The sequence below is a fragment of the Gadus chalcogrammus genome, unplaced genomic scaffold (genome assembly GCF_026213295.1).
Source record: "Gadus chalcogrammus isolate NIFS_2021 unplaced genomic scaffold, NIFS_Gcha_1.0 GACHA093, whole genome shotgun sequence".
NCBI classification, from domain to species: domain Eukaryota; kingdom Metazoa; phylum Chordata; class Actinopteri; order Gadiformes; family Gadidae; genus Gadus; species Gadus chalcogrammus.
The window spans coordinates 28,193-98,838 of record NW_026613528.1 but is presented as its reverse complement, the minus strand read 5'-3'; the positions used below and the strand labels follow the sequence as shown (position 1 = coordinate 98,838).

General features: G+C 44.9%; 4 protein-coding genes and 3 long non-coding RNA genes across 13 annotated transcripts; 5 read left to right on the top strand and 2 right to left on the bottom strand.

Annotated features, from left to right (window-relative positions):
• Nucleotides 1-20,313: 20,313 nt before the first annotated feature.
• Nucleotides 20,314-22,761, bottom strand: LOC130378646 (uncharacterized). Of its 2 annotated transcripts, XR_008894819.1 has the most exons (5): nt 22,542-22,761; nt 22,144-22,324; nt 21,685-21,849; nt 21,345-21,581; nt 20,314-21,235 (listed from the first exon to the last, which is right to left on the bottom strand). XR_008894819.1 is itself a non-coding variant. In XM_056585362.1 (4 exons), the coding sequence occupies exons 1-4, from the start codon at nt 22,332-22,334 to the stop codon at nt 21,112-21,114; spliced, it is 717 nt and encodes a 238-aa protein (XP_056441337.1). In that variant the 5' UTR covers nt 22,335-22,761; the 3' UTR covers nt 20,314-21,111. The 2 variants fall into 2 exon arrangements, 1 of the variants encoding a protein (XP_056441337.1); XM_056585362.1 differs by having other exon boundaries at nt 22,144-22,761.
• Nucleotides 22,762-24,831: 2,070 nt separating this feature from the next.
• On the bottom strand, nt 24,832-43,041 carry LOC130378645 (uncharacterized). 6 transcript variants are annotated; one of them, XM_056585356.1, is made up of 14 exons: nt 42,602-43,037; nt 41,622-41,755; nt 40,718-41,001; nt 40,473-40,536; nt 30,872-31,155; nt 28,096-28,295; nt 27,449-27,553; nt 27,224-27,298; nt 27,028-27,096; nt 26,749-26,919; nt 25,988-26,318; nt 25,566-25,851; nt 25,116-25,349; nt 24,832-24,987 (listed from the first exon to the last, which is right to left on the bottom strand). In XM_056585356.1, exons 2-14 carry the CDS (start codon nt 41,710-41,712, stop codon nt 24,884-24,886), a joined length of 2,298 nt encoding a protein of 765 aa, XP_056441331.1. In that variant the 5' UTR covers nt 41,713-41,755; nt 42,602-43,037; the 3' UTR covers nt 24,832-24,883. The 6 variants fall into 6 exon arrangements, with proteins under 6 accessions (XP_056441331.1, XP_056441335.1, XP_056441332.1 ...); XM_056585360.1 differs by having other exon boundaries at nt 41,674-41,755; nt 42,602-42,611; XM_056585357.1 differs by lacking the exon at nt 42,602-43,037 and adding an exon at nt 41,146-41,243 and having other exon boundaries at nt 41,622-41,711.
• On the top strand, nt 42,606-45,848 carry LOC130378640 (uncharacterized). The gene is made up of 7 exons (XM_056585351.1): nt 42,606-43,208; nt 43,397-43,482; nt 43,823-43,945; nt 44,079-44,147; nt 44,493-44,589; nt 44,799-45,527; nt 45,844-45,848. Exons 1-7 carry the CDS (start codon nt 43,043-43,045, stop codon nt 45,846-45,848), a joined length of 1,275 nt encoding a protein of 424 aa, XP_056441326.1. The 5' UTR covers nt 42,606-43,042.
• Nucleotides 45,849-52,931: 7,083 nt separating this feature from the next.
• On the top strand, nt 52,932-55,819 carry LOC130378650 (uncharacterized). The gene is made up of 4 exons (XR_008894821.1): nt 52,932-53,785; nt 54,110-54,227; nt 54,446-54,562; nt 55,266-55,819. It is a non-coding gene; the product is annotated as an uncharacterized LOC130378650 (long non-coding RNA).
• Nucleotides 55,820-62,994: 7,175 nt separating this feature from the next.
• LOC130378649 (uncharacterized) lies at nt 62,995-64,074 on the top strand. The gene is made up of 3 exons (XR_008894820.1): nt 62,995-63,654; nt 63,751-63,815; nt 64,012-64,074. It is a non-coding gene; the product is annotated as an uncharacterized LOC130378649 (long non-coding RNA).
• Nucleotides 64,075-64,100: 26 nt separating this feature from the next.
• On the top strand, nt 64,101-66,296 carry LOC130378647 (zinc finger protein 239-like). The gene is made up of 2 exons (XM_056585363.1): nt 64,101-64,203; nt 64,613-66,296. Exon 2 carries the CDS (start codon nt 64,702-64,704, stop codon nt 65,554-65,556), a length of 855 nt encoding a protein of 284 aa, XP_056441338.1. The 5' UTR covers nt 64,101-64,203; nt 64,613-64,701; the 3' UTR covers nt 65,557-66,296.
• A 1,704-nt stretch (nt 66,297-68,000) lies between these two features.
• On the top strand, nt 68,001-69,228 carry LOC130378651 (uncharacterized). The gene is made up of 3 exons (XR_008894822.1): nt 68,001-68,049; nt 68,271-68,488; nt 69,158-69,228. It is a non-coding gene; the product is annotated as an uncharacterized LOC130378651 (long non-coding RNA).
• Nucleotides 69,229-70,646: the final 1,418 nt, after the last annotated feature.

Below are 70,646 nucleotides of genomic sequence, written 5' to 3'. Positions count from 1 at the left end.
GGTTTGGGGTCTCGTCGGACTGGCCCGACCTCAATGACCTTTGCGTGCGAGCTGGAGTCTCCCTGGACTGGGTGAAGTCTGACTCAGACACTGTAATGGTGTCTGAGGATGTAATAACTGACTGTACAATCTCAGTAAGGGTAACTGTCAATGATACTGAACATCATGTATCACCAGCTCACACACGCAGGTACCTGCTAGGGTTAGAACAGCAGAGGCAGCAACAACACTGGACTGGTCTAAAGCTACAGGGAAAGCTAGCATGTATTCCCACTGCAGATCACACAGTTTCTCACACAATATTCAAGAACTATGCAGTTGATGAGGATATTCTTACATTTGCAGTTAAAGCCAGATTACAAGTTCTTCCAACCAGACTCAATCTCTCTCTTTGGTACCCTAACAGATTTCCTCCTCATTGTCTGCACCACGACAACTCAACCATAGAATCACTGTCACATATTCTGAATGGCTGCCATGTATACAAGGGCATGTATATTTCCAGACATGATAGAATTGTTGATTTACTGGTTAAGAACATGCTTTTATATACCCCACCTTCCTCCGTTAAAGTATATACCCATTCAAGGGTTTCATCTGACATGTTCACTCTGTGCAATAACGAAGTTGACTATTTTTCAAATGTGACAGCCAATACACCAGATGTTATTGTTGTTGATGAGGTAAGCAGAGAAGTCACCATCTTAGAAGTAAGCTGTACGTTTGACTATAGTCTGGAGGAGGCATTCCTTGCCAAGGTTACAAAATACCAACTTCTCAGAAATGAGATTGCACAACTGGGGTACACCTGCAAACTACTTGTGTTTATATTTGGAAGCCTTGGCCATGTCCACAGACTCGTCATAAGGGGTTTGCAGATGGCTGGAATTCCGAAGCCAAAAGCTAAAGCACTTGCAAAATTCTGCTCCATATCTGTATTAATAGGCAGCCGCCACATATGGAGGAGACGCTGCTTCCTGTATCCATAGACTGAGATCAGACATGTCAAAGAGATTCTGGGCTTGATGAGTGCATCTACCAGTGTTTGTGTTCAAGATTTGTTATTGTAAAATGTGAACATAAATAAATGACTAAAATGTGTGTGTGTGTGTGTGTGTGTGTGTGTGTGTGTGTGTGTGTGTGTGTGTGTGTGTGTGTGTGTGTGTGTGTGTGTGTGTATGTGTGTGTGTGTGTGTCTGTGTGTGTCTGTGTGTGTCTGTGTGTGCGTGTGTGTGTGTGTGTGTCTGTGTGTGCGTGTGTGTGTGTGTGTGTGTGTGTGTGTGTGTGTGTGTGTTTGAACGTGTGTGTGTGTGTGTGTGTGTGTGTGCAGTGCACGCGCTCCTCCCCTCCACCTGGGGACACTCTGTAGAAGGTGTGGAGGTGTGTCAGTGTGTCTGAGGACCCTCCTCCACCTGGGGACACTCTGTAGAAGGTGTGGAGGTGTGTCAGTGTGTCTGAGGACCCTCCTCCACCTGGGGACACTCTGTAGAAGGTGTGGAGGTGTGTCAGTGTGTCTGAGGACCCTCCTCCACCTGGGGACACTCTGTAGAAGGTGTGGAGGTGTGTCAGTGTGTCTGAGGACCCTCCTCCACCTGGGGACACTCTGTAGAAGGTGTGGAGGTGTGTCAGTGTGTCTGAGGACCCTCCTCCACCTGGGGACACTCTGTAGAAGTATGGCTGCTCGATTTTGGAAAAAATTAGTATCACGATTCTTCAAACCATTATTTTACGGATAAATATTTATGCGTTTGTAGATTTATCCGGGTTAGTGTGGACAGCGCCTTAGGTGATTAAACAAGTTTGTCGTGTTTCCGAGCGGTGCAGATATAGCATTGTAGCACATTTTGCACATTATGTGGGCCTGTGCCTCGTCGGCTTCTTCGAATCCGAAGTGTTGCCATGTTAGAGAACTCGTTTTACCCTTTTTATCGAGTAAACACGGCTGTCCTTCCTCTGCCATCCTGCTCGCTGTTTTCTGAATAAGGTCACCACACACACACAGCTCACAGGGGAGCGTTGAACGCTCTGGGGGAGGGACTGAATTGTGCATGCGCGTCTGTTTCACAAGACCTCACAGAAAACTGAAAATTCCAAAGGAATCGTTTCAAAATCGATTTTATTAATTTAGTGGTCGTTTGACCCAAGAATCGAAATCGTGATCAAAATTCGAAATATTGCACAGCCCGACTGTAATGTCTTGAAACACCTCCACCGCTCTCTGCTTTCGATGGTACTCATGTGACTCTTAATTGTCACTGTTTCGTTGTGTTGCAGAAAGGATACGTTGAAGAAGAGGCTGACTCGTGATTTCCCTCAGCTGGTGTTTCACAATCCCACCCTGCGCAACGTCTGCGAGCTGGTTCTTGTTCCTGTTTCCCTGCAGGACTGTGTTGCACTGACTTTGGTCGTTGTTCCAATTGTGCAAATACAAAAGACACAGCGGAAAAAGGGTCTGATGACGCCTCTGAGAGAGAGAGAGAGAGAGAGAGAGAGAGAGAGAGAGAGAGAGAGAGAGAGAGAGAGTTTCAGGATCTCATATAGTTTCTGGCTGCCCTTTATGTCTTTCTGTCCTTCATCGATACTGGTATAAATCTGCTATCAGAAGAACCACCAACCTCCAGGAAATAGACACAACCCAATTTACATAAAGCTGAAATATAAGGTTAAAATAATATGCAACAGATCTCTGTAGGTTCACAATGTGTGTGTGTGTGTGTGTGTGTGTGTGTGTGTGTGTGTGTGTGTGTGTGTGTGTGTGTGTGTGTGTGTGTGTGTGTGTCTACAGACCAGATGCAGAGAATGGGGAAAAGATGTCCACCCCTCCTCCTTGGTCACTTGGTACGACCCGGCAACACACTTTCTCCCAGAAGTCCCTGGTGTCGGGGACCAGCACACTGCGCTCTGATAGGCTGACACTTAGAAGGTCAAAGGTCAAAAGGTAAAGGTGAGGGAGGGTGAGAGAGGGAGGGACGGGGGAGAGAGGGAGAGAAAGGGAGGGAGACGGGGTTGGAGAGAGAGGAAGGGAGAGGGGAGGAGGGGGAGGGAGAGGGAGAGGGAGAGGGAGAGGGAGAGGGAGTGGGAGAGGGAGAGGGAGAGAGAGAGAGAGAGAGAGAGAGAGAGAGAGAGAGAGATGAAGGGTCCTCATTAGACTTGAAAACCAACCTGGGGCTGGGGGGGGCGTACGCTCACTCTGATCCAGTGTCGTCCAATCACAGGGAGAGGGTTGGGCTCACAGAGGGAATATTGCATTGGGAATCGGGAAGAGAGTGTGTGTAAGTTGTGTGTGAGAAAGAGTGCGTGTGATCATGTTTGTGTGTGTGTGATGAGCGTGTGAGTGAGTGAGTGAGTGAGAGGATTTAAACAGTTATTGCTCAGAGGTGGTGTGATTGAGAGGAGGGATATGGCTGTTTTAGTGATGTGGTTGACATGGTGTGAATGATTGCAACTGTTTGCTCGTCTGAATTCATCATTCTCCGTTCGCAAACAACATGAACAATTATTACTATTGTAAAATGACGACTTTTTACTCTGAAAAGTGACTTTCTGCCAGGATGAGTGAAACGTAAATGTACTTATCCCAGGACCAAGGCCTCATAAAAAAGGTTTCTGTTGACACACACACACTCACACACACACACACACACACACACACACACACACACACACACACACACACACACACACACACACACACACACACACACACACACACACACACACACACACACACACCTTTGCTGTTCTGCAAGCTGTGATGGACACTTGCAGACTAAAACTATTCTCAATTCAGTCCATACACATTTTATCAAATTAAAATATCTAAAAGCCAGGGCAACATGTTTGTGATCGCTGTATGGCTCCGTTGGGGGAAACTGGAATAGACCTCAACAATCTTCATTTCCTCTTTTGCACCGCTGCGTCTCCAGATACGTGTGTGTGTGTGTGTGTGTGTGTGTGTGTGTGTGTGTGTGTGTGTGTGTGTGTGTGTGTGTGTGTGCGTGTGCGCGTGCGCGTGCGTGTGTGTGCGTAGTCTTGTGTTTTTTTCCATGTCATCAGAAATTATTGAGTGTATTTCACAATATTTTCTCAGCCAGGGCAACATGTCTGTATTTGGGGGGATGGCTCTGTGGGGGAAACTCCCCGGCCGTCCGAGCAGCCTTGAAACACCACATCCCCATCAGGTCAAACAGGTTAGAACGCCCTGGACCAGAGATCTGAAGGGCTTTGCGGGCCGCTTCTTAAAGGACGCCCCCTGACCCTAGCCCCCCAAAGGGCAGGGAAACCCCCCCTAATGTCAGGGAACCTGGAGAATAAACCCAGAAGAGGGGTCCCTCTCCAGGGATGGTAGGAGTGCAATAGGAGACGTAATAATGTGCAGACGTAATGATAGCATAACAAGTGCTATCTGAGAGATATGCTCTATCCATCGCCATCTCTAGTCTTTATAGTGCAACACTTAAAAGCTGTTGCTGTAGTTATTTCATGATTTTGTTTATGTGTAGTTATAGGATTCTTTAAGGGGAGAGAGAGAGAGAGAGAGAGAGAGAGAGAGAGAGAGAGAGAGAGAGAGAGAGAGAGAGAGTTCTCATTAGACTTGAAAACCAATGTGGGGCTGGGGGAGGCGGCACACCTGTTGCTCGTTGACCAATCAGTGGTCAGCAGGTTAAGGTACGCTCTCTCTGATCCACAGTGTCGTCCAATCACAGGGAGAGGGTTGGGCTCACAGAGGGAAGATTGCATTGGGGATCGGGATTGGGAAGAGTGTTTTTGTAAGTTGTGTGTGAGAAAAAGAGTGTGTGAGCGTGTTGGTTATTGTGCGTTGAGCATGTGAGTGAGTGAGTGAGTGAGAGGATTTAAACAGTTACTTCTCGGAGGTGGTGTGATTAAGAGGAAGGATATGGCTATTTTAGTGATGTGGTTGACATAGTGTGAATTATTGCAACTGTTCGTATGAATTCTGCATTCTCCGTTCGCAAACCACATGAACAATTATCACTATTTTAAAATGACGCATTTTTACTTGGAAAAGTGACTTTTGTGCCTGGACAAGTGAAAGGTAAATGTACTTATCCGAGGGACAAGGCCTCACGAAGAAGTTAATGTTGACACACACACACACACACACACACATACACGATGCAAAGGAATTGGCTCCTACAGTCATACATATAAGTTTTTCATTAGCTCATCTTACAACTGGGCTCAATAGTCAGTGATATTACTTAATCAGTTACTTCAGGTGATCTTATAACTGGGTCATATTGTCAGAGATATTAGTTATTCATTGACTTGCTGTTATGGGGTTATTGAACAGCTAGGGCCTTTAGTAAAGACTGGAACCACAAAGAGGGGACATAAAGTGAATAACAAAGAGGTTATCACTTTACTTTACTTAACTAATTAAGTTAGTGTTAAAGTTCAACCTTAAAGCTTCTCCACACAGAGCAGCTGCTGGAGCTCAAGTTGAATTAGTCTCTAAAGCGCCACCCAGTGGACAAAGATGGGACTAGTAATGATAGGACTTATGAAAACCAAACTTACGTTTAGACACACTGATTGAGACTCCACTGTTGTGTGTGTGGTCATATCCTCCCTCCACACACTGATGAAGAGGTGGTGGAGACTCCACTGTTGTGTGTGTGGTCATATCCTCCCTACACACACTGATGAAGAGGTGATGGAGACTCCACTGTTGTGTGTGTGGTCATATCCTCCCTCCACACACTGATGAAGAGGTGATGGAGACTCCACTGTTGTGTGTGTGGTCATATCCTCCCTCCACACACTGATGAAGAGGTGATGGAGACTCCACTGTTGTGTGTGTGGTCATATCCTCCCTCCACACACTGATGAAGAGGTGATGGAGACTCCACTGTTGTGTGTGTGGTGATATCCTCCCTCCACACACTGATGAAGAGGTGATGGAGACTCCACTGTTGTGTGTGTGGTCATATCCTCCCTCCGCACACTGATGAAGAGGTGATGGAGACTCCACTGTTGTGTGTGTGGTCATATCCTCCCTCCACACACTGATGAAGAGGTGATGGAGACTCCACTGTTGTGTGTGTGGTCATATCCTCCCTCCACACACTGATGAAGAGGTGGTGGAGACTCCACTGTTGTGTGTGCTAATATCCTCCCTCCACACACTGATGGGCAACCTGGATGGTGTTACATCCAGAGCTATATATATACTATACAGACTATATACCGGTAGATGTACAGATATATAGTGTGTGTATCAGTGGCGTGCACACATAGACACTAGGTGGTGCTAACGCACCAGGACTTTTGCCCTTTATCAACGAAAATGCCCTTTTGAAACATTATTATTTTTTTTTATATCATTAACATTTTACTGAGGCCGGTTTTGAAATTATCTTTTAAAAACCTAAGCGATTAAAAACGACTGAAACAATGGCAAGGCAAGGCAAGGCAAGGCAACTTTATTTATATAGCACTTTTCATACACAAGGCAGACTCAAAGTGCTTCACATATAAACATTGTTATACAATAAAATAAAATAATAGATAAGTAAAAGAAAACATATGCAAAGAAATGAGTAAAATAGAAAGTGCAATGTATTTAAGATCAGATCAACAGTCTCTCTGGTATCCGCGTCGGGACTCCAACCCGACCTAAAAGGAACTTGGTACTTTCTCTGGGACTCCAACCCGGATTCTAGTAACCCTTATCCTTTCTCTCTGGTATCAGATCATGTATCTTTCTGGTAAAAATAGAAAATTTAATTGAAAGTTAAAAAGGCTTTTTAGTAAGTAAAATTGAAAGTGCAATGTATTTAAGAAAGTGAGAAAATGTAATTGAAAGTTAAAAAGGCATTTTAGTAAAATAAAGGTAAAGTATTTAAGATTTAGCAGAAAGCTAAAGCAAACATAAAAGTCTTCAATCTTGTTTTGAAGGTGCTCAGAGTTGGGGCAAGTCTTAAATCCTCAGGGAGTTTATTCCAGCTATTTGTTGCATAGTAACTAAATCCTGCTTTCCCATGTTTCGTGTTTACTCTGGGGATAATTAACAGATTGGTCTCAGAAGATCTTAGTGTTCTAGAAGGCTTATGTAGTGGAAGCATATCAGTTAAATATTTTGGGCCTGAACCATGTAGGGATTTATAGGTTAGCAACATGATTTTAAAATCAATTCTCTGACCTACAGGAAGCCAATGTAACGATTTAAGAATTGGTGTAATATGTTCAAATTTTTTGGTCTTTGTTAAAACTCTAGCAGCAGCATTCTGAACAAGCTGAAGCTTCCTTAGAGTTTGTTTTGGGAGACCTGTAAGGAGACCATTGCAGTAATCAAGCTTACTAGTGATAAAGGCATGTACAAGTTTTTGTAAGTCTTCGGTGGACATGAGCCCTCTAAGTCTTGCTACATTTTTAAGGTGATAATATGCAGATTTTGTAACTGATTTGATGTGACTTTCGAAATGTAAATCAGAATCCATGATAACCCCTAGATTTCTGGCTTTGATTGAGGTTTTCAGGGACAGAGAGTGAAGGTGTTGGGTTACTTTAAGCCTTTCCGTTTTAGCACCAAATACAATTATCTCTGTTTTATCCTCATTTAGCTGAAGGAAATTTCGGCACATCCAGTCTTTCACTTGCTCAATGCACTGGCACAGCAGATCTATGGGCCGATAGTCATTTGGTGATAGCGATACATAGATTTGCGTGTCATCAGCATAGCAATGATGGTCAATATTGTTATTATGCATGATTTGCCCTAGTGGGAGCATGTAGATGTTGAATAAAGAGGGTCCTAAGATCGAACCTTGTGGGACTCCACACATCACGTTGGTTGATTCTGATACAAAGTCGCCGATGGAAACAAAGTAGTTCCTATTTTGTAGGTAGGATCTGAACCAATTTAAGACTGTGCCTGAAAGCCCCACCCAGTTTTCTAACCTGTCCAAAAGTATTTTATGGTCTACAGTGTCGAATGCAGCACTGAGGTCTAGTAGCATTAGTATTGAGGTTTTGCCAGAGTCTGTGTTAAGACGGATGTCGTTTACAACTTTAATGAGGGCGGTCTCAGTGCTGTGCAGGGGTCGAAATCCTGATTGGAAGGTGTCATAACAACCAGTTGATTCCAGGAAGTGATTAAGTTGCTGGAGGACAACTTTCTCAATGATTTTACTTATGAAGGGCAGATTTGATATTGGTCTGTAGTTGTTAATAATAGAGGTATCTAGGCTCCGCTTTTTTAAAAGGGGTTTAATAACTGCAGTTTTCAGGGCTTTTGGGAAGTTGCCTGACTGGAGAGAGTTGTTAACTATCTGCAATATGTCTATTGCTAGGCAGTCAAAAACATTCTTAAAGAGGTTGGTAGGTAAAGAATCAAGGCAACAGGTGGATGGCTTTAGTTGCGTAACAGTTTCCACAAGAGTTTTAGAGTCAATAACATTAAAGCATGCCATCCCTGCCACGTTACTTTTGCCTGAACAGGGTGGTAGTCCAACATTTTTGTTTGAAGTGGAGATATTGATGGCGCGTCTGATGCCTTCAATTTTATCAGTATAAAAAGCTGCAAACTCACTGCATTTCTGCGTGGAATGGAGATCAGGTGGAATTTGTGTTGGGGGGTTGGTCAGTCTGTCAACAGTTGCAAATAGGGTTTTTGCATTATTATTATTGGATTTAATGATATTGGAGAAAAATGTTTCTCTAGCACTTTTTAAGTCTGAATTGTAGGCACAGAGGCTCTCTTTGTAGATATCATGGTGAATATGAAGTTTTGTTTTACGCCAGATGCGTTCAACCTTCCTGCATTCTTTTTTCTGTGCTGTTACAGAAGCAGCTTTTCTCCAGGGTGCCTTTTGCTTTCCAGAAATCGTTTTAACCTTATAAGGTGCAATGACATCCATGACTTTCAAAATTTTCAAATTAAAGTTTTCTACAAGATCATCAGCAGAACATGGGTTGAGAGGTGGTAGTAAGGAGATGGCCTTTCTAAAAAGTACATACGATTCTTCATTGATATACCGTTTTTTGACACGGTATTTGATTTTGTCTGTATGTCGGGAATAAAAGATATATTAAAGAAAACACAAAAGTGGTCAGACAAGGAAGGATCAGTCACAGAGAGATCAGAAACATTGAGGCCCTTTGTGATAACCAGGTCTAGAGTGTGGCCCTTACAATGAGTAGTCTCTTTCACATGTTGGGACAGTTCAAATGTGTCCAAAATGGTACAAAGTTTTTTTGCACACTTGTCATTCAAATCATCAGTATGAAAATTGAAGTCACCAGTTATAACTAGACAGTCAAATTCTGTGGAGATGCTAGACAATAATTCTGTGAATTAATCGAAAAAATTTGCAGAGTATGTGGGTGGCCTGTAAATAATTAATAGGAGAACTCTGGGGGAGCATTTCAATACAGCACAAAGGTATTCGAATGATGGAAAATCACCAAATAACATCTGTTTCCCCTGAAAATCATTTTTAAATATAACAGCAACCCCTCCACCTCTTTTTCCAGATCTACATGCATCAAAAAAGTTATAGTTGGGAGGAGCTGTCTCTATCAGAACGGTTGCACTGTTATTTTGTTCCAGCCATGTTTCAACCATTTTTTAATAATGCTTTCCCTAAATAAACAAAATACACTGTTTATTATAGCTTTAAATAGCTGCCTGACTGCTGTGCTGCTCATCCCCAAACATCTTAAGTTCCATTCAAGTTATTTCAGAGTAAAATGAATACAAGTGAGACAGACCTTACACACGCACACACAGAGATCTGACTGGGGATAGGAGAGGTTAATTCACTTGAGGTGGTAAACAGGTAATATTTTTAAACTGTTCATTCTCTTGCCAGATGGACTATCTAGGCTAGGCTACTTATAAATATTTGTATTTTTTTTTTTTTTTTCACCCAGAAATTATATTCAGGGCTAATTAAATAACATCCGGGGCTTTAGCCCCGAATAAAACAGCATAGTGACGCCAATGGGTTCTGGGTTCAGGGTCTGTGTTTAGGATATCTGTGTTTAGGTTCTGGGTTCAGGGTCTTATCGACCAGGTAAACACCCGTCCTGCTGTCCTCTGAGCTCCAAGAACCGCACCAAGTTCCAGGTGGTTAATTACCTCAGACCTCGTTCGCTGAATACATTCATGATCCAAAATCTGACGGCAGCTGACCTCAGATCTGGTGAACTGGGCTTTTATTTCATTCACTTCATACGTTTCGACCAATCCTGTTGCTGGAGGCAGAGTTATTTGCAGACAAACTACACCTGGGGCCTGTACTACGAAGCTCGATTAGAGGGTTAGCGAGGTATGTTGAGCGCAAAGCCTGGGTTAGCTGGACCACGAAAGTCGATCTCTTATAGCGTCGCTGTATCACCATGGTGACTTATGCTCGCAACCAAACCTGGTTGGGAGCAGCTTTTCAGCTTAGTCTACCCGGAGATCCAATAGTATCTGTCTGCGTCCTGCAAGACGGAGGCGTAACTTGTACTAGGAGGCGTAACTTGTTCTTTTCTAAACCGCGGTCCACGCGAGATCTTTCTCTTTTCGCGGTAAACAAAAAGCGTTGTAAATCACGGTTCACACAAGATCTTCATTGAAGTCAGGTCTTAAACATGAACATATCTGTTGTAACTCTGCCTTTGTAACTATGACTTTGTATTCTATCAGGCCATGAGCGCGGAAGAGCCAGACCCCAAGGTCAGTTTTCTTTGTTATCATCAAATAAGGTTTCTAGTGCAAAAGATTCTGAAAATGCAAACAAGTTTGTGTTGTCTGTTTCAGTCTTTGAGCAGGTTTTGCGCCTGGGCACGCCAATCCGGGGCAGAAAGTCATCTACCATTATAGAATGACTATCAGAAAGCCCAGTTTAAATGTATTGTTTATTAGTTGTAGTTAGCCTACTAATCCCCCGTCTATAGCCAGGAAGGCTTGCAGACACACCCTCAACATATTCCCAAACATACCTTTTGGATATTTGAGGCTTTGTCTATCTAATTATTTGACTTTATGATGAAAGCTGCTTTCTAAGGTGCTAGCTATGCTTACATTACTTTACGACCTGCCACATTTGAGATGAACACGTTTGAGATGCACACTGAACGGTCACTTAATACTCAGGCTAGTAGATGTTGCTTGCTTCTTTCTGCCCCGAGTTTGCACAGTGCAACAGTGATGACGTACCTGAGAAATCCATGTATGAAGACCGGCAAATATATATAAAATGAAGGCTTGTAATGTGAACGCCATAATATGAAGGCTTTCTCATAACTATCCTCCTGTTAGTGGCATTGTTCTTGTCTTGTTTCTATCAGTAATATTTAGTTTAATTCATTGTTTTCTATCTCATGCAGGACCTTGAAAACATGCAGCAAGCGATCAATAACAATATGTATTCAATACAATTATTTGAATTATTAAACTGCTGTCTTTAATTATTTAATTATTTATCTGCTGTCTTTTTGTTAAAGGTATTAAGGGATTAAGTAGGCTAAACTTAAGCAGGTTCCCCACGGTAAACTGCTATATGCATTACATGTCATTGTAAAATTGTAATAGGCTTCTTTTCTTAAATGCATATTACTCAGGGATGTCGGTTTCACGTAAGGCTATGATTAAGCTAATCAAGAGCATATCAAGATTAAGCTAATCGAGAGCATATTTTTAAATGGGCGGGTCGGGTGCATTATTTTTATATAAGGCCTAATATTTGAGGTCCGAGTTGCGGTCATTTATGTACCCGCGCACCACTGCTACATACAGATCACTTCCGCGATTTAGAAAAGTACTAGACACGCCTCCGACTACAAGCTACGCCTCCGACTACAAGTTACGCCTCCTACTACAAGTTACGCCTCCTCCTACTACAAGTTACGCCTCCTCCTACTACAAGTTACGCCTCCTACTACAAGTTACGCCTCCGACTACAAGTTACGCCTCCTCCGACTACAAGTTACGCCTCCGACTACAAGTTACGCCTCCTACTACAAGTTGCGCCTCCTCCGACTACAAGTTACGCCTCCTCCTACTACAAGTTACGCCTCCTACTACAAGTTACGCCTCCGACTACAAGTTACGCCTCCTCCTACTACAAGTTACGCCTCCTCCGACTACAAGTTACGCCTCCTCCGACTACAAGTTACGCCTCCTCCGACTACAAGTTACGCCTCCGACTACAAGTTACGCCTCCTACTACAAGTTGCGCCTCCTCCGACTACAAGTTACGCCTCCTCCTACTACAAGTTACGCCTCCTCCTACTACAAGTTACGCCTCCGACTACAAGTTACGCCTCCGACTACAAGTTACGCCTCCTACTACAAGTTACGCCTCCTACTACAAGTTACGCCTCCTCCGACTACAAGTTACGCCTCCTACTACAAGTTACGCCTCCTACTACAAGTTGCGCCTCCTCCGACTACAATTTACGCCTCCTCCTACTACAAGTTACGCCTCCTCCGACTACAAGTTACGCCTCCTACTACAAGTTACTCCTCCTACTACAAGTTACGCCTCCTACTACAAGTTACGCCTCCTCCGACTACAAGTTACGCCTCCTCCGACTACAAGTTACGCCTCCTCCGACTACAAGTTACGCCTCCGACTACAAGTTACGCCTCCGACTACATGTTACGCCTCCGACTACAAGTTACGCCTCCTACTACAAGTTACTCCTCCGACAACATGTTACGCCTCCTAGTGCAAGTTACGCCTCCTCCTACTACAAGTTACGCCTCCTCCTACTACAAGTTACGCCTCCTACTACAAGTTACGCCTCCTACTACAAGTTACGCCTCCTCCTACTACAAGTTACGCCTCCTACTACAAGTTACGCCTCCTCCTACTACAAGTTACGCCTCCTACTACAAGTTACGCCTCCTAGTGCAAGTTACGCCTCCTCCTACTACAAGTTACGCCTTCTTCTACAAGTTACGCCTCATACTACAAGTTACGCCTCCTCCTACTACAAGTTACGCCTCCTCCTACTACAAGTTACGCCTCCTCCTACTACAAGTTACGCCTCCTACTACAAGTTACGCCTCCTACTACAAGTTACGCCTCCTCCTACTACAAGTTACGCCTCCTACTACAAGTTACGCCTCCTCCTACTAAACAAAAAGCGTTGTAAATCACGGTTCACACGAGATCTTCATTGAAGTCAGGTCTTAAACATGAACATATCTGTTGTAACTCTGCCTTTGTAACTATGACTTTGTATTCTATCAGGCCATGAGCGCGGAAGAGCCAGACCCCAAGGTCAGTTTTCTTTGTTATCTTCAAATAAGGTTTCTAGTGCAAAAGATTCTGAAAATGCAAACAAGTTTGTGTTGTCTGTTTCAGTCTTTGAGCAGGTTTTGCGCCTGGGCACGCCAATCCGGGGCAGAAAATCATCTACCATTATAGAATGACTATCAGAAAGCCCAGTTTAAATGTATTGTTTATTAGTTGTAGTTAGCCTACTAATCCCCCGTCTATAGCCAGGAAGGCTTGCAGACACACCCTCAACATATTCCCAAACATACCTTTTGGATATTTGAGGCTTTGTCTATCTAATTATTTGACTTTATGATAAAAGCTGCTTTCTAAGGTGCTAGCTATGCTTACATTACTTTACGACCTGCCACATTTGAGATGAACACGTTTGAGATGCACACTGAACAGTCACTTAATACTCAGGCTAGTAGATGTTGCTTGCTTCTTTCTGCCCCGAGTTTGCACAGTGCAACAGTGATGACGTACCTGAGAAATCCATGTATGAAGACCGGCAAATATATATAAAATGAAGGCTTGTAATGTGAACGCCATAATATGAAGGCTTTCTCATAACTATCCTCCTGTTAGTGGCATTGTTCTTGTCTTGTTTCTATCAGTAATATTTAGTTTAATTCATTGTTTTCTATCTCATGCAGGACCTTGAAAACATGCAGCAAGCGATCAATAACAATATGTATTCAATACAATTATTTGAATTATTAAACTGCTGTCTTTAATTATTTAATTATTTATCTGCTGTCTTTTTGTTAATGGTATTAAGGGATTAAGTAGGCTAAACTTAAGCAGGTTCCCCACGTTAAACTGCTATATGCATTACATGTCATTGTAAAATTGTAATAGGCTTCTTTTCTTAAATGCATATTACTCAGGGATGTCGGTTTCACGTAAGGCTATGATTAAGCTAATCAAGAGCATATCAAGATTAAGCTAATCAAGAGCATATTTTTAAATGGGCGGGTCGGGTGCATTATTTTTATATAAGGCCTAATATTTGAGGTCCGAGTTGCGGTCATTTATGTACCCGCGCACCACTGCTACATACAGATCACTTCCGCGATTTAGAAAAGTACTAGACACGCCTCCGACTACAAGCTACGCCTCCGACTACAAGTTACGCCTCCGACTACAAGTTACGCCTCCGACTACAAGTTACGCCTCCTACTACAAGTTACGCCTCCTCCTACTACAAGTTACGCCTCCTCCTACTACAAGTTATGCCTCCTACTACAAGTTACGCCTCCTCCTACTACAAGTTACGCCTCCTCCGACTACAAGTTACGCCTCCTACTACAAGTTACGCCTCCGACTACAAGTTACGCCTCCGACTACAAGTTACGCCTCCTACTACAAGTTACGCCTCCTCCTACTACAAGTTACGCCTCCTCCTACTACAAGTTACGCCTCCTACTACAAGTTACGCCTCCTCCTACTACAAGTTACGCCTCCTCCGACTACAAGTTACGCCTCCTACTACAAGTTACGCCGCCGACTACAAGTTACGCCTCCGACTACAAGTTACGCCTCCTACTACAAGTTACGCCTCCTCCTACTACGAGTTACGCCTCCTCCTACTACAAGTTACGCCTCCTACTACAAGTTACGCCTCCGACTACAAGTTACGCCTCCTCCGACTACAAGTTACGCCTCCTCCGACTGCAAGTTACGCCTCCGACTACAAGTTACGCCTCCTACTACAAGTTGCGCCTCCTCCGACTACAAGTTACGCCTCCTCCTACTACAAGTTACGCCTCCTCCTACTACAAGTTACGCCTCCGACTACAAGTTACGCCTCCGACTACAAGTTACGCCTCCTACTACAAGTTACGCCTCCTACTACAAGTTACGCCTCCTCCGACTACAAGTTACGCCTCCTACTACAAGTTACGCCTCCTACTACAAGTTGCGCCTCCTCCGACTACAAGTTACGCCTCCTCCTACTACAAGTTACGCCTCCTCCGACTACAAGTTACGCCTCCTACTACAAGTTACTCCTCCTACTACAAGTTACGCCTCCTACTACAAGTTACGCCTCCTCCGACTACAAGTTACGCCTCCTCCGACTACAAGTTACGCCTCCTCCGACTACAAGTTACGCCTCCGACTACAAGTTACGCCTCCGACTACATGTTACGCCTCCGACTACAAGTTACGCCTCCTACTACAAGTTACTCCTCCGACTACATGTTACGCCTCCTAGTGCAAGTTACGCCTCCTCCTACTACAAGTTACGCCTCCTACTACAAGTTACGCCTCCTACTACAAGTTACGCCTCCTCCTACTACAAGTTACGCCTCCTACTACAAGTTACGCCTCCTCCTACTACAAGTTACGCCTCCTCCGACTACAAGTTACGCCTCCTACTACAAGTTACGCCGCCGACTACAAGTTACGCCTCCGACTACAAGTTACGCCTCCTACTACAAGTTACGCCTCCTCCTACTACGAGTTACGCCTCCTCCTACTACAAGTTACGCCTCCTACTACAAGTTACGCCTCCGACTACAAGTTACGCCTCCTCTGACTACAAGTTACGCCTCCTCCGACTGCAAGTTACGCCTCCGACTACAAGTTACGCCTCCTACTACAAGTTGCGCCTCCTCCGACTACAAGTTACGCCTCCTCCTACTACAAGTTACGCCTCCTCCTACTACAAGTTACGCCTCCGACTACAAGTTACGCCTCCGACTACAAGTTACGCCTCCTACTACAAGTTACGCCTCCTACTACAAGTTACGCCTCCTCCGACTACAAGTTACGCCTCCTACTACAAGTTACGCCTCCTACTACAAGTTGCGCCTCCTCCGACTACAAGTTACGCCTCCTCCTACTACAAGTTACGCCTCCTCCGACTACAAGTTACGCCTCCTACTACAAGTTACTCCTCCTACTACAAGTTACGCCTCCTACTACAAGTTACGCCTCCTCCGACTACAAGTTACGCCTCCTCCGACTACAAGTTACGCCTCCTCCGACTACAAGTTACGCCTCCGACTACAAGTTACGCCTCCGACTACATGTTACGCCTCCGACTACAAGTTACGCCTCCTACTACAAGTTACTCCTCCGACTACATGTTACGCCTCCTAGTGCAAGTTACGCCTCCTCCTACTACAAGTTACGCCTCCTACTACAAGTTACGCCTCCTACTACAAGTTACGCCTCTTCCTACTACAAGTTACGCCTCCTACTACAAGTTACGCCTCCTCCTACTACAAGTTACGCCTCCTACTACAAGTTACGCCTCCTAGTGCAAGTTACGCCTCCTCCTACTACAAGTTACGCCTCCTACTACAAGTTACGCCTCCTACTACAAGTTACGCCTCCTCCTACTACAAGTTACGCCTCCTACTACAAGTTACGCCTCCTCCTACTACAAGTTACGCCTCCTACTACAAGTTACGCCTCCTACTACAAGTTACGCCTCCGTCTTGCAGGACGCAGACAGACCCAACTTCGGAGATCGGCTACTTAAAGCTAGGGTGGGCGATTTTGGAGAAAACAGCCGTTGAGATTCCGTCGCGTGCTCTCTGGCCCGTCCCTGCCATGCTACCTGCTGTAGCTCCTCCCACCGAACGTCAGTTATGCACGTTCATGTGAATTCAGTTACATTGATAGGAAGACGAAACACCATGTCCGATTCCGAGGTAATTAAACATTAGTGCTGATAGCTACATAAGTACATATATAGCATCAACATCTTACTCACAGACATACCATGTATGTTATCTTAAAATCATTGCAATGGCGCTGGTAGGCCTAAGAAAGGTAGCTGTATCAGCCAAGCAAGATAGCAAACTAATTGCAACTGTAGTTCGTTAGCATAAGCTGCCAGAGCTAGTAACCTGGGGTCTCATTTATAACCGTTGCGTACGCACAAAAAGGGGCTGAAATTGGCGTAGGTGACTTTCCACGCCAAGGTTGTGATCTATAAAAAACCAACTTCACGGGAAAATGTGCGCAGCCCTAAGCAAACTCTGACCCATGCGTATGCATGGTTTGGAGGAAAAGGAGAATTGGCGACACAGATGGTGTGGTGGTGAACTGAAATCAGACCGAAGAATTGTAGAGTGAGAAGAACGATTGTTTTATCATCGCCCTTCATAAATTTAATTTCAACCCGTATCATGCGTTAAATCCTAATCAGAATAATTTAAGTCGACTGCGTTATTTCTCAGTTATTACTCCAGAAACATTCTCTATTTAATCACGTCACTCCATACTGTCCACTGACGGCGCGACTGCATGGAATAAAGCATCTGTCCATGTTTCAATAACATAATATTTTTATGTGACACTGTAAACACATAATCAAATGTCAATTAAATCCCAAGCGTGGAAAACCAAGCCACACTCCTCATCACAATCGTTGTCCGTTACTCTTGATACTTTTCATGACAAATCAGGCATTAAAAAGGGGTTATGTTCAAGAACATTTTAAGTGGGTGATTACAAACTGATTATCCAAGGTGTTCTCGGTCAGTCTTATTTCCGTAACCCTATAAATACAGAGGTGAACGCCGTGGTAATGCTGCATCATATGGCACTTCTGGCGGACCATGCAAATGGCAGCATTCGGAGGGAGAGGGTCTTTAGGGACCATAACGATTTATTGGTAGGCTACATAAAAATATGTAACTTTATGTCAGACCACTTCTTTTTTAATTCTGGGACTGTGCGCTCCTTGCTACTGACAGAGTTCACTGCTGCAGCAACATGTTGCCACACACTCTGCTTTTTGTTGTTGGCGATCCCAATCCCGTGACCACTGAACAAAACTACTTTTCGGGCCTCCATCTCACCCACAAGTGTCTCCACTTCAACCTCCGTGAAATTTCGCTTTTTTGATTTTCTCAGTACTTCTGCCATTGTTTCCGACAAGACACAATACTTGCATCTGAGTCTGTTTTATATGCAGATCGAATTCATGAGGTCATTTGCATTGACCATTTATGGTTAAAAAGGGGCGTGTACAGGGCGGAACGTGAAGCTGATTCAGCTGCGCACACTTGTAGGCAGTCTGTGATTTATAAAGAAAATATTGCGTACGGTGTGCGTACGCAGGGTTTTAAAAATCTGAATATTTTTTGGCGCACGCAAAACTTGGCTTTTGGGCGTACGTACACTTTTAGTAGCGATCCCACGCACAGTTTTATAAATGAGACCCCTGGTCATCAATATATTATATACTGACGTTTTGAAGTCATGAATTGTACTACAATAACGCTAATTTTTTGCATTATAAGAGTGTCCAAGAAGAGAGCCAAGCTGGCTCTGGGGACAATTATCCCAGGTCCTAGCAGCACAGGACGTGGGATATGTAGGGTCAGCGGACGTTCTGCTGCTAGAGGCAGGCAGCCTAGGGGCAGAGGCAGGGGCAGAGGAAGGGGACGAGGTCGCGGTAGGAGAGGTCCTGACACGATAGGGCAAGAGGACATGGCCCGTGTGGAAGCAATCAGGATTCAACGAATCACAAATGAGCAGGGGTCTCATTTAGAAAACTGTGCGTGGGATCGTTACTAAAAATGTGCGTACGCCCATAAGCCAAGTTTTGCGTGCGCCAAAAAATATTCGGATTTATAAAACACTGCGTACGCACACCTGTACGCAATCTTTGCTTTATAAATCACATACTGACTACAAGTGTGCGCAGCTGAATCAGCTTCACGTTCCGCCCTGTACACGCCCCTTTTTAACCATAAATGGTCAATGCAAATGACCTCATGAATGCGATCTGCATATAAAACAGACTCAGATGCAAGTATTATGTCTTGTCGGAAACAATGGCAGAAGTACTGAGAAAAGCAAAAAAGCGAAATTTCACGGAGGCTGAAGTGGAGACACTTTTCGGGTGAAATGGATGCCCGAAAAGTAGTTTTGTTCGGCGGTCACGGATGGGATCGCCAACAACCAAAAGCAGAGTGAGCGGCAACATGTTGCTGCAGCAGTGAACTCTCAGTAGCACGGAGCGCACAGTCCCAGAATTAAAAAAGAAGTGGACTCGTCTGACATAAAGGTACATATTTTTATGTAGCCTACCAATAAATCGTTATGGTCCCTAAAGACCCTCTCCCTCCGAATCCTGCCATTTGCATGGTCCGCCAGAAGTGCCATATGGTGCAGCATTACCACGGCGCTCACCTCTGTATTTATAGGGTTACGGTAGACTGACCGAGAACACTTAATGAAAAGCATCAAGAGTAACGGACAACGATTGTGATGAGTGTGGCTTGGTTTTCCACAGTTGGGATTTAATTGACATTTGATTATGTGTTTACAGTGTCACATAAAAATATTATGTTATTGACACATGTTGGACGGATGCTTTATTCCATGCAGTCGCGCCGTCAGTGGACAGCCTATGGAGTGACGGGATTAAATATAGAGATTTATTTTTATTTTTATTCTAAGGAGATGTTTCTGGAGTTATAACTGAGAAATAACGCAGTTGACTTAAATTATTCTGATTACGTAGATTTAACGCATGATACGGGTCGAAATTAAATTTATGAAGGGCGATGATAAAACATTATCGTTCTTCTCACTCTACAATTCTTCTGTCTGACTTCAGTTCACCACCACACAATCTGTGTCGCCATTTCTCCTTTTCCTCCAAACCATGCGTACGCATGGGTCAGAGTTTGCTTAGGGCTGCGCACATTCTCCCGTCAAGTCGGTTTTTTATAGATCACAACCTTGGCGTGGAAAGTCACGTACGCAAATTTCAGCCCCGTTTTGTGCGTACGCAACGTTTATAAATGAGACCCCAGGTATGTTTATTTCATGTCATACTTTTAAAAATCAGGCGAGCCAATTGTCAGTATAAATGTGTAATAAGTAATTGTACATTTCCTGGCCAGGTTCGAATCAGAAACCTGAACCTAGAAGCTTCCCACCATCTGCTGGAGCTGTGTTTGGAACGGGAACCATCCCTCATCTTTGACCTCCTGGCCATGTCCATCCCTCATCCCACATCTGACCCACAACAGCCTGGTCCCAGTGACCCACAGCAGCCAGCCTGGTGCATTTGCACCAAATGCAAGGAGATGCCTACGGATATAGAGAGGAAATGCTGTGGACAACTCCTGGACTCCTGTGTCTCCATGATGCCTCACATGGACGCATACATAATGCAGGGGGGGGTTCTACGGCTGGCCAGGAGGATCTGGAATGATGTCCGTGCTGTGGCTGACCGTCCAGACCCAGGGGAGGACAACAAACTATTTAGGTTTGCCGCCTATAGGCAGTTTGTTGTTTGGCAATACGGAGCACTGGCTCGGGGACACAGGGTCGTCATCCCTAGTTGTTGTGTCTGGAGGATACGGGACAAGTACCCAGACCCACTTGGACAATATGTTGGCTTCCTCACAAGGAGACTTTAAGCATCATTAAAAAGTGTTTAAAAAATACATGTTCAGTTTCCTGTTATTATGACCCATCTTTTCATTGTCGGTTACAGCAGACAATAACTATAGCATATCATAATAACAATGCACATTCAGCAGGTGTAATGCTGGATAAAGGATGAGGGCAGGTGCGGTAAAAAGCTTTTTTATTAAATAATAAAACAATAAGATAATAACTCACACACACAGGAACACCCTGGCCTTCGATGACTACATGCAGCACAAGTGCAAATTCTAAATAAGTATAAAAGCACTACATAACAAAATGCCTTTTTAGCAGAACAATCGTGCAACTGCATTGAAAATATGTCAATTATAAACAAATTGATCATAAAAAACTATATACAAAATCCTATTTTTTTTTTTTAATATATTTTATAAGAACAAAGTGTAAATAATTCAAAACTGTGAAGGACATTTAGACCTAATAAATCGAATATTTACAAATATCAAAAATCAAAAAGTGAGCAGCGTAATACTATTCCAAACAGCCCCCAGCAGCCTACAGTCAGCTCCAGTTTAGTTGGTATGGGACCTCCAATCTCTTCTAGGTCTCTTACTGCATTCCTTGCCCTGTTGAAAGAATAAAGTCACTACTTTTCCTAAGTGTTTAATTTCCCTTTACTTGGGATATGTACTGTATCATGTGTAGATAATATGTCAAACAGGATTCATTCCATACCTACTCCTCTGTGGAATTGGGTTTGCAACAGGTCCTGGGTGGTGGGATGCTTGCAAGAACCCCATATTGCCGTGGGTCATTAGGCCTTTTTTTCTGGTCTTTGGCAAACCCTTGTCTGATGTCAGCCGGGCTTCTAGGATAGCACTCTGCAGGTCTGCCATGTATCCGTAGTCCTTCTCCACCTTCACAGTGTATAGACTCCAAGTCTTTGACTTTTTATTGTAGAGCTTGCAGTACCTGACACAGGATGAAATAATGTCTCAATGTATCCACATCAGTCATGCAGCTTAGAATATTGTAAATCTGAAATAGATATATATGAAAATTATTGAAAACGTACTCTATTGAGCCATCAGCCTTCCTCTTCACCGGTCTGTGAACATGATGGTTATAGTCCAACGCTGCTAAGAGGGTGCCTGCTTTGTAAACAGGTGGGCTAAAGCTGAATCGCTTGCTGGCATACATCAGTATATGATTATGGAAGGATTCCAGCTCAGCGGTTGACCTTACAGAATAAAAGAAACAGATGAATAAGCTATGACCCCATATCTATACACATATAATATAACTTTAGTTCTCATTTGAAAGTGGCCATGGATACAGCGTTATAGATATGCTTGTAAGAGCCATTACCATGAATAGTGTTTATAACACCATGTGCCCAGTATTGTGACAAGTGTAAGACAGTGTATAGCAAGCACCTCAGCCAAGTCATTAGCCTGAGCACTGTATCTCAAATGCCCATATAGCAGGACTTAGCCACTTACAATAACCTTCTTATGAAAAAATGTTTACTTACCTGAAACTCAGGAACTTCTCCACATTCTTCAGCCAGTGCTCATCCAGCACTATTTCTGACAGAACCTGAAAGGCCTCAGAATCACTCTGGATCCACTCCTTCTCCCTGTCGGCCGACAAGGGGCCATGTTCACAGCAAGATAGGGCCCACTCATGCTCTCCTTGAACATGGTGGAGAAGACCTGTCCACATATCCCACAGTAGAACAGAACTGCATCATTTCTTATTGTGTTTTTTTTTTTACACAATAAATAATACCTATTTTGTCATTATATAAATGCTAGTACAAGTTTTTAAAATAAATATAAAATAAAATAACCAGTCAATTTATCAATAAAATCAAAATGTAATAAATGGTCAGGAATCGCAAAGTGAAATCCAAAACAGACCAATACTTACACCGAACTGATCAATGTTCTGTGCAGTCTTACAGCAATACCAGAAATGGTTGCATATCTCCTTACTCCAGGTAAGGAGAATTGAACATCCTTTCCGAAGGCCTGCCTTGACACGGAATGGAAAATAACATTTAAATAAAGCTCAGACTTTGTCATCAATGTTGATTTGGCAAATTCTCTGGAACCAGGAACCTGATGTAATCACCATCTGTGTGGTAGACACCTGGGGCCGTATTCACAAAGCATTTTATCTTACCGCTAGGAGTGCTCCTAACTCGCGCTAAAACATTTTACGTAGGAGTTTTTTCTTAAAAGTTATTCACAAAGCCGCTGAGACCTACTCTTACTAAGGATAAATCACAAAGAGTGAACTAAGAGTGACGCGCCGTTGCTATGGATTACGTCAATTCTCGTGCACGAGCTTAGAAGCGGTCAGTTCGGTGATTGGTTGTTCAGACGAGCCCACTGAATCACCGAAAAACAAGGAAATAGCCTAGGCTAGAAATGAATTCCTATTAAGTAGTTATAGTGCAGTTAGCAGAATACACGCATGATGACAATTTTGTGCAGACCACGATAATGACGTTGTAGCCTGCACGTTCAAGAGAGAGAGAAAGCAAACAATAAAAATACGTAAAATCTAAAAGAAAATAAATGTTACGAACTACCCAAGTGTTGACTGATTTGTGCCAAGGTGTTTACCTAAAATGTGTTTTCAAAGTGATCCCTAAATGCCTGTCCACTCGGTTCCACACGGCCAAATTCCTTGTAATGTTGATCGCCATCATCATCATCATCATCATCGTCTGGCTGTGGAATGTTCCTCCGCTTGCAAAGGTTGTGTAGAATGGCACATACAGTGATTACTGTGCTTGCCCGTGAGGCGTATTTCGCCGTGGAGGACATGAAACCGACGTTTCATCTGCCCAATTCCTCTCTCCACAACATTTCGTGTATGTTTGTGTGCTCGCAAAGAGCCAATACGATGTGTTTTACGCATAGGACTAAGCGTAATCTGCGTAATCACTTACATGTTACACTTTAACTGTGCTCCCGGTTGTGGATTAAGGTAGGGTGTCTAGAGCCACGTCTTGCATGGATAGTCACTGTCACCCAGCAAGTGACACCCAACTGGTAGGCTACATCTCAAAAAGCTTGTGTCGAGATCTGTTTCCCCGTCGAGATGTGTTTCCCCTAGTCCCAGATAATGACTGTCAGGATGCGTTCCCCCTGTTCTAAATGGTCAAATTGAATGATATCAGCCTGAAAATCACAGCACTTATCTGTTGTGGGGAAATAAGTCAGCAGTATGAATTTGAAAGATGTGTGAGCCTCCTTTCCTATGGAACAGAGGGGGAACAGTATCGGACAGTAATATTCCAAGCTGTCAGGATGCGTTCCCCCTGTTCTAAATGGTCGAATTGAATGATATCAGCCTGAAAATCACCGCACTTATCTCTTGTGGGGAAATAAGTCAGCAGTATGAATTTGAAAGATGTGTGAGCCTCCTTTCCTATGGAACAGAGGGCCTTTTCGGGTAATTTCGGACGGGGGCGGGGACTAGGGGAAACACATCTCGACGGGGAAACAGATCTCGACACAACACCGGACCATTAAAATGCGCGAATCATGGGTAGCTGAAGATCCAGGCCACTTTGCAACAACATCCAGTAGGCTATGTTAAAAATTTGCATCAAAAACAACCTGCGTGTTGATTGAATGCACTTTCTTCCTATTGACGAACACGTCCTCGTCTTTTGATGGCGCAATTATTTTTATTTTTTATAAGTTATATATATTTTTTTATAACTTATAATTTTTATAACATTTTATTTCGGACTAATCGGATTATTCCTGTTAGTCGGGGATGTTATTGCATCGCGCATTAACTCCACAATAATTTGAATACCCTAACATTTCGTCTCGCAGGCATTTTAAGATTCTTTGTGAATAGGTCTAACTGAGTTAGGAGTCCTCTTGAGGACTTTTAAGCTCTCCTAGACTTAGGTGCTACTTTTAGTCCTAAAATACTTTGTGAATTGCTCTTAGTGAAAAAAGTTAGGAGTCCTAAATTTAAGAGTGACACGCCCATTATTTTTAGGAGTTACTCCTAAATTCGCCAGTTAGGACCTACTTTTAGCCCTAAGATCCTTTGTGAATACGGCCCCTGGCTTATAACTGAATGGCAGGAAATGGCACGACCTTTACATTCAGTCATTGTGATCATCATCTCAAAGAAGTTGTTTTAACATAAACAACATGAGTAGAAATCAAGTAGGAAAAACTGTTGTTCGACTTGGTATTATAACAATCTATTATCAAGGACCAATAACAGAATCGAAGTCAGGAACTTACTGCATGGATTTTTTTACCCAAGTTCTTTGACCCATGCCAGATGTCAAGGGTGTGTCGAACACCAGAGTCCTTGAACCTGCCTTTTGTTGGATCTGCATGGAAGGATGCAAACAGATATGTGTTAGACGCAGGCTAAAACATTTTGACAATGATCAATCATGAAATACATAGAGCAATACTTCATCCGTAAAATTATGCACATAAATATCTTTGCACTTACTGAAGAGCGCCGAGATCTGTGAATGAGCATCAGTGCAAAACTCCTGTAGGCGAATCTCTTTGTGGAGAGTCTCAAAGGTCCGGATGAAAGCCTCCTTCTCCATGATAACCGAATTCTTCTGGGTCTCCCTCTTATCAATATTGACAATTGATATGATCTCTTTACTGTCGTTGTCCGTCGTTGTGTATGTACAGTACTGTGCTGAAAACCCAGGACTATCCATACGACCGTCACCTATGAAAGATGAAAAAAAACAACACAAAAATAAACATTGCAGATATAATAGATAAAAGCCACATTCTCTCACTTATCAATGTCAAAGGTGAACATAGTATGAAATTACACATTACACAAAAAGTAAATAAATCAAATGTAGTTGAGCCACATTGTAATCAGCTGTGTGTAGGACTGCAGGAGTAATATTTGTAGGAGAGGGATTTGCAAACTTACCAAGGGCCACTACACTGTCCTTTGATTTCAGCCGGGTAATAATGGCTGACCTCTTGTCATCCCAGTCGTCCTCGATGGCGTCAAAGCAGTAGGCGTCCTGGATTTTAAAGAATGTGGTTCTGTGTACTATTCCCAAGTTCATGAATTTGAACAGCAGAGCCACCTTCCCGTAGTTGTTCCCAGAGAGTAGGATGTTCGAGGACAACATGAAGTCACCTGCATGCATCCCATATTTTAGAGTGGGCTGGGAGTTCCACCTCCAGACACTGTGACCCTGATGACATATCTGAAAAAGGAAAAAAGAGCAACACAGCACAGAGCAGTAGCTGTCATTAAATAGATAATAAAGCATGTGTACACTATGCCCTCAAAGTGAAATATATGATCCTACAGTATGTCTTTATTGCTAACTAAGTACTCACCCATTCCACGACAACTGATGTGCCCCTGGAAGTTATTTTCACCTCAAATGGTCTAAGTGCTCCACATTCAGCATCAGTTACTGGGTCCTTTGTGTTGCACTTGGGGATTGGTAAGACAAGATACTGAGCCAGCTGTTTAAGACAGCTATGGTAGACAATGGAAGCTGGTTGTCCAATTATATCTTCCTTGCAGAGGACTTGGGTCTTCTCTGGTAGCGGTGGTATCACTTCTGAGGAATTGTGTCCATCATCAAGGTCATGAACAGTCTCCTCCAGACCAACAGCTGGTAATGTGTCCAGCCATTTGCTCTTTTGGAGAGCTCCACCAGTCCTGTGATAGCAACATATACAAACGCTACAGAGTTTAGGAATAACATTTGCATATTGAAAGGCCTGAACCACAATACAGATATATCAAACATGCAAGTTGCTGGAGCAATTATAATATTGTTTTTCGTGTTATTTGGGGAATATGCCGTTTTATGTTTTGACTGCTGCGTGGATTAATTGTTCATGGGAAGGCATTTAGGTTATCACCTGGCATGGTGTATGTAATTCGGGGCAGCTGACAGTTTTGTACCGTGTCCCAAGTCATGGGAATTGTTTGCTTTGTATTGAACTGAATTGAATACCTGATATGGCAAATAGACGTAATTGAGTTGCATGTTGTAATTTAGTTGCATCATGTGCTACGGTGAGCAAGAACCAGCAATGGATAAACGGGTCACAACACTCAAAGATATTTGATTTATTATACGTACCGCACACAGAGATAAGGCACGTAATCGATGTCACTGTCATCACTGCATTCACAGTCTTCCCCCATCATTTCTTCCTCCTCTGAAGATGACCCATTGTCCATCTCCATTTCTGGGTACCAACTGTCATCTTCTCCACTGTCATCTTCCCAGGTGTTATCGGCCCAGCCAATTCTATGAAGGAGATTTTTTAGAGGGCTAAGTTTAAAAAGTGTAGTGCATCAATAATACAGGGATTTGATGGAACATACAAGTGAACACTAGATCCGAGGACACACTTACGTAGAGTTCCGGATGTCATTAAATTCTTCTTCAGTTATGACTTCAATGTCATTTACCTGTGGAGAAATACTAAAAATACAAAAACAATGAAATACAATATTAACATATTGGAGTACTTGAGAAGTCAATAAATGGAGAGGTATTAATGTTGATTAGTTGATACAGAAGTAACTTTTTCCACTGTTCCTTTCTTTACCTTGTATCCATACTTTGAAAGGTAGTGGCAGGATTGGTGTCCTCTACATCTTCAGCATCCAAGAAGTCATCGGCTCTGAGAATATAAATAGTGTTATGAAATAAAGATCTTTGAAATTAGTTATTAGGCTATATTGTCTTCTATAAAGGTGGAAGCTGAAAATAAATGTACACAATTTCATATTTTGGAAATGTTAATGGAAAACGGTGGTGGGGTAGTGATCACCTGTCTAAGAGTGTCTCTGAATGAATGCTTGAAGCTTGGGGAAGAGGCAGGTTTCTCCTGCGCTTGCATGGTGTGGATGAAGTAGGGGATGTGAGGTTCTCATAACTGCCAAAACAGGTGAAGCACAACAGTGATTGGTCAACAAAGAAAAACGTTATCGGAATTAAAAATATATATATATTTGTTAAAATAACACAGAAAGCCAGATTACACACAAGGAAATCGTCACTTCAAAGCGATCGCAAAACTGAGCTAGGCTGCTGCTAGCTTGCAACAACGTTATAACAATACATGGAATATCTTATGCTAGACTTCCCTCGCTGTGCTTATCTTGGCAGTTGCGTCAAAGTAGCTTTTACACAAACGTGACTCGGACATTATCCACAGTTGAGTTGAGGCCTAGGCCACGTGTTAGCACAATCTCTGTGTTATTCCGACAGGGTTGGTGTGACCATAACTAACCTATAAAACGGACCGGGAAAAGAACCATGGGCTGATGCAAGACATCCTACAGAACCGTATTGAAATGGTTACATTACAGAACCGTAATATAACGGTTATCATGGCTTTGCTTAGTAAAAACCATACCAGCCGACACTTCACATATTCATCACAATATACTATGGAGAGATAACACAATTCCTTACCTGTCTATAAGAAATGTAGCCATCTCAGCGTCCGATTTTAAGTTTCTCAGGTCACGTAACTCTCTCCATCGCTCATAAGCCACGCCGATGTTTACTCTGGTTTTATTTCGAGCTCTCTCCGCCTCCCTTTTAGTAGCTGTCCTTTCAACAAGTGTCTTTCCTCTTTTTTTCGCTGTCTTAGTGGTGTTAGTTGATGGTATCTGGGGAATGGGAAATTTATGGGCCGTTGATGAAGACATGGCTATTCATTTGTTGTCCGCCGTAGTAGTACAAAACTGTCAGACCGCTAGGCTCGTGAACGCTCACGCAGGGACGCACCAACGTCGTTGCCAAGGTGACCGGACAGTCCCACAGCCAATAAGAACGGAGAATCGGAGCCTCGCTCTGATTGGTCAAAGTGTACATGAGCGGTGGCAATTTTTGGGTGCGGCCCACAGAGGCAGGGGAGAGCAAAGTTATGAGCAGATATTCTCAGAGCACTTCACCTACATATAGCTGACTGGCTATTAGGACAGTTTTGCCAAATATTACAGTAAAGAAATTACCCACCCTAGCTTTAAGCAGATAACACTTATTTTACAAATGACATTTATTCTTGTTGCTAACTTTATATTTGCATTGTATGTAATTGTTTAATGGCATTTAGCTAGTAAACTGAGTGTATTAACATAAGCTAGCTAGACTGATACATTTAAAAACACTAGCTAAATTCAATACAAATATAAAGTAAAAAAAAGTGTTGTCTGTATTAGGGCTGCAACAACGAATCGATAAAAATCGATTACTAAATGCGTTGGCAACGAATTTGGTCGTCGATTCGTTGTGTCGCGCGATTAATAAGTTACTCATAGGCGCAGCACTGTTTACAGCCATCCGCGGACAGGTTGGTTCACGGTTCATGCACGCCCACAGCGAGCTTTAGTGTGAGCGACCACAGCTTGTATTTTGGTCATAACTTAAAACTGGACTGTAGGCCTACATAAAAGTGTTGTACCTTGTGATGGAAAATCTACATGTTGTATTGTTTTGGTCTATATGAATTTAAGTTTTGTTGCTATTCTGTGTAATTTTATATAGTGTCTGCCTTCTGCTCTCCTTTTGGGTCATTTAAAGTGTGGACGTTCGAGAGTCGTGTGATACATTTTATTGCCTGCCTGTTCCTATCTTTTCGTGTGTCATCTCCCAAGCAATGCTTTGAAGTATGGGCCTTTTCCTCAACACTCTGGCTAGCGTAAACAAAGTCAGAGAGCTACATGTCACGGCCGCCGACCCCACCTTAGCCTCGGGGGGGGAGCTTCAACTGTAAAGATAACAATCTGGTGAACAAAGACTTTTAGTATTGGGGGACCACCCCCTCCAGATGCCAACCCAAGTGAATAAAAACTCATTGATTGGAAGACTCAGTGGACTTGTCTGAGCGTACCTTCCGAGAATGAAGTAACACGCAAAGAGGAGCTCCCATCTGGGGCCTCAGATTATTGTAATGTATGCCTGTTATGTTGTTTGTTGATGCATGTTGTGATGTATCTTTGTTCGTACTTTTAATACAAATATATATAACCACTAATTGTCAACAGTATTGTGTGCTTTTTGCATCTAAATATCTCATCTGCTTAGACGCAATATCTGATACAGAAATTGCCACGACAACCTTCACTGTCTTTGGGTTAAAAAAACTCCTTCAACTCAGTATCCGTCTAGTCCAACCGAAAACTCTGTCAGCTGCTGCTGCTGCAGACGTTGTGCAGACGGGCTCGGAGTCGGCACCGCGTGCATCAACAGTCATTCAAAGCAGCGGTAGTAATCACACAACCGGACGGTGTAGAAAGTCCCCTCAGTTAAAAATAGTAATGCAGTTTTTAAATCCATGTTAAAATCGGCAGGATATAGAGCTAGTTAGCTTAAAAAAAATAACTAACCAATGGTCACAAACAGTGTCAAATGTGATGTGTTCAGGTCGGCTCAGTAATATGATTGATGCGTTCAAATGCAGCAGTAAAAAAATAATAATAATTGAGATTTTGGTGAAAACTTGTTTTCCCAGTAATATAAAATAGTCAAGATAGAATTATGACCTGTTTAATGTCCTATCTTGAACTATCATCATCTTATCAGCAATTAAAGCAATAATACAAGTTCTAGTTCAAGGAGTCTCGAAAATGGTAGCAATAGGTTTGACCGGTTAACCATGGACATCCCTTATATACATATAAAAGTATATCATACATTGTATGTTTTTTTTTTGTGTTATCCCAGTTATGTTTGTTTAATCTTTTTATTATTTAATATTACTTTTGATAGTTCCGGGACGTTGGAGCAATAAACTGGTGTTTTAACACTTCAGTCTGCACTGTGAATTTGAAGTAATGTTCAGTTTTTGAATAAAGATGCGGCAATTCAAATATAGCCTATATATATTTTTTTTTCTATCCGATTCATCGATTAATCGAAAAAATAATCGACAGATTAATCGATTAAAATAATCGTTAGTTGCAGCCCTAGTCTGTATTATGTTATTTCTTCTTTGGCAATATGAGCGCAAATGTTTTGAAACCTGTCTAGCAACACACAGAGTCAGTTGAACTAGGCCCGTTGATCAAGCCTCTTGTGCTGAAGAAAATGACAGCAGCTTCCCCAGACCAACGAGTCTGGCAATAGCCAGGCTACACTTACGACTCATTAAATCATAGAGGTGTGTGCTTTCTAGGGGTGTGTGCTGGAGTTGTAACAGAGGACGCCTCTCATTTGGATGCTGAATAAGAAGATGATTTCCAACCTGCACACTCAGCTCCTCGTGGCGGACCAGCCACTCGCCGCGCTCCAGGCTCTTGGCCGCGCTGTGGTCCGCAGACAGCGAGTTCAGGGGCTCCACTTCTGACGAGGTGAAGAGGGTGATATGGCCGTCCACCGCCAGTGGGCCCTCCCCTTTACCGTAGACGCTCAGGATCCGCAACACCCCGCTGTGACTGGACATGTGGGAGGAGCCAGGGGCGTCCACACCCAGACTCTCCGAGGTGGCGCCGCGCTGCGTGCTACAGTCTCCAAAGGCATCACAGTCTTCTGCAGAGGGAGGAAAAAAGAACAAGTAATTGTATTGATGCACTGTTTGCATAAAAGGAGGAAGTGTGTATTTGTACACATGAAATAAACTTTTTAAATGCATGTTTATTAGGGCTGTAACGATGTGCATATCGAAACCGGAATCACGACACTCAAAACAACAAACCAGTCTCGCGGTGTGAGAAGGCACAAGCGCGATACGCCCTTTCTAACTCTCCGGTCAAATTGTCAGATGGAAATTTGCTAATAATCTGTTTAAGTAATAGTCTGCTGACACCGCCCCCTCTTATCGATGCCGTAAGTCTGCGACGAGATGCCCTCTCTGTGATGACAGCTCTCCGTGGCTACGGAGGATTGCATTTCTCCACAGCCTGCGAAGTCCTCATATGCGATATGAACGACATTTATCCAGAGTGGGACAAATGTGAAAAAATAGCCTGTGTGATCCTGTCTCTAGTGTTTTGTGTGCTTTGAACGGCAGTTGGTCTGCTTATAGGTCGGAATGAAGCGGCCACCGATTGACAGGATGGGTACTTTATTCTACCGGACTCGTTTGTTTCTTCACTAGACACACGCACACGCTACCGCTCGCTCTCCTCGCTCGTCCACTCACTCGCTGACGTCTCACACACACACACACACACACACACACACACACACACACACACACACACACACACACACACACACACACACACACACACACACACACACACACACACACACACACACACACACACACACACACACACACACACACACACGCTACTCGTAACACTGCCTCGTTATCGCGAATTAGACGTTCATGTTTTTTCCCCATCTATTTGAAAGTTAGGCTATTAAACATGTTGCATTCTATCCGGCCTGATTATGTCATTAATTAAGCTACATAGCCTAATAAGAATCTATAATAGGATATTTGACTAAACCACAAAACTAGTTGAGGGTTTTTGCCTACCTGCAAGCATCCTCCAACAGCAATCTTTGGTTATTTATTTATTAATGTAGCGATACATTAATAGTATTCTTTCTGTTCAAATCTGATCAGTGTTCCAATTAAGTGTTGTTTAAGATTAAAAAAAAATCGTGGGATGTATCGAACAGTGGGTTAAAAATCTTGATCCAAACCGAATCGTGAGTTGGTTTATTGTTACAGCCCTAATGTTTATGTAACATTGAGACCGAGGGTTTAAAATGTGTACTGCAGACAAAGATTCAGAGTTTTGGAGAGGGATGTCTCCTCCAGCACCCTCCCCCCTAGACTCAAAGCTCAAGCGGGGGCCAGGTGGAGGACACCGAACGAACACCAGCGCAAAATGATCTGAGCATGACATGCGAGACAAGCGCAATTATTCTATTTTGACAATAGCAAGTGACAACGTGTCCTTCCCTGTAAGCTGATCAGCTAACATTTATACATTTTGAGTTCATTGATCTTTGAGAATAATAAACCAGCTCATGCAGTGGTGTAGTGGTCCCTGGAGAAGTGGGTATACTCTAAATGTTTGCCCTTTTTTTAACGCAGCCCAGAAAAACACCCTTTTTTTAGAAACAGTGATATTTGAGACTACTCTTTTTAGTTTACTTACATTGGCACATAATTTCTGCTGCTTGATCTCAGGGAGGAAGGATTATGAAATGACTAAACAAATACTGGCCCACAGACTAGTGAGAGACAACTATTCCTTATTCCTGGAATGACACTTATTCTCTCACATGGCAAATCAGTAATTTCTTTTGTAAACGGTGTCTTTGAACAGCTGATTCGCAACACATAGCATGGGCCAGAGTGTGCCACTATTATGAAATTAACATGACTTGATCAGGAGCAGTAGGTATTACTGGTCACACAGGCAGCCAGCATGAATGTAAAATATAGATGAGGCAAACATGGTGTTTCAGTAATTTTTTGAACATTTATTTAAATAACATACTACTTATGTAGTATGTTATTTAAATAAATAACATACTAAAGTCATTTCAGTGATACTGCATCCTTATTCATATTTCACCTTAGATTAAACATTAGATTATTTCTCTTCCACAACAATCATCTCGTTAGATATGTATAATATCAATATATATATAAATATCATATGATGATTGTACATCATCATTCAAATTATTCAACAAAACAATATGTAACAAAACAACAATATTTAATTCAATTCAATTTTTTTAATAAATGCATTTACAACACATCAACTGTGATATGCTCTCTGAGCCCAGTACTGGGTTTCTAACCATGATCATACTACAGTATATTCCAGACAGACTTGCTTTCTGCAGGAGTTTTCACACTGCACTGTCTAGAACGCACAGAAGAGGCAGCCCGATGGCTCTTCAACCAGGTCTCAAACAGCCTCCTCTCCGACGGGGGCGGGGGGCAGAGCGGGCGTCGACGGTAACTGTACCGGTGTACGATCGCTAACATTAACTGCTGAGCTGCTGGCTGATATTGATTCGCGAGGACGTTTGAAATTGTCAAATGAAATTTTTGTTTGGATAGCTCGCTTCATTTTACCGGATTATTATAGAAAATCATTTAAAGTAAACTTGTAAAAGTAAATTAGTCTTTCGCGATATTTACTTCGGCATGACCCGCCTTTCTCTCCCTCCGATTGGCTCATTCGTCGTCATGCCTACAGTTAACCAATCTAATCAGTAAAGGCAGCGAGTATTGGCCAATAAGTTGCAGAGTAGCGTGGGTCATGGCTTCACCGGGTAAAAGTGCGCGATTTCGCTTGCAGATACTACTGAATGGTGCGCATCTGGGGGGGGTTTAGAAGTGGGTATACGCAATGCTGACTGAAAAATAAGTGGGTATACGCCGTATACCCGCGTATACCCTGGACTACACCACTGATCCCAAGCCTTTCAGCCAGCAAGGCAGCATCGCAAACTTTACGGTGAGATCCTGTGATAGCCGCCGGGCTAAAAGAATCAGCGGGTTGCTAGCTAAGATGATAGCCGGAGATATGCTGCCCATGAGCGTAGTAGAGGGGACTGGGTTATCTGTTTTAGTGGGTGTAGCTTCTGTTAAATTAAATGGTTTTATGTGCGACTTAAACAATTTCGTTGCAAAGGGGAGGCGCGCATCATCAACTGCCGTTCCTAATTAAAACAACGCCGACACATTTTGCCTATTGGGAATTTACAGGTTCACAATCCTGCTCTTTGATATTTTGTTTATCATCATTTTTATATCAACTTAACTTCATTAAAAAAATGCATTATTGGTGTGCTCCTGATAGCAACCTTTGAAATAGGACGGGTGGGCCAACTGGGCCGCTGTCTTAAAGGAATGCGCAGATCCTTTGAGCTCTGCAACTGCTGCAGAAATAAAGAGAAGAAATCGATCGATTTTTCGATTTATGCCTCCTACACGTCGACTCACAGAAAACGAGTCGTTTAACATCCCTAGTATATACTATCATATAAAGTGCTCCGGGAGTCGCAAACGGTAACAATCACTTTCTCCTCCATGCTGCAGTTCACCCGGACTGCACTGCACTGAGTTGGCCGGTTGAACGCTGATTGGCTGTTACGTTACACATGTCACTCAGTGGCCAGGCTTTTGAAAGCCGATTGCCTGTCATCACGCGAATGTCGCGTCAAAGTTTAAATATCTTTAAAGATTGATAGATTGCGGGGAACATAGGACCCTTTTCCCAGAAAAGGGTTCCATGTTCCCCGCTTTTCCCCAAAAGGGTCCTATGCTCCCCGGTATGTATGGCTACAGGGGAACATAGGACCCTTTTTGGGAAAAACGGGGATCATAGAACCCGGGGAACATAGGGATGACCCCGAAGCATATTACCCTCGCTGCGCGTCAGTGTCCTGTTCGCCCTGTTGGGGCTTATTTTCCCGATAATAACCGGCATTCTATACATTATCCCTTACTTATTACACGGCTCTTCTCAATGCTGTAGACTACATTCGTATTCGGTTGCTAAGCGGCGTCAACGACTTTGGCAAATTATTTCTCTGCTGATCAACGCTACGAATGATAACAAATACATTGGAAAAAGACACACTGTGAAGTTATTTTTTCGATTTGGCAAGTAGCCATTACTAATAATACCAATACTCTTTGGCTGGGATGATGAGGCATCAGGCAATCAAGTCATTTTAGCCTGAATACATAGGTAAGAAGCACCAGAGCAGGTTGCTAGTACCATGGACAGTATCAGAACGATAACCTGTTGAACTAAATGGATTTGTGGTATGCTACACCACGGGATGCATCTGCAGACCACTGCCACATAAATAAAGGTAAGACGCGATATTTATTGCTTAAGATTTCCTGGTGTTGTGGCGAGGTCTTTTGTGTTTTTGCACTCAAGTGGTCGGCTGTTTTAACTTGCAATTGATAGTCGGTGGAGTCAGTCTTGTTGACACTAAGTGACTTTTTGTCATTCTGGAATTCTGGAATAATTCAGGGGGGGGAGTTCATGAGTTTTGGTCAGAATGCCTGATGTAGGCTAGTTTTGATGGAATGCGTGTTGTGAATTGAGAACAGCCAGCTCCTGATGTGATAAGCTACGATTTTTGTAGTGCTTTGTGTAGCCACACCTTGGCCCTTCTGAACTTAAACACGCAGTTAAATTCCTTTCCTAGCTCCTCTTGTTTATGTTGTTAGCTTAGCCATATCATGTCACGTTGTCGACATTGGATACATGGAGCACAACATAGTGGGTAATATGTCCGATGCTTTTTGAAAACGTTTTCTTCATAAAACGTGCCAGACAGATTTTGTATACATTTTATTCCTTAGTAATTAGCTACATGGTTATGCCGTCTTTCAGAAACTTTCATTATCGGCACTAAAGGTTCTGACGTTCTGCATCTCAGTGTGGTTTTCACAGTGCACTGAGGCAGAGCGGAAGAAACTCCAGGGAGTGGTAAACACTAGGGGTGAAACGGATCAGTGTGTCCACGGTTCGGTTCAGATAACCGTTTTGGGCCTCGGTTTCGGATACGGTTCGGATCATGTCCGTGATAGTAAAAAGGCGGACTTTTTTTTGACGGAGGGTTTGGGGGAGAAACACAAAAATGAATGAGACCCACAGGCTATTTGCAATGTGTTAATTGACTGCAATCAGATAACTTGCAAGGCTTTTTTGTGCAATAAATGTTCCCCTAAATGCATTTGAAAACATGGTGCACTGAGTGTAACATGTAAGGGATAACGGCCGACGAGGTTTAGAACTCTGGCGACGAACGCAGCATGAAGCCAGAGTTGCCTCTACCTGTCCATTATTTCCATCGAACCGGTCGACCTCGAAGGCCGTTATCCCGCTTATCACCCGTTTGTATTTATCTCCCGTATATTTAGAATATAATTGCAGGGGTTAATCTAAACCGGGAAAGAGGGGCGCTGCGCCTCCTTGTTTCAACCCAGCGCCTCCTTATCGAATTTTAAATTAAATTAATTTTAAATTACTTAAAATCTCCCGGAATGGAGAGCGAGCGAGCAAGACCGCGCACAGGAGACAGACGTGCTCCTAACCGCGTTCGCATCTGTGTAGCGAGCGCGCAGCACAACAGAGAGGCTCACGTGTGCACGTGAGCCTCAGGCGCCTCCTGATTGGCCTGGATCGGTAAATCAACCAAGTGTTTTTAAAATGTCGTGCCGCGGGGTGAAGAAACGCAAGGATTGTCTGGGGCAGAAGAAGATCACGTCGTTTTACTGTCAGGAACCTAAGAGAGATGGCGGAAGCGAGATCGGTTCCATTGAAGGAGCGATTGAAGGCTCCATTGAAGGAGCAATCGTCGGCGAGGGATCCAGAGGGGCGTTACTGGAAGACTCAACCGCGCCCAGCGAAAGCGTGTTTGACAGCCAGATGACTGGAGAAAATGAAGGAAACGAATGTTCCTTTGAAAGGCAAGAAGAGAAAAGGATGGAGTTCAAGCAAAGGTTCAAGTAAGTTATTACCACTTGATCTTTTTCTGGCAAGAAAAAAAACTCCACGACGCGCGGGAAGTCCATTAGCTTTGTAGAACTTTACAGCTCGAAGGCTGTTATCCCGCTTATCTCCCGTTAACAACATCCAAAAATGTTTTTATTATTATTAATATTATTTAGAATTTCCTTTATCTTTAGGAAACTTAATATGCATAATAACCTGATGAATTCTTGATTTGAAGCCTAGTGCTCCCGTTAGAGAAGAAAAAAAAAAACGTTACGTTGGTTGTCAATGGTAACCATTCAAGAGCATTGATATGGAACGGCTACTGGGACTACGTCCAAGGTGTCCGGCGGCTATACGAACTTAATGTACACCACATTAGCCAATCAGAAAACAATATTTCGTTCCAGAGGGAGATAACCAGTAGTATGGGTTTTATCAGTGATTGTTATTCTTTTTCTCTTCAATGTTTATCATTTCTGAGTGTTTATAAGTTTCAAATTATGGTAGATTTCACTTAACCACCATGTACTGAAAGAATTCACCAAGACCCAGGGTCAACACCAAGGCAATCAACATTTCTCTATTCCTCATGTTGTTTTTTTTAACATTTTTAATTTTCCCTCAAAATAAAAATTTCAGGAAGAAGAATTCAGGCCATCTAGTGGGATACCAGGACGAGTGGGCAAAAAAGCCTTACACCTGGCTGTACCCAGTTAACAACCGAACTGGAATGATGTGCACTGTGTGCAAGAGGCACAGACAGCGTCAGAGGAACGGAGAGTACATCTGGAGTGTTGTTCCATGCACCAGCCTCCGGAAGGACCATGTGCTACGTCATCATAAATCGGAACAACATACTGGAGCCTCCCTTAAAGAACAGAAACGCTTGGCTGCGGAGGTGAACGGGGGAATCAATCAGGCCATGGCAGATATGGTGAGGATCAAATTGATATTCAAGCTGTTTTAAACATTCCCAACTTCAAAACCAAAATTAATCGACCCATCATTATTAAGGTTTTCACCGCTTTTACTTATGATCCTCCAGGTTTCCATGAACCGAGAGGCCATCAAAGCAGCAATGAAGCTCGTCTATCACCTAGCCAAGAAAGAAATTCCCCACACTACGAACTTCAGAGACATGATCAAGTTTGCCGGATCAGAGTTAGGTAAGGGCAAATTTAGCTTATATGTGGAAATAAATAATTGACCTGCTGTTATTAGATGCTGTTCTATAGGAAATGGTTTGATTTCCCACTTCCATCGTTTAATGACTTTCAACAGGTTGTGAAGTCCTCCGTCCACTACAAGTGGGAGCCAATGCCACCTACACAAGCACTACCATCGCCAATGAGTTCCTGGCAGTTATTGCAGCCATGGTTGAGGAGGAGACACTGGCGACGGTCAGGGACAGCCCCTTTTTGGGGCTCATGTGTGATGAGACGGTGGACATATCCACCACCAATGAACTTGTTCTCTACTGCAGGTATGTTACATTTCTACCTCAAATTTTCAAAAGCTCCGCACCGTGAAAGGGGGGTAAACCGCCCCTTCCACACCTTCCCCCCAGCTCGGTTTTCCCCCTTGTGAATTAATTCTAGAAAAACCCCTGTAATTGTATCAATTACTTTCTTTAAATTTAGGAATCGTGCGCTTGAACTTCAGAAAACAACCTATTACAGCTACCTCATTGGCTCGGGCAGCACTGGAGAGAATGCATTCCGCTGGGTCCTAAACACCCTTTTGTATCGGACGTAGGCTACAGTAGGCAAAATACGCTACATAAGGCAATGCCTTCAATTAAACCGAAATCCGCGGATCTCCAGAATGCTCTGTGGTAAACGAACCGAACGGATTCGGATACAATTCGAATCCGCTGCAGGCCTAGTAAACACCGCACAGAGGATCACTGGCTGCCCCCTCCCCTCCCTGAAGGACATATACATCTCCCGCTGCCTAAGCAGAGCGGAGAGAATCACAAAGGACAGCTCCCACCCTGGCTTTCACCTGTTCGACCTGATGCCCTCTGGCAGGCGCTATAGGTCCATCAGAACCAGGTCTTCACGGTTCAGAGACAGCTTCTTCCCAAAAGCTGTATCCACCCTGAACACACACATGCACTGACCACCGACTGACTGACCCCCCCCTAACCTCCCACTGCTGTATTGTACTTTACTTTACTTTATTATTTATTATACATTATTTACATTTCTATTTGGTATACTGTTGTTCTTGTTCTATTTATATATTATTTATTTATTTTCTCGAATGCACCAATTGGGAAAGCTTACTAAAAATGTCGTTGTACTTGACTCGTGCAATGACAAAAGGCTTTCTATTCTATTTCTATTCTATTCTATTCCTATTCTAAAGAGAGAAACAGGAGTGCATCCTCATTGTAGCCAGCACTTCTAAAAATGCACTTCCGAATGCGTCTCTGTCCCCAGCACATTTCAAACCAAACTGACGCCAATGTCCAGCACCCTCCCCCCTAGACTCAAAGCACAAGCAGGGGCCAGGTGGAGGACACTGAACGAACACCAGCGCAAAATGATCTGAGCACAACATGACATGAGAGACAAGCGCACTTATTCTATTTTGACGATAACAATGCTGTGTTCCAGTATCCATACTATCCGTACTTACTAGCCTTAGTATGAGTACGTAGGGCGTTCCGATTCAGATCGGGCGAAAATAAGTGTACTGAAAGGACCCGGATGTTGTACTCAAAACGGTCAAATGGCGAAGTGTGGATCGATTTACACATTTCGTACTCAACAACGGCAGCACTCTTAGCTACGTAGCGGAAGAGGGCGGAACCAGGCTAAGCCAAAGTCTGCGCATTTTCCACATAGCCTGCATTAATGGAGTCATTTTGTAGTTTTTATAGATTTTCATAGCTGCTAGGCGTAAAGAGTTCACCGATCAAAGCGGGATGTTTATTGCGGGGGAGGAGCCGCGGCCGCAATCGTGATCGTAATTTCCGGTTAGTTCACCACGGAGCATTCGATTTGGAACAACACTGACCTCTGAAAAATAGCGCACTTAGTGAGTGTGGATAGTGTACTACGTTTAAGGGTACTCATGGAAGTATGGTTATTGGAACACAGCACAAGTGACAACGTGTCCTTCCCTGTAAGCTGATCAGTTAACATTCATAAATTGTGAATTCATTGATCTTTGAGAATAATAAACCAGCTCATGTGGCATCTGTCTTGAAACCCTTCTGGGCCCTTGACTGATTCCATCTTTGAAATACAACTCCCAAGTTTGACTCGTGTTTAACAGGGCGCTGGTCATGATGCTTTTCCAAAGAGGACCAGGCTTTTCAGCGCAGTTAGAATCCAGTACATTCTCAGTTGATCCAGGTTGTTTGCTTGCATGTATGCAATGTGTATTACTAACCTACAGCAGGCATGCCTCCACCAATATCCTCTTCAACCTTGATTGAAATGGTGTCTGGGGTCTGCTGCTTTCCACATAAAGAAGGAAACACAGAAAAGACATTCTTTCATTGGCACAGAATAGTTGTTAATCCCCACTTACGACTCATTGATTCATGAAAGGTGTATGCTTTATAAGGGTGTGTGCTGGAGTTGTAACAGAGGAAGCCTCTCTTTTGGATGGCGAATGAGAAGATTATTTCCAACCTGCACACTCAGCTCCTCGCGGCAGACCAGCCGCTCGCCGCGCTCCAGGCTCTTGGCCGCGCTGTGGTCCGCAGACAGCGAGTTCAGGGGCTCCACTTCTGACGCGGTGAAGAGGTTGTCATGGCCGTCCGTCGCCAAAGGGCCCTCCCCTTTACCGTAGACGCTCAGAATCTTCAGCTCCCCGCTGTGACTGGACATGTGGGAGGAGCCAGGGGCATCCACACCCAGACTCTCTGAGGTGGCGCCACGCTGCGTGCTACGGTCTCCAAAGGCATCGAAGTCTTCTGCAGAGGGAGAAAAAAAGGAAAAAGTAATCGTTTTGATACATTATTTGCATAAAGGGAGGCATTGTGTATTTGTACAAGTGAAAGAAACTCTTTAAATGAATGCAACATTGACACAGAGGGTTTAAAATGTGTACTGCTTACAAAGATTCACAGTTTTGGAGAGGGACGTCTCCTCCAGCATCCTCCTCCATAGACTCAAAGCTCAAGTGGTGGGCCAGGTTAAGGACACTCAACGAACACTAGCGCAAAGTGATCTGATCACAACATGACATGCGAGGCAAGCACAATAATTCTATTTGGACACTAAAAAGCAACGTGTCCTTCCCTCTAAGCTGATCAGCTAACATTCATACATTATGAATTCATTGATGTTTGAGAATGATAAACCAGCTCATGTGGCATCTGTCTTGAAACCCTTCTGGGCTCTTGACTGATTCCATCTTTGAAATGCAACTCCCAAGTTTGACTCGTGTTTTAGCAGGGCGCTGGTCCTGATGCTTTTCAAAAGAGGACCAGGCTTTTAAGCGCAGATAGAATCTAGCATCAGCCTAGAATCTATGCCATCTAGAATCTACTACATCAAAGAAAAAAAAAGGCTCAATGAGGAAAGTACACACCTTCACTTTTAAAATGGGGCTGCAAAGACTTTAAGGATAGCTGTGTGCCTACAAGTATGCGTTTCCAGGTGTTATGTCTGGCAGGCGACATCCCTTGAGAGAAGCTGCTGAATGGAAGCACTTGATGAGCTGGCCTGCGTAGAGACAACAAAGTTAAATTAGTACTAAATTTGTAACATTGTATATAGTCCAGCAGCAAGTTGTAAGAAGATATAAGATAAGCATGTTTAGTGAATTACATTAGCCTAATACTTAAAATTAGTTCTATGAAATGATATTACATCCTTGATTTGTTTACATATTTTATAGTTCATCTCATCAACTCGATACCATGACATCAAGCGCTTCAGAAATCTGCTAATAACCTTTTGATTTGAATCAGGTGTGAAGGGGAAAACATGCCTATAATAGTGCGTTTCAGGTACACTTTTAGCCCGTAAACAACCAGTTATAACTGGGAGTACAAGAGGGTAGAAGGGTGCGAAAACAGGGGTTGTCTGGAACGCACCATATGTATTTAGGATGAGTTTAACAGGTCGATCATCTCCTCATCAGTTAAACGCTAGAACTACTGCGGTCCAGTGGCCGGTAGAATACAGTTGTATTAGTTTGTTGTATGGTGAGCAGACATTGTTAAACATTGCATTCCCTTGGTATCCAAGCAGTAGAGATCAGTGCCTGTAGCCCCTTTGTTGAATTGTACCCATTCTCGTGTGATGCCCCTTGCTTGCTGAGGTGCACACTCGAGTTACAGTGCGTGTATTTATAGTTATGAATGGGCAGCCATGTATTAGTCCACAGTCCTTTCTCTAATAGGTCCATGGTATTTACACACATAACTGATGCTATCTACCTTACTTAACATTAGCGACAATAACTTGGCTGTTAGCTGTAGCGCTAATGCTAAAGCAACATTATAATGCTAACAAGGTAACCATATACAGTACAGCAACACAATGATATGGCGTTAGTTAACTTACTTTGTCGAGGTTTGTAGCTGAGCCGAGGAGAGTTGGTACTGATCCAGACTTGATTTTCAGACGTTGAGCAAGTCCAGCTCTGTATTGGCCCAAGTTGAGGAAGCAGTCGTCAGTGAAATGTTTGGCGCTGCCGTGTTCTAGCAACGGGACGGCCATGTGTTCCTGACCTCATCTGACTCCCGCGCTGCGTTTGTATCCAGTGGGCGTGGCCTATGACGTATTGGATCCGGCTTCCTCATCCGTCGATTGATGCTGCCAGAGCATGGACATAATAGAGTGGCGAAGTCACGCCCCTTCCGGTAGGGCTCATGGGACCTATGAGATCGAAAAATATGAATGGGTGTCAATTAGGGATTATCACGCTGATACGTATTACTTCCGCTTTTGGTGATCATTGTGCACTGTGACATCCGGTGAATAACTCATCACTCTGGCGAAACGATGATGGAGGACCGGCAGTTCACTTTCACTACATCCCTGATAAATCTACCCAAAATCACGTTTTCTGACGTTCACAGACTCACTGAACAACATTCCATTACAGCCCGCTCCAAACTGGACAAGGGATACAGTTTATTTTTCGAGAAATATGTCTACGACTACGAAGGTGAGTGTCTAGCTTACGCTAGGTAGGTTGGCATGTTAACGTCAGTTTGGCGTCAGCTCAGACATTTCATTTTATTATTCTGATGTTAGCGTTTGTCAGTGTCAACTACCTAACGGCAACATACAAGTGTCCCTTTGCTAGAATGAACAATCCACAGTACATGCATTAATCATGGTTTTTTCTACCAGTGTCCAACATCATTGATAGGGAGGTGGCTGTCAGGTCTAGGTGTTACAGGTCGATGAAGAAGCGAGAACAGCCCCACTATTTGAAGGTTATTTTAGGAAGCTAAGGAATAATGGCAAGAAGTTTAACCCCTTACACTCTTACTGGTTTACATCAAGTCAGTCACCAGCCATGTGCAAAAAATTGCTATACCTTTGTGACATATGTACAGTATGCAAATATCAATATCATGATAATGTAACTTTGCATTTAAATTCTTTAATATCCTGTTTGTCCAACATGTTAATGGTGTAAGGGTTTAACTACTCTACTGCGGTTGCAGATTTCCTAGAATTTTTGGTTCATTGCAATGCTCTTCCTTACATTTCTATATAAGTTGCAACAATCTGTTTATTTTAGTTTAACTTTATCAACTTAAATATTTGTAGATTGTTTTCCAAGCTGACGGCGCCAATCTTCAAGAAACCACATGCAGCTGTACAGCAGGCAAGGTTCTTTGCAACCATCTAGTGGCCTTGTTGTTCCAGAGTGCCCATTACAGCATGTTGCAGGTGAGGGCTGAGGTCTGGGATGATGTTCACATGGGCAGGTTGATTGGAGTGACACTGGTTCTAGAGGTCTGCCTTCGATTATTAACAAGCACATCCTCAATCCCGGTTTGCTCTTCTATCTCTTGTTCTGCAGGTGAGAGCTGTACCACCTCCTATGGCCTGCACAAGCTCTCTGCAAACATGGCATCGACCAAGGACTAAGGTAACATTGTAGCTGTGCGGAGCTGCACCGCATTGAATAGACTTCCAGGCTATTTTCAGCCGCGTCGTACCCCGTCCCGCGTGCCACGCTACGCTCTGCGAGCAGTGTGTTACAAACGTTACACACTGTTCGCAGAGCGAAGCGATGCAGCCGAAAAATAGACTGGAAGTCTATTTAAAGTGGTGCAGCGGATAGGGCTGCGCAGCTGTACGTCTGGCTACGTTGGTTAACATGGGAGTGAATTGGAAGCGGCGCCGCTCCACGTGGCTGCGGCGAGCAGTGGCTTTATACTACTACAAGTAAGATACTATTACAATCATGGCTACTTGTTGATATCATTCCCAGGGGATCCATGCAGAGCCGGTTCCAGACTTGGTGGTTAGGAGACCAAAGCCATCCCCCAGGAGTGTATGCAAATCAACTCTCTATCAAGCATACACAGGTGATGTTACTACTGTAACTAATATCATACTGTTGGCTGCTGTATAATACATAATTGTATCTTGCCACTTTAATACTCATAGATTATGTACCAAATATAACACTGCAGTGAGCTATTCTCCAGAAAGACTCTTGACATCAGAATTGAAAAACCAAAACAAGAGATGTGTGGATAATTTCACACTAACAGTTTTTCATTTTATGTTTCAGGATCCCTCCCTGACCTGCAAGTCTTGTCTCTTGGGGAAACACTGAAAAATATCAGGCCTCAACCACTGATATCCTCAGTGCTACATGGCTTGTCTGAAGTCTCCATGGTAGACTCCAGCTTCGGACCTGTGCCGCGGGGTTCACCCCTGTCCTACCAGTGTCCTCCTGTGGTCAAACTCAGAAATGATGTTCAACATCCAGATGCACCATCATTCCCTAAACTGCCTTTAGAGGGGTCAACGTGTCCCACTACTTTTCCAAAATTTGCCTCAAACTCCCAACAGTTTCTCCATTTGGACAGCTTAACTGTGACACATGAGATGGCAGCTGAGAGAGAGGAGCAGACACGTGAGCAGTCTGAGTGCCCATTATGGCAAGCTTTACGCAAGCCTAGAGTGACAGCTAGTAGGTTCTATGAGGTTAGCCATGTGAAAGGACCGTCTTCTGGTCAGACCCTGGCAGGGCGGATACTTAAGGGTGTACACCAAACACCCGCAATGAAAAGGGGCCTTGATCGCGAGCCGCAGGTGCTGGAACAATATTCAAAACATTGCAATGTAAATGTCTCGCGCTGTGGATTTGTCATCCATCCCGATGCTCCTCACCTCGGGGCTAGCCCTGATGCGAGAGTATATGACCCAAGTGCCGTTCCGTGTTTTGGGCTGGCTGAAGTTAAATGCCCAGACATCTCCAACATTTCTGAGGCAGGACATGTTAAAATCGTGAATGGTCAGGCAAAACTGAAAAAGAATCACAAATACCACTGGCAGGTTCAAGGTCAATTGGCAATAACTGGATTGAGTTGGTGCGATTTTATAACCGACACTGAGGAAGACTTCACAGTCGAAAGAGTCTGGAGGGATGATGAATTTATAAAGGAGATGAAAAATAAGGTAGACCTGTACTTCTTTGGTACATATATGAATGTGTATTTTCAGCAGAAAGTGAAATGAACTGAAAGAATAAAAGGATTTAATTAATTCCCTTTCTCTGAGTACATAATTTACTACATTACATATTAACATTTTGAATACTTTCTGGATAGACTGACTGGACTTTAAAATTGATTATAGATGCAAGACTTCTCATTCAATTATATACAGAATTACAGCTCCGGGAAAAATGAAGGGACCACTCCAAATGTTCAGTGTCTCTCGTTTTAATATTTATTATGTTTGAGTAAACACTATTCTACAGGGATGTAGCCTTTTAAATCGAGGGGTCCCTGGAAGTTGGTCAACACGCAGCAGACGGTCCACAGCTGGTTGACTGTCCCAGACAAGGTGAGAGGGACAGTGCGATCCCAGATGCGGTACTCCTTGACTCGGCGTATTGCCCTTTCCACAAGGATTCGAAGTCGGGCGATTGCTTGCGTCTTCAGAGCATCCTCTTCGGTGAACTGCGCTGTGGTTAGAGAGATAAGTTAATTAGTATTATTTCACATTTGGGTCAGTTTTAATTTGAAATGTTCATTCCTTTCATGCCTACCTGTCATCTTGAAGGGTGGCATAATCAGCTTTGCCCCACGGTCAGCTAGCAGCTTCTCAATGGTGAAGCCCTTGTCTGCCATGCAGCCATCTCCTGGCTCCAGCAAATCCAGCAGTCCACAACGTTCGGTCAGCTCTCGGTCAGAGATGGAGCCGGTGAAGAGACTCGAAACAAAAGTAACAGCACTACACGGGGCAATTCCAATCAAGGCTTTAAAGGTTGTCGTGTTTTTGTAGGAGGAGAAAACCTCAGACTGGAGAGTGAGGGATGACGGATTCTGGCATCGCACCTCGGTGCAGTCGATGATTACCCGAACATCGGGACTGTACTGCACAAATTTGCGCGGCATGGTGTTCTTTACTTGCTGTTTGCTCATCCAGATGGGGAGGGAGCCAAGGAGCAGGTAAAGGTAGTTGGCCCACGTGATAACTACACGGGAGACAGTGGACATACTGACCTGAAACATGTCAGCCAGTACCTTCTCTTGCAGGCCTGCAGCAATCCGGCAGCAGAAAAGAAAAAACTCATCAAACAGTTGCAGTCTACGTGTTGGACTGGGAGAAATAGGTTCAAAGCTTTGTTGGTTCTTCTGAGCTTTTGACCAATACACTAACATGGAGGCAGATGGTCGAATAGCCTCCCAGAAGTGACAAAAAACCTCTCGTGATGTGAATCTTGTGTAAAATAAAATGTCCTTGTCTGAGACACAAAATCTTTGAAAGGGCACATGACCCACTTTCATCTGTGACAGCTCTCTTGTCAGTTCCTCTACCGTTTCCTCTAATTGCTGTATGCGTGCAGCAGCAGCATCCAGCGCACCTGTATGAGATGAGAAAAAAAATTAACACATCTGACCCAGATTTTGACTGTGACTTGCATATTGGAAATAGTTTGGACCTCTAAAGAAATTGCTTTTTATAGCTCAATATTGATTTTAAAATTTACTTTTTATAGCTCAATATTCACCTTTACAATTAAGTAAGATATAAAATGCAACATTTCAACTTGTAATGAAGCTTTTCACATTGTGGTATTGGTCAAATGCTGGGACATCAATAAGACTAAACATTTTGGGCCGAGTTCTGAAAAGTTGACCTGCCTCCTCGGTATAACCTACCAAGAGCCCATTCTGTGATTAAACCATTGGTAGCACATCCTGTCAGGGAGGTGGTGTAAGAACAGTATGGGGTACTAGTAGGCCAATATTTCAGAACACTAACAAACCTGGTTTAGGAGCAGAACCGTAATCATGGTCTGGCAGCACCACCGAAGCTGCAATCTCCGCCACCGGCTCTTCTTCACACGGCAGCGGTTGCTCCAGAGGAAGGGCTGGGTGAACTTCATGGCCTAAACGAGTTGAGGCTCTTTTATATACGGACTCCCTTCTTGGCAGTCCCCAGTTGTTCCACTGGAAACGGGAGGGTACAGACCCGATTTTTAGTCGCTTGACATCACCCCGTTTGGTTGCCATCCTTATCGCTGTAGCGTTGGTGTAGTCTGAATCACTGAAGTGCCGGCTACACACAAACGTGCTACCTAGTTTAATTTTAAAGTTTGGCCCTTCATCCCGGCGAACCGCTTGGATCCACTTCTTCCTGAGACTAGTATCAGTCGGGAATCCATGAAAATGTAAGTATGGTTGGCGTTGTTTGTTCGATGCACAAAGTGGTACAGAGCAGTGACATCTAGCTGTTGTTTGCGCCATCGTTGAACTTCGCCGGAAGTGTTCATGCACAACTAAGACAAATCCCGCCCCCGGAACCAGGAAGCGTGATAATCCCCTATGGAGAGAAAATAATTATTTTCTGGGCCCACTCTTTATATGCCCTGGATTACACATATGTTGTTTGTGGATTTAAATGATAATTTTTCATGTAAAGAAAACTAAAAATGTTCGTGAAGAAGTTTGATAATTTTAGGTTTTATGTGAGGCCGCTTTGTGAACTACAGCTCTGCGCTGCTCTCGACGCATATGATATACGGCACCACACCCGCCCTTGGAACTCGGCACAGAGATGGCGATCTCTCTGACCCACTTCACCGCTTTTTCCAAGGGGAGGATAAAAGCATCGAAAGAGGTGAAAACCATTATAAGTCGGCGCACATGCAGAGTTTCAGTTATGCCGATGGGAACATTGTCGGTCGTCTCAACGCCAGTCGCAGGGAGGGTGACGTCACATACGAGCCGTGTAGTCTTTCTCGTTGTGTTTTCTCTACAGCCTTTATCTGAACAATTGCACAAAAAACGGTCGAACTCTTTGCATGAAAAATTATCCTTTAAATCCACAAACAACATATGTGTAATCCAGGGCATATAAAGACCGGGACCAGAAAATAATTATTTTCTCTCCATTGACACCCATTCATATTTTTCGATCTCATAGGTCCCATGAGCCCTACCGGAAGGGGCGTGACTTCGCCACTCTATAAAGGATGGACCACGGACTGGCCGCCCATTCATTCCTATACAAACTGCTCAGTGGCGCAGGGTAACATACAGGAGCGATTTGCTTCCGCGTTATTGGGCCAAGACACGTGGCCTAGTCCGTGACGTACCGGATGCAGAAATATAGAACGCAGGCGTGCCCACCCCCCCACTCCGGTCCAACAACAATATAAAATGATACCGTAATGCACCTGTTCTTTGTCTTTGGATCTTTTGAATAAATGGATCAATACATGATGAATCACAATGATCGCAAGCAGAGGACCGTGAGAGTTATTGAGCAGCAGATGAACCAGTCCAAAAATCGGACACGTTAACGGAGCACTGAACTAGGCCCTCTCGGATGCCATTTGTTTCACTACGACTCCTTTCAGCTGCACACCCCTTCCCCAGCGAGATAACGGCTACTAAAACGCTTGAGGTGGCGTTTTGAAAAGAAAAAACATAATTTTTTTTAGGACATGGCATGAAGGAAATTATGAGCCTTTGATTGATATCCAGACATTTTTTGCGGAGACACATTCCTGTTCCCCACTTGTATTGGAGTGAACGGACATATCTACTTCTGGGTCCCATGATTTGAGGGACCCCTCGCAGCCCGCTTAAACAGCTGCAATACCAGGCTTGGCCGCTGAGCACTGGTGGATTGCGGAAGTATGCAGTGTTCCTGGGGGCTTGTGCCCGCTTGTGCCCTGCGCCACTGAGCAGTTTACATAGGAATGAATCATGGACATAATAAAGGATGGACCACAGACTGGAAAATGGCCGCCCATTCATTCCTATACAAACTGCTCAGTGGCGCAGGGTAACATACAGGAGCGATTTGCTTCCGCGTTATGGGGCCAAGACACGTGACCTAGTCCGTGACGTACCGGATGCAGAGATCTTCTTCTTCTTCTAGTTTAGTGGAGGATCATAGTTTTTCCCCATATACCGCCACCTACTGGACTACTACACAGGAGTTTGTGACAAGGACGTTGGCAAATGATAAAGTTGAAATCATAAAAATAAATTCAAAGAAAAAACCAAACTAACGAAACAAAATAAACAAAATAAAACAAACTAACAAAAGAAATGAATAAATAAAAATAAAAAATAAAAAATGTATATACTTAAGGTTAAATTCTTCTAATTAGGTTAGTATCTTTTAGCTAATTTATCAGCAATTTCATTGCCATATATTCCATGGTGGGCTGGAATCCAACAGAACTGAATAACTAAACCAAGGCTTATAATATTTAAAAGAAGATGCTTTACCTCTCACCAAATCTTCACGTATTGAATTATTACCATTTTTTTAAAAAGCATTTCACAGTCTTTTGAAGCGATAATCCAGAGTGGGTGAAACTGACACTTTTAGGACCAATGCCTTCAGCCTTCTCCACTCTGAATTGTAATTTCAACAGTTTTCAATACTGTAAAATATAATCCAGGTCCTTAATCTTTATTCGATGATGCTCTTCTCTGCGTATTTCATAAATCAGTAATTATAACTTTTTTGGTAATCATATGGTTTATCACACTGTTCATTCATTTCACTGTTCTTCCTCTCATTCCTTTCCTTACTTCTTCTTTGGCTACCTGTCTTTGTTTCCCCTTCCACTCTTCTGCCCCAGCCAAACAGCCCAAAAAAGTGTTTTGTTAAAATTTGGGGTGGGGGGTCTTGTAATAAAAGCTTTTTTTATTGTAACACTTGGTTCAAATCCTATTTCTTACACATGCAGCCATTTGGACACCATTCTATGATAGCTGGTAACCAAGGTACACACTGTAATACTATAATCAAGAGGACATACAGGCAGTTCAAATAAAAAGAGAGAACTTTATTGATCTGGAAACTTCATAAATATGTAAGATTGCTCCATATAATACCATAGTAACATAGTAAACGTATGTAGGCCTAAACAATTCAGTTCAATGTTATTGCTTAAGAAACAGATTCCTTCCAACTAACTATTTACGAAAAATGCAATCAATAATCTATATAAAAGTAAATGTTTACATATCGACCAGCAACGAAGTTGGAGTAGCCTACCCAAATAATGAATTGTAATCCACCAACATTGTCAACTGTCATACATAGCTAAGCATAACCCTGTCATACATAGCTAAACAAGCAAATGAAAATGAAATACCTACCAACGCAACTGAAATGTTAATATTAGACAATTAACAATATTATGAAAATTACGCAGGTCTCCCATAATCATTCAGGTAATCAATACGTCCGTGCCTGTTACAGCTATTTCAATGATATGTGTGTTATATATCCGTGTTCAACGCCATTCATGTTAAGTAAAAGGACAAATCTCAGACTTTGGAAGTTAATGGAGTTAATGGAAGTTTATTCGGAATTTAATTTAATTCGGAAGTTAATGGAGCCGTGCACTTCAAAATAGGTCCATAGCAAGGAGCTGTCACACTAAATTTGTACCGGGGGCGAAATTTGTACCGGGCGCGTCATCATTACGTAATCCATTACAAACCTGCCCTGCAACAGATGATCGCGTCGTCCGTTGCCGGGAAGGTTTCAAAAAACATTCGCGCTCATGTTGCCAAAGACAAAATAACATAATACAGTTAACGGATCGCTAAATAATGTAATGTTTTGTGTGTTCCTTAATAAACAGACAATGTATCTTGCGCCTTGTCACATTCTTAACCCGGAACAGACATCCACATGCAGCGCGCCAATCCAACTGCGCATGCTCCGTGTGACGGTCTAATAACTGATGTTGATATCATTACAGATAACACTTGTTTTTACTTTATATTTGTATTGTATTTAATTGTTTAATCAAATTTAGCAAGTAAACTGAGTGTTTAAAGCAGGTCAAGGACGAAATAGCACAATACAGATAACGGATCGCTAGATAGAAGGTTCGCGAATGTTCACGTCATTCGACGCGATCGTCCGTTGCCAGGCAACGGACGACGCGATCATCTGTTGCCAGGCAGATTTGGACTGGATTACGTATTGATGACGCGCCCGGTACAAATTTTGCCCCCGGTACAAATTTAGTGTGACAGAGCCGTTTGTTTCAGTACGACTCCTTTCAGCTGCCCACCCAACATAAACTGCTAATAAAACGCTTGAGGAGGCGTTTTGAAAAGAATGGCTAACATAATGGCTAACATAACTAAGCATAAGTGGACGACGTAAGTGATTTATGGTCAGAATCCCTATAATCATCGTGTTGAATAGTGGTGCCGAGGCGACTTTCCGTCTCGTAAACGGTCGTTGCCATTTGAAACGGTCGATGCCATTTCCGAACATTTCCGATTGCGTCCGCTCTCCGATCTTGAATTGATTAGCCGCGTTGCCCAATCAGCGTTGAGCTTGACCCGACGTCACTGGAAGAGAGTAGTGAGCTTGGACAGAAGCATACGGCCGACATCTTTCTTTATTCTGTGTGGAAATAGTAACATAGTTACGCCATTAAATGCTTTTATGGAAACATTTTTAACGAGAAATGTGCATTTTACTTTCATAATGTTCGCTCGGTGAATGTGAAGGATGTTTGGTTTGATAGTTATGACGAAGAGGGAACGCTCCGTTCACTTACATGGACAGAGTCTCTGGTTGCTAAGCAACCTCAACGTCTTGGCGGACTATATATCTGCTGATCAACACTACGAATGCTGGAAACACATCAGACACACCATGTGAAGTTATTTAACCCGATTATTGTTATTTATATCCGAGCATATCAGTCTTTATCATGGGTGTCTTTACGGGGACAGTTGCTGTTGGCATCTTACATTCAAAGGCCAACTGTGAATAATGTACTTAAGGTAATCATCCTTAAATTGTATTGATGAATAGCTGACAGATGTAAGTTTATTTTATTCAAATATCATCCCTTAAATTCAAATTGTTGCTAAGCAAAAGAGCCATTATAGCAAAAAGTGTTGCAACTGTCCCAGGTCTCCTCTATTCAATCAATCATTATGTATGACTGGCATAGATAGTTTCATAATTACTCACGGCAACTGAGCGGAAAAAAACATTCCACCCTGTGCTGTTTTTAACTGACTCCAAGAGCGTACGCAATCGGACATGGTCGGAAATGGCATCGACCGTTTCACGAAGCATTCGGAATTCAAGATCGGAGAGCGGACGCAATCGGAAATGTTCGGAAATGGCATCGACCGTTTCAAATGGCAACGACCGTTTACGAGACGGAAAGTCGCGGTGCCGAGATGATGCCTCATGAACCACCAAAGTGGTTTGTGCTCGAAGCTTCAAATGAGTACGCTAGGGACATCTAGTGGTGAATGAAATTATGACAACCCAACCCAAAATTTGATTTTTGCTTCGTGTGCCGATACAACATTAAATCATTTGAGAATTGAAGTAATTTCAGTGATACATGTGTGTGAGGGTGCCATTCATAAAATGGCACAGAGCTCATGCTAGAAAATAAATCATTTGGCAAAAGTGTGTCTCAGCAGACGCTTTTATCCAAAGCGACTTACATCGGTAAATACACACATTGACACCCTGACGTCAGAGTCAACCATGCAAGGCGACAGTCAGCTGTCAAGAGCAAAGTGACAGGGACACAACAACACTGAGCTAGGAGGAGCTGGGGAATGAACTAGCACCCTACCGGTTACAAGTCAACTGCTCTACCTCCTGAGCTAAGCCGACCCACACTGCATGATAACTGAGAAGGAGTGATTGATTTAATAGCCATTAAAGTCGAAATCTCCCGCCAATACTGAACCCATATTTCGAAGCAGTAGCCCGAGGCGAAGCCTCGAACGTCACACCCTACGTCATTTCGCCAACGTGAATCCTACTCGAAGCGGAGCTTCGCTGGGGGAGGAGCCGACATACTCGACACACGCCCCGATGCCTCGACGCAAAACGTAACCTCTAGTGTTGACTAGTCGGCGCCAACGTTAATAAGTAACTCTTATTAACTCAGCAAAGGGATGTTAGCCGTCGACATTTTCCCCAGATGTTCTAATTATGTTTCATTGTTAGACGTTTGATCTGGACTCAAGCTGTAGGCCTACCAGTCAGATGATTAACTCAGTGGAGGAGGTGAGACACCATATCAATACTTTAAACATCTGTTCATGCAACATTGGTGAGTTAATCACCATTAAATACGATCAGATAAGACCAATGTGTTCATGAAAGGGCCCCTCCATGGAGAGAATGGCAATTTAGGAGAACAATATTACTTTATTTATGCAAAATATGTGGGATTTACAACAGTTAATTGGCTGCTCTATAGCAACTGTTGACTTTGATAGATTCAGTATTACCTAGAATGTGTTACGGTTGTAGTTAAGGTTGTTTATCTACGAAGTGGTAAGGTTAGATGAACAGTATTGGACATTATGTTGTCTGTTTGTGTTGAAGGAGGACATTGCGGATATCAGGGCCTACTTTTCCACAACAAAATGGAACCGCCTCTGTATGGCAGAGAAAAAAAGATTCCTGCAGATCAAGGAAAACCATTTGGTTATGTCGTCTCTTGGTAAACCACTCATACTTAAATACTATTTTACTGAGTACATTGCTATAACATACAGACACAGGTGGTGCTGCTGTACACATCACTGCTTCTTTTGTGTCTGTGTGTGTGTGTGTTTCTGTGTGTGTGTGTGTGTGTGTGTGTGTGTGTGTGTGTGTGTGTGTGTGTGTGTGTGTGTGTGTGTGTGTGTGTGTGTGTGTGTGTGTGTGTGTGTGTGTCAGGCCTGTCCTTTGTGGCTCCAGCCTTCATGAGGAGAGAGAAGCCCGGCCAGGTGAGAGTCTGCTCACCTGAAGAGACAGACTCTGAGGAGGAGCAGCTCTGGACCTCTGGATTGACCGGTGCAAAGACATTTACAAGACATTTCTGGAAGGAGTAATGTGCAGTGAACATTATCCCTTTCAAAGCCCTGAAGATACATTAGCCCGCTTATACTGCTTAATCATTTGACCAAAGATATAGCAACAAAAAGGGGTTTTATTGATTTAAAGGGATTTTATTGCATCTGAAAAAAGGAAAACCTGTACTAAACATATTTAACAATAGGTTGTACCTCATAGTAAATTAGCAGGTTATATTACCCATTTTAGTCAGTTAGTTGAAGTGAGTCGTTTATATACTACTTTATAGTCAGTTAGTAGGAGTTAGTAGCATACATCCTTACTTACAGTTAGTCAGATATAGTATGTAAGTTAGGTTTTATACTTCATTGGTCGTTAGTAGCTTATACTACCTTTTTAGTCATTTAGTAGTGAGTAGGATACTTCCTTACTTAGAGTCAGTAAGTAGTTATTTGGTTAAATATTAATTTATCGTAAGTCAGAAAGTTAAATACTACCTTATAGTAAGTTAATAGTAATAGGTTTTATACTGCCTCGTTGTTAATAGCTTCTAAGCTACCTTTAAGTCAGTTAGTCATAGTTAATATAGTACATCCTTACATATGGTCTGTTTGTTGTAGTTAATAGGTCACATCCTAACTCATATAGTCAGTTGTAATAGTTAGCAGGTTACATTCTAACCTAAAGCCAGTTATGTCAGCAGGTGCTCGAGTGTGGAAGCCACCAACAGTCAGACAGGGGTCTCTACAACAGCCCAGTACGTCAGATGCAGTTTCTGTACAGGTATAAAACAGCACACATCACCTTCAGCAGCCTTACCATGTCCTGTCCTCTATGGTACGAGACCTGCTTCATGTCCGTGTGACAGCAGACTCATGGATTAAGGGTATTAATGACACCAGCACGATGTATAACCTTAGACGTATTGTTGCTAGGAGGTAAGGTACCTACTAGGGGTGTACGGTATAAACGGTGCTGAACGTATACCGGTGTGAATTTGCGCTACGGTATGGATTTTGACGTTACCGTGAGACCGGTGTGACCGGTAGACAATGTTGTGTGTAACGCGTAACAAAGTAAGTAATGCGTTAATACAGTTCCCTGACTACTTTTTCATGTAAAAAGTAAAGTTACGAGCAACTACTGAAAATATGGTAACGAAACATAGTTCCTTTTTCAATTCGGCACCACGTTACTTTTCCCAAGGACAGATTGACAGCGATACTGCCTTCTCAGGCCGTATGCTATTGCGCAAGCACGCAGGCGCAGCACGCAGGCGCGCAGCAAGCGCTCCTGCGTTGCGCAATAGTCCCTTCACAAGCTCTCATTCCACAATGTACGAGACAGACGCTGGTAGCGGGAAGCCGTCTCTGATATCAGACATTGCTTCCTCAGGCATTTTGAAAGCCAGTCCTTAACACAAAATGCCAGTGGTGGAACGAGATGACAAACGTTGTCACTGTTTACCTGTCTAAGGACATGGTTCCCTTTCAAAATGTCGATAGAAAGGGCTTTAAAGAGATGGTCAAAACACTCGATCCCAGGTACGCGTTACATGCCCGCACACACTTCAGCCAAATTGAGATGCCAAAACTATACGGCAAGGTCCACAAGCAAGTGGAGAAACAAATCCATACTATTAAACATTAGTGTTTTTCAGAGATGGAAGTAACTTTAATTTAATTTTTTTGATGTGGTTTTGATGCCTTTCCAGTATTTTTCCCCCTTCAGAGGCATTTATATCAAAATTAGAAGATACAATTAACATACCGTGATATAATACCGTTACCGTCTATTCCTCAAATCTTACCGTGATATAGGGCTGGGCGATATTGCAAAAAATATTATCACGATTTTTTTTTTCGTGTGTGTGTGTGTGTGTGTGTGTGTGTGTGTGTGTGTGTGTGTGTGTGTGTGTGTGTGTGTGTGTGTGTGTGTGTGTGTGTGTGTGTGTGTGTGTGTGTTGTGGCAACCCCCTTCGTCGGCGGCGGGGATTCTGGAATTAATGAAAGAAGCAGGGTTGCGGTGCAACGGGTTTTATTGTAAAACCAGTCACGAAAAGGGAAATCATATAAACTAAGGTTCTTCCGTAATCGGGAATAAGGGCACGGGACCTCCTGGTCCAGACCGTCCAGCCCTTCCTCGGGGTCGGCGGGGAAACAGCTCCCGACGCCTCCGGCTTACTCCTGGTGGGGAAAACGTTTCGTTAAAGCACGCCGGTTCCACAGCACGTCTCTTCCTCGTCAGCCCTCTCCCCTGTCTGCCATGTGCCCAGCCCTTAAAGCCCCTCTGTCCTGGTTCCCCAGGTGCCCCCAATGTTCTTGATTCCCTGGGCCCGGTTGATGTTCCCTCTAGCGCAGCTGGGTGGAGGGGGAGGTATCTCCCTTCCACCACCCGACCACGGGGCCGGTGCTGCGGCGGCTGGCCCCTGGTCAATGGCGTGGGGTTGCCACACACCCCCATCCTCAGCAGCAAGCCGGGGGTTCCTCCTGTTAGCCCTAGGCAGGCGTCCCTTCGGGACAGTGCGTCTGCGTTACCGTGGGCCCTTCCGGGTCGATGGACCACCTGGAAGCGGTAGTCTTGCAGGGCCAGGAACCAGCGCGTCACCCTGGCGTTGGTGTCCTTGGCCGTGGCCATCCACTTTAGGGGGGCGTGGTCGGTGACCAGGCTAAAGTTCCGACCGAGGAGGTAGTAACGGAGCTTTTCTAGGGTCCACTTGATTGCCAGCGCCTCCTTTTCCACCGTTGAGTAGGCCCTTTCGCTGGCCAGGAGCTTCCGGCTGATGAAGGTCACCGGATGTTCCTCTCCTGACCGGACCTGAGATAGAACGGCTCCCAGCCCCACCTCAGACGCGTCCGTGTGTACCACGAAGGGGAGGCTGAAGTCCGGGGTGATGAGCACGGGCTCGGTGCAGAGAGCCTGCCGTAGGTGGGAGAAGGCTTCCTCAACCTCCTCCGTCCACTTCACTCGGTCGGGTAGAGTCTTCCGGGTTAGCTCGTTGAGGGGGCTGGCCAGTGTTGCGAACGCAGGGATGAACCTCTGATAGTAACCGACTAGTCCCAGGAAGGACTTCACCTGTTTCTTGGTGGTTGGCCTGGGCCAGGTCCGGATGGCTTGCACTTTTTCGTCCTGGGGTCTCACACAGCCCCTCCCGACTTGATAGCCCAGGTAGGAGGCCTCCTCCAGGCCCAGGCGACACTTCTGGGGGTTGGCCGTGAGGCCGGCGGTTCGAAGCGCCCCCAGGACGGCTCGGAGGTGGTGGAGATGGAGGGTCCAGGTGCTGCTGTGTATTACGATGTCGTCTATATACGCGGCGGCGTATTCTCTGTGGGCCCGTAGGATCCGGTCCATCATCCTTTGAAAGGTTGCGGGTGCCCCATGCACCCCGAACGGGAGGACGGTGTATTGGTATAGCCCGTCTGGTGTGGCGAACGCCGTCTTCTCCCGGGACCGCTTGGTGAGGGGGACCTGCCAGTATCCCTTCGTGAGGTCTAGGGTGGATATGAACCGGGCCGGGCCCAGTTGCTCTATTAACTCGTCCACCCGTGGCATAGGGTAGGCGTCGAAGACAGACGCTTCGTTCAGTTTGCGAAAGTCATTGCAGAACCGGTAGGTCCCGTCTGGTTTGGGTACCAGAACCACCGGGCTGGACCACGCGCTATGGGACTCCTCTATGACCCCCATCTGCAGCATGCGGGCGACCTCTGTTCTGATGACGGCGCGCCGTGCTTCCGGGATGCGGTAGGGCCGGAGGCGGACTCTGACTCCCGGTTCTGTCCGGATGTCGTGGCTGACGGTTGTGGTCCTGCCGGGTCGCTCTGAGAAGACATCTAGATGTTGGAGCACCATGTCCCGCATGTCCTGTGTCTGGCTCGGGCTCAGCAGCTCCCCCACTGGGACCTCTGGAGGGGGCAGTCGAGCGGCCAGCGTCAGGAGAGTTGGATCCCGCGGAGTGGTCAGTGGTTGCCACCGCTTCAGCAGGTTGATGTGGTACAGCTGGGTGGTCTTGCGTCTCCCCGGTTGCCGTACCCGGTAATTGACCTCGCCCACCCGGTCGATGATCTCATAGGGTCCCTGCCACTTGGCCAGGAACTTGCACTCAGAGGTCGGGATGAGGACGAGGACCTGGTCGCCCGGGTCGAAGGTGCGCAGCTGGGCCCCCCGGTTGTACACCCGAGCTTGGGCTTGCTGGGCTCGTCCAAGGTGCTCCCGGACCACGGGCCACACCTGCGCCATCCTGTCCCGCACCTGCTCCACGTGCTCGATGATGGTGCGGTGGGGGGAGGGTTGGCTCTCCCAGGCGTCCCGGGCGATGTCGAGGAGCCCTCTCGGTCGTCTCCCATAGAGTAGCTCGAACGGGGAGAAGCCGGTGGAGGCCTGGGGTACCTCCCTGATGGCGAACAGGACGTGAGGGAGTAGCTGGTCCCAGTTCTTTCCATCGACCTCCATCACCTTTTTTAGCATGCGTTTTAAGGTCTGATTAAACCTCTCTACCAGTCCGTCGGTCTGGGGGTGGTAGACGGAGGTCCGGAGGTGGCGGATCTGTAACAGACTGAGGAGGTCCTTTAACACCCGGGACATAAAGCAGGAGCCTTGATCTGTCAAGATCTCCCTAACTATTCCCACCCTGCTAAATAACGTCATTAGCTCTCTGGCCACTGCCTTGGCTGTGGCGGCGCGGAGAGGTATGGCCTCTGGGTAGCGGGTCGCGTAATCTACCATGACCAGTATGTAGCGGTGACCTCTGCTAGTTCTGGGGAGGGGGCCTACGATGTCCAAGGCCAGTCTGTCGAAGGGGACCTCGATCAGGGGCATGGGTATGAGGGGATTCCGTACGGACGGTCTAGGGGCGGTACGTTGGCACTCGGGGCAGGCTCGGCAGTAGTCCTCTATGTCTTTCTTTACCCCTGGCCAATAAAATCTAGCTAACACCCGGTCCCTGGTCTTATCCATCCCCAGATGAGCCCCTAGGAGGTGTGAGTGGGCCATGTACAACACCTTGCTAACATAGGACCGTGGAACGATCAGCTGTTCCACCTCCTCTCCCCCCCTCTGAATTACCCTATACAGTAACCCTCCCCGTGTGCTGTAATGTGGGTACTGCCGGCAACTCACCGAGTCCCGTGATAGTCCCTCGTGGGTTTGCACGTGTCCCCAGGCGTGTCTTAAGGAGTCATCCTCCAGCTGGGCGGTGGCGAACCGTCCGCCCCTGTCCGCTCGTCCCTCAACGGCCAGGGGGAGGTCGGAGAAGTCGATGAGGGGTGGGCTCTCACTCTCCTCTGGTGGAGGTATCGGCTCGGAGGCGGTCATCGTGCCCGGTGTCCCCGGGGGAAGGGATTCCGTGGACGAGGCGTGAGGCCGGCGTCCTACCTCTCTCGCGGGTCTCTGCGGAGGTTCGTCGGAGTCAGTCGGGGATGGTGGGGGATGGCCTGCCATGTAGACGGGTCGGCTTCGTAGCTGGCGCGGTCTCGTCCTTGGATGTCGGGGTCTTGGTGGGCGAAGCTCCGCCCCCAACAGTCGTTCAAAGATGGGACAGTCTCGTCCAATTAACAGGGGCATGGGTAGGTTGGGCACTACCCCGGCCTGGACCGTGAAGGTCCCCTTCGGGGTTTGTACTGTGATGAGGTTGGTGGGGTATGTTTCCGTCTGTCCGTGGATGCAGCCCACCTCCACGTCCTGCCCGGGCGTTCCACAGGCTAAGTCGGGCCGGATCAAGGTGACCACGCTCCCTGAGTCCAGGAGGGCATGGGTGTCGCGCCGTCCCACCCGTACCGGCAGGCTCGGCGAGACGGTCCTCTCGTGTGACCAGCAGGTGGTGCGGAGGCAGGCTCCTCCCCTCTGGTCGGACGGACTGGCCGTGGGCATTGACACGTCCCCTGCGCCGGGACAGTGGCGGGCCAGGTGGCCCTTCTGGCCGCAGGTGTAGCACCTCCACTCCTCTCTCGGAGTCGGGGGGGCGGGGCCTCGGCGGGCCACGATGTTTTGAGCCGGGTAGGCGGGGCCTCGGACGACTGGTGTCTGGGAGCGCGGGGTCTCTGTCATTCGTCCGCGTCGTTCGGTCCGCGGCTCCCCCCCTCCGGGAGGCGGGGCTGTTCCTCCGCAAAGCCGCTGGGTTACTTGATGGTTCTCGAGGAGTTCCACGAGATCGTTCACCGTTCGGGGCTGGTTCCCGGAGGCCCAGCGTTTGGCGCCGGAGGGAAGCGATCGGATGCAGCGGTCTATGACGAGACGATCCAGCAGGGGGGGGCCCGTCGCCTTCTACGAGCCACCGCTCGGCCAGCCGGACGAGTTGGGAAATCTGGCTTCTCACTGAGCCGAGCGGTTCGTAGCTCCAGTCGTGGTAGCGCTGCGCCTGGGCGGGGAGGCTGTGTCCATAATGGGCGAGGATGGCCTGCTTGAGCGTCGGGTAATGCCCCGCCTGTTGGGGGTTGAGATCCCGGTAGGCGCGCTGAGCTTCCCCGGTCAGGAAGGGCGCTAGGATGTGGCCCCAATCGTCCGCGGGCCATTGTTCACGGTCCGCGGTCCGCTCGAACACGTCAAGGTACGCCTCTACGTCGTCCTCCGGTCCCATCTTTGTCAGCCTCTTCGTGGGGGCGGCGAATGCAGGACCCCGAGCGAGCTGCTCGGCCATTCGGACCATGCATCTCCGTAGGACGTCTATCTCCTCGTCCCTCGTGGCGGGTTGGTCGGCGTGCTCCATCGTGGTCTGGGTTGTGTTTAAGTCCAGAGATCGCGTTGCCTGCATTCTCCACCACTGTGGCAACCCCCTTCGTCGGCGGCGGGGATTCTGGAATTAATGAAAGAAGCAGGGTTGCGGTGCAACGGGTTTTATTGTAAAACCAGTCACGAAAAGGGAAATCATATAAACTAAGGTTCTTCCGTAATCGGGAATAAGGGCACGGGACCTCCTGGTCCAGACCGTCCAGCCCTTCCTCGGGGTCGGCGGGGAAACAGCTCCCGACGCCTCCGGCTTACTCCTGGTGGGGAAAACGTTTCGTTAAAGCACGCCGGTTCCACAGCACGTCTCTTCCTCGTCAGCCCTCTCCCCCTGTCTGCCACGTGCCCAGCCCTTAAAGCCCCTCTGTCCTGGTTCCCCAGGTGCCCCCAATGTTCTTGATTCCCTGGGCCCGGTTGATGTTCCCTCTAGCGCAGCTGGGTGGAGGGGGAGGTATCTCCCTTCCACCACCCGACCACGGGGCCGGTGCTGCGGCGGCTGGCCCCTGGTCAATGGCGTGGGGTTGCCACAGTGTGCACCAGGTAATGGGCGTGTACTTAGGCATTAACCGCAAAACTGCGATCTGACTATTTTGTTTATTTCTGCCGCATTGGCTGTCAGGTAAATCCACATCAGAAATGTTGTTTAAAAAAAAAAAAAAAAAAAAAACCTTTTTTTCATATCGAGCATTTATGTCTAATGCTTATCGCCGTAATCGACGTGAGATTTATCGCGATTAATAATCGTTATCGCCCAGCCCTACCGTGATGTACATTTTAGTCCATACCGTACAGCCCTAGCACCTACCCACATTAAAAAAACTGGGAGTACTCCTAACTAGACGTTCTGTCTGTCAGAGTCTCTCAGGGCGGGGGTGGAGTGACCAGGAGGTCTCTGGAGGGACCACTCCTTCTCATCCAGAGATCGACCCCCCCGGAGGAGGAGTAGAGAGGGGCTCTGCAGTCCAGGAGGAGGTCTCCTTGGGTTAGCTCTGATCCCACCACTGCTTCACTGCAATAACACCTTTTTGTGCACGTATAGTCTGTAACTGTGTGTGTGTGTGTGTGTGTGTGTGTGTGTGTGTGTGTGTGTGTGTGTGTGTGTGTGTGTGTGTGTGTGTGTGTGTGTGTGTGTGTGTGTGGTGTGTAGCAGTTCTCCATGACATATTAGGTCTGCAAGGTTTATTCAAGGGGGAGGAAACCTAGAAAGGTTCTCAGAGTTACTACCAAGACACCGGAAATCCTATGGGATAAACGAACTACTTCTGAAGGGGCGCTCTCATCTCTCTCTCTCCTCTCATCCGTCTCTCTCTCTCTCTCGTCTCTCCTCCCCTCATCTCACTCTCTCCTCCAATCTCTCTCTCTCTCTCTCTCTCTCTCTCTCTCTCTCTCTCCTCTGTGCACCTCTTTTTCATCACAACCAATTTTAATCTTCGTTTCTGTCCTATTTATATAGATTTTGTAGCTGAAGCTCTTTTGGACGTAATAAAATAAATGAACTCTCTCCAGTCGTGATGAGTGTAGGACTTTCTTCCTCGAGATTGCGAGTCCCGGTCCATCGTCTTCGGTGGCTGATCGCCCCGTTGCTGTCAGAGGAGAAAGACAGAGCCAAGAAGACGCTGCCCGCTGGTTTGAGGTAGATGTCGTACTTTAACACAACAAAGTTCTCCACCGTCAATGAGACGGTATAACCTTCATTGTTTAATACATTGCCCAGCTAATGTATATAAAAACAGTAATGTGAACAGTTATATTGCCAAAGCAGATGGATATATCTCTCCCCCAATGGTTCTTCTTCCTGAATCGTGCTTTCCGTCTATCTCTCCCTCTCTCCCCCCATTTCCCTCTATCTGCCTCTCTTTGTGACTCCCTCTCTGAACTCCCCCCCCCTGTCCCAACCCCCTCTTTCCTTTCCTCCCTCCCTCTTCCTGTCTAAATCTCTCTTTCTCACTTGTTTCCCAACTACTCATCTCCATTCATTTCTTATCATATCTTATCTTCCTCTCCCCCCCTCCATCTCACCACCTCTCTTCCTCTCTCCATTCCTCTCACCTCTCTTTGTCTCTCCCTGCCTCATTCTCTCTACATCTCTCTTCTCCATGTGTCTCCATCTCGCTCTCCTCTACCTCTCTTGTATTCTATCTCTCCTCCCTCCTCCACCTCTCCCTCCCTCTATGTATTCCTCTCACTCTACGACTCTCCTCCTCTCTCCATCTCTGTCTCATGTGGGGTAGATCAGAGATTCTGGGATCCCTGGGGCCGGTCTAGGGGTGTTTTACTGTGGAGACGGTGGCCTTCCCATTGGAACACACTTTGGACCCTACGAAGGACACAGGACCGATGAAGAGGGAGCCCTGGAGAGTGGATACTCCTGGGAGGTCAGTGTGTTTGTATTCATTTATTTTGATCTAGTCTTGTATGTGTGCTTGTGTGTTTATTGGATGGCATAGAGTCTGATTAACACATTTCTCCAGATCTACAAGAGCAGACACAATGATTACATTGATGCAAAGAGAGAGACACTTTCTAACTGGATGAGGTAGGACCCTATTCACTTTTATACCATCTACTGCATGAATAATGTTCACAATTTTCTTACTTACATTACTTGATTGATAACATTTATATTTCTCCATGTCTGTTATCTGATTAGATCCACAATATTTTCTGTGTTGCTATGACATATGCAGAAGATACACTGTAAAGGTGTGTTGACGTACCTGTCTGTGTGTTAGGTACGTCAATTGTGCTCGTAATGAAGAGGAACAGAACCTAATAGCGTTTCAGCACAAAGGAGGAATTCCTGTATCGCATCCTGTGGCCTCGTGACTTCAGGAGCAGAGCTCTTGGTCTGGTATGGGGACGAATACGCCAGACATCTGGGAATCGGATTTGATAGACTGTGGAACAACAAGAGCTCTACTAAGGTCTGCCTTTCTGTCAGGGTTTGGTTTCTATGCGGCACTTCATGACCACATCTCTCATTTTAATTCAAAAGAGCTTGGACAATAAACATCTACATTAACAAAGCAGTCAAGAAATTATACAGGAAATAGTAAAGTTTTAACATAAATTTAAATATAATAAACAAAAGATGACAACATAATAGGAAATATATTCTTACTTGGAAAAATGTCTAAATGAAAAATATACAGTACCATGGAGGTTTCAAAAAAACAATCCAATTATACAAATTCAGGTATGCTTGATTAGGATGTGCAGCCTTATCAAGCCCCAAAGCCTAAAGCACCTGACTCTGGCCAGGTGAGGCTGCTTAAACCAGCCATCAGCAGCACTCTCAAAAATAAAATACATATGACTCTCTCTTTCTCCTAGGAGGGAAATCCCAGCTGACACCAGCACAGGCTTTCCCCTGTCCCGAGTGTCCGTACTCCTACACGTCTCAGATCTTCCACCACAAACACATGAAGAGGAGCCACGGCGACCTGTACGGCCGACTGCTGAGGAGTGGAGAAATCAAGGTGGAGCCTAGTCTCCTCCCATACGTCGCAGCCTCCTATCAAGAACCAATCAGAGCCTCCCCGGGAACCGTCCAAAGCACGAGCCAGATTCCAGCAGAAGGAGCCGGACGCCACAGATGTGAGAAGTGCAGTAAAACCTTTAGTCGCTCTGATAGTCTGAAGAGACACCAGCGCATCCACACGGGAGAGAAACCATACCACTGTAAACAGTGTGGGGAAACATTTAGTCTATCTGGTGAACTGAAGAGACACCAGCGCATCCACACAGGAGAGAAACCATACCACTGTAAACAGTGTGGGAAAACATTTAGACAGTCTGGTCATCTGACTGTACACCAGCGCATCCACACAGGAGAGAAACCATACCAATGTAAACAGTGTGGGAAAACATTTAGTCAGTCTGGTGATCTGAAGAAACACCAGCGCATCCACACGGGAGAGAAACCATACCACTGTAAACAGTGTGGGAAAACATTTAGTCAGTCTGGTGATCTGAAGAAACACCAGCGCATCCACACGGGAGAGAAACCATACCACTGTCAACAGTGTGGGGAAACATTTAGTCTATCTGGTGATCTGAAGAAACACCAGCGCATCCACACAGGAGAGAAACCATACCACTGTAAACAGTGTGGGAAAACGTTTAGTAGATCTGATACTCTGAAGGAACACCAACGCATCCACACAGGAGAGAAACCATACCACTGTAAACAGTGTGGGAAAACATTTAGTCAATCTGGTCGTCTCAAGCGTCACACACAACTTCACAGAGGAGTCTCCACCCAAACAACCATGTGAAGAAACTAAATGGTTCCCAGACATCTGTTATTCAGATCTAATCGAACATGGTCCTTGCTGTTATATGTTAAAAGGGCACATGAACGGTTAATTGTTTATCTTATCAACTTTATGTATTTATTTATATTCATGTCTGTATGAGTGAAGGTTTTTACCCGAAAAATAGTTTGAGAGAGATAATGTTAACTGAATTATTCTCTGACGTCATTGTTATATTTATTACATTTGTATGTATTTATTTATTTATCCTGTAGAAATTCAAATAAAATCAGATATGCAGTGTTGAGATGTCTGGTTTTGTCTGGATAGAATAGATGCAGTCCAACATGTTGGTGAATTATATTTGATATGCTGTTATGTATAACGTAGAATTCAAAGGATGAGCTGAGGTCCCGTTACTGACCACCAGAGGGAACCACAGCTCCACGAAGATGTTCCCCTTCCCCGGATTCAGTGACATTTTGAATTAATTATTGATAATTATGTTTCAATCTTCCAATAATAATTACTATTCACCGTCCTTCAATGGAAGTGAGAAAAAAAAGGATGTCTGATTTAAACCGTTGAAGAGGCCTGTGATTTGGTAGGCTAATACAGTGAACAAATGATAGATATATCAACCAGTGGCGGTGGGTCAATAGAGGGCGCTAGGGCGCCGCCCCTCCGTGAAATATTCACTTCAATATACAAAGCTGCAAACTTGTCGCTTTTCTGCGACAATCGCCGTTTTCTTGGTCTATTTGGTCATTCACGTGAATCGTGCAGAACCGGAGAGTTTTGTTTTTTGGGGGGGGGGGGTCCAGAATTGCGAAAAATTATAAGTATAAAAAAAACATACAAACTGGTAAGCTTTTCCCACCATCGTATTGGTTTAAATTTAAATAAGCCATTTTTTTAAGCCAATCGTGAAAAGGCCGACAGTCGGCTGACTGGATCTGGCACTCAAATTGTCTTGACCCCGGTGGAGGAGCTGTTAATAAACATAAAATCAGGGCGCCCTGGCATGGAGGGGGTACCTGGAGGTAGCCCATGGAAAGCCAAGAAGGCCACAATCCGGCCCTAGAATGGCGCGGTAAAAGTGCAAAACCGCACGGAAACCGTACGGATTCCGTGCGGTTTGGCAAGAATTCCGTACGGAAACCGTATGGATTCCGTACGGTTTTGAATGACTAATAGCCGCGGCTATTAGTCATTCACTCCGGCTATTAGTCATTCACTCCGGCTATTAGTTATTCACTCCGGCTATTAGGTATGCAGAACGAGCCCCTCCCTCTTCTTTGCTTGACCACTAAGTTTGAAGGCTGTCTAACCAATCAGTGAAGAGAAATACCAGACTAAAGTAACGCATTGTCGAGACTAGAGCTGCAGTGCCTCCATGTTTCGCCGTAACATAAAGCTGTGTTGTCTTTACTAGTTTCACTGCAATGTAATGACCACCACTAGCTAGTGGAAAATACATTTGTGTCTAGTACAGTGTTATGTTAGGCTATAATTGTGATGGCAAAATGTGCGAAATAGCCGTCAATATTCGGGGGTGTCCACATCCCTCGATTGTTGCGTGTCCCCCGATCTAAATGTTCTCAATATGGCATTTCACTATTATATATATATTCCGTTGCGTGGCTGTCCTGGGAGAGCCGTATACGCAGCGTGACTATGACTTTCCGAGCGGATCATGGGGGGCTCTTCAATCATTTATTGAGGGGGGACCGACCAGAGAGTTCTGTACCCTCCTCATCGACCAAATACAGAACTTCTTTATATCTGAAGGTCCTGAGGGCAACAAAACCCTGGCCCTGAACAGTGTTGGTAAGCTTTGAATTTAATTTATGGTATTGGGCGTTGCAATTTAGAGTTTTTAACATGCATTTAAAATGAACAACAAACTTTAATAACCTTGTGCTTTTCCCCTTATCACAGCATTGCAGAAAGGACAGTACAGGCTGGTGGGGCAGATGATTGCCCTCTGCCTGGTGCAGGGGCAGGTCTCTCCGAGATTCCTATCACAGCGCCTCTACAGACAGGTTTGTAAGCTGTCCCCTCTTCCTGCCACTTTGGAAGAGGTGACAGATTACAATTTGAGGACCAAGCTCCAAAAGGCAAGTAAATGGTTAATGTTAATTGAAACCACTTTTTGGAGAAGTGTTTTTGTGTCAAGATACTGTGTGGTGTGATCTATAGTGTACTGATGTTGAATTTCGTTGTATGATTTATGTCATACACATATGTCAACGCATTCTTTACTGTTAGAAGAAAATTTGTGCCATGAAAGTGCTTAGAAATCCCAAATAATGATTATTGTTCCTGATGTATGATATTAGATTGCAGATGCCACACATGTGGAAGGTGCCAGGGAGGCTATGGAGGAGGCCACAGACGAGCTCTCCCTCATGGGCTCCTTTTCTTTGTGCGGAGCCTCCCGCATAGGGATGAGCTGCTGGGGGCAGCCCTCAACTTCCTCACAGAGGGCTGTATTTTGACTGCTCTCAATCAGTAAGTGGAGCTGGGAATTGACTATTTAATGGACTGAGACCTTTGTGTTGGAGTGAAAAGTTATCATGTGTTCCAAAATAATCTAAATTTATATTAATTGAAAGGATTCCTTGTCTAATTGATTTTTATCTTCACATTATGTACAATGGAGTAGGCTAGAACAGGCTTCAGAGCAACAGACCTTATATTTTCTATGATCTATTATCTCATTGATTTTACAGATTCAAAGAAGGGTTGGAGACCTTCGGGATTCTAGCTCTTTTGAGGATCCACCATGAGGAGCTCAAGGGGGTCTTCATGGACACACCTGAGCCGCTGCTGGCCTCCCGGTTGGAGTCCACATTCATGACGTCCTACCTGTCTGAGCCGGGCTCCAATCGGAGGAGGAAGGAGGCCAGGACCCTTATATATTGGAGGGACTGGCTGATCGAGGTGGAGGGTAAGGAAGTGTTTCTATCTACAACCCTTATATATCTAATTGTTCTTTGTTAATATATGCTTATTCTGAATTTGATGCACAATTCAAAACAGGGGACCACCAAAGAGGAAAGCTGTAGAATGCTCAAAAAACAACAATGTTCAACTGTTTCAACATTAGTAACTGGTAACAGGTGATATTATCATGAATGGATATAAAAGGGGCATCCTGTAGAAGTTAAGTCTTCACAAACAATAATGGGTCACAAAACACAAAGGAAAAATACAAGACTGTTTACAGCTCTGCATGAATGAACAAATGCACACATGAAAAATATTTACTATTTGATTTGTGAACCTAGGCATACCTGTAAATACAGCACTGCGTAGGGAATTATAGTGAACCGATTGTGACAGAACCAGCATAACACATTTTATATTTTTTTCGAAAGAATGACACTATTAGTGCACACTTAGGGTTAAACAAGGACTTTTGAACATTTCTATTGTGATCTGAGAAATGCAACCTAAACCAACATAAAACATAACCTACATTTCTCTGCTGAGATTAATAAAGTATATCTTATCTTAACTAAGGACGACGAAAGATTGGCACATGTCAGGCAGTGTAAAATTCCTGTTAATGTTCACATGCGGTCGTTCTTACAAGTTATCTCTTATGTACTAACAGATGGAGATACGAGTCTCACCCTGGGGGCGGTTCTGGCGTTTGCCATGGGCCTCAAAAGGATTCCTGCTGTGAATTCCTCCATGAGGAAGATGGACCGGCCCTTTTCCCCACGGCCAATACCTGTTCCCTGGTCCTCAGGCTACCGGTGTATCCGGAGTACAATCGATTTAAGGAGGCCATGGAGGAAGGAATAACCTCCTGTGGGAGTACCTTTGGCGTGGCCTAATTTGGTGCCCAACCCCGTGGAAGGACGCTTGGAGTGCCCCCACACACACAGGGAAGGACGCTTGGAGTGCCCCACACACACAGGGAAGGACGCTTGGAGTGCCCCCACACACACACACACACACACACAGGGAAGGACGCTTGGAGTGCCCCACACACACACAGGGAAGGACGCTTGGAGTGCCCCCACACACACAGGGAAGGACGCTTGGAGTGCCCCCACACACACACAGGGAAGGACGCTTGGAGTGCCCCACACACACAGGGAAGGACGCTTGGAGTGCCCCCACACACACACACACACACACACAGGGAAGGACGCTTGGAGTGCCCCACACACACACACACAGGGAAGGACGCTTGGAGTGCCCCCACACACACAGGGAAGGACGCTTGGAGGGCCCCCACACACACACACAGGGTAGGACGCTTGGAGTGCCCCCACACACACACAGGGAAGGACGCTTGGAGTGCCCCCACACACACACACACAGGGAAGGACGCTTGGAGTGCCCCCACACACACACACACACACACACAGGGAAGGACGCTTGGAGTGCCCCCACACACACACACACACACACACACACACACACAGGGAAGGACGCTTGGAGTGCTCCCCCACACACACACAGGGAAGGACGCTTGGAGTGCCCCCACACACACACAGGGAAGGACGCTTGGAGTGCCCCCACACACACACAGGGAAGGACGCTTGGAGTGCCCCACACACACACAGGGAAGGACGCTTGGAGTGCCCCCACACACACAGGGAAGGACGCTTGGAGTGCCCCCACACACACACACACACAGGGAAGGACGCTTGGAGTGCCCCCACACACACACACACACACACACACACACAGGGAAGGACGCTTGGAGTGCCCCCACACACACACACACACACACCTTTTTTTCCACTCATGACCTGCACCTTGACGTGGTGAGTGGGCTTTCCACCAAGCCAGGTCAAACTATTGTGTTCCAGACTCACTATGTTAAAGGTAAACAAAAACAAATGTCTGACTGCAACAAAGTGCTCTATCTCTGTAAAGTACAATGGGGAATTACAAAAGTCCTACATGGTTGAACTGTATCTTCCAAATGTTACAGACAGACTTCTCAGTGACTTGGCTGAATTCATTGGCTTGGCTGAGTTCTGTTCCTGTTGTGTTAATAAGAAGTAGAGCCCCCCCATCTTCATCTGCCTGCAGCTGCCTTCTCCAGGTCAACTTCGTCCTGAATGGGCTTCCTTCCAATCGGG

Coding starts and splice junctions, on each gene's coding strand:
- LOC130378646 (XM_056585362.1), bottom strand. CDS start 22,334: ATGTGGACAGGTCTTCTCCACCATGTTCAAGGAGAGCATGAGTGGGCC. Junction 21,582..21,684: donor AAGGCTGATGGCTCAATAGA/GTACGTTTTCAA, acceptor ATCCTGTGTCAG/GTACTGCAAGCTCTACAATA. Junction 21,236..21,344: donor CCAATTCCACAGAGGAGTAG/GTATGGAATGAA, acceptor TTCTTTCAACAG/GGCAAGGAATGCAGTAAGAG.
- LOC130378640 (XM_056585351.1), top strand. CDS start 43,043: ATGATGGAGGACCGGCAGTTCACTTTCACTACATCCCTGATAAATCTA. Junction 43,209..43,396: donor ATATGTCTACGACTACGAAG/GTGAGTGTCTAG, acceptor TTTTTCTACCAG/TGTCCAACATCATTGATAGG. Junction 44,590..44,798: donor TCTCTATCAAGCATACACAG/GTGATGTTACTA, acceptor TTTATGTTTCAG/GATCCCTCCCTGACCTGCAA.
- LOC130378647 (XM_056585363.1), top strand. CDS start 64,702: ATGAAGAGGAGCCACGGCGACCTGTACGGCCGACTGCTGAGGAGTGGA.
- LOC130378645 (XM_056585356.1), bottom strand. CDS start 41,712: ATGTCGCCTGCCAGACATAACACCTGGAAACGCATACTTGTAGGCACA. Junction 41,002..41,621: donor GCCCCATTTTAAAAGTGAAG/GTGTGTACTTTC, acceptor CTCCCTCTGCAG/AAGACTTCGATGCCTTTGGA. Junction 26,920..27,027: donor AATGACATCCGGAACTCTAC/GTAAGTGTGTCC, acceptor TCTCCTTCATAG/AATTGGCTGGGCCGATAACA.